General features: G+C 45.0%; 1 protein-coding gene across 1 annotated transcript; it reads right to left on the bottom strand.

Moving 5' to 3' along the window:
• Window positions 1–34815: 34815 nt before the first annotated feature.
• Window positions 34816–36587, bottom strand: LOC136501733 (tryptophan decarboxylase 1-like). The gene has a single exon (XM_066497255.1). The coding sequence runs from the start codon at window positions 36513–36515 to the stop codon at window positions 34968–34970; it is 1548 nt and encodes a 515-aa protein (XP_066353352.1). The 5' UTR covers window positions 36516–36587; the 3' UTR covers window positions 34816–34967.
• Between the last annotated feature and the right edge of the window lie 35502 nt (window positions 36588–72089).

Raw genomic sequence — 72089 nt, 5'->3', positions numbered from 1 at the left:
CGACATCATGTTTAGTGTGTGTATGTGTGCTAGATTTCAAGCTAGTCCTAAGGAAACTCATTTAATTGCCGTAAAAAGAATCCTTAGGTATCTTAAGCACACACCAAGCATTGGCCTTTGGTATCCCAAAGGAGCTTTATTTGAATTAATTGGCTATTCCGATTCAGATTATGCCGGATGCAAAGTTGATAGAAAGAGCACATCCGGAGGGTGCCATTTGCTTGGTAGATCACTTGTGTCTTGGTCCTCTAAGAAACAAAATAGTGTGGTTTTGTCCACCGCCGAAGCGGAATACATTGCCGCGGGTGCTTGTTGTGCACAAATATTATACATGAAACAAACTTTGCTAGACTATGGAGTAGTGCGGTAAAACTTGCAAATAATCCAGTTCAACACTCTCGCACCAAGCATATAGATATCCGCCATCACTTTCTAAGAGATCATGTGGCTAAAAATGATATATCACTAGAAGGTGTAAGATCCGAAGATCAATTAGCGGATATCTTCACTAAACCGCTAGATGAGGCTACATTTTGTAGATTGCAGAATGAGCTCAATGTACTTGATTTTAGTAACTTCACTAAAAATTGAGCTTGTGTTGTCCCTTGCATTCATTGTAATATACAACATGTTTAATTTGTGGTAATGCATATAGGGCTTGTCTAACATGGTTAAGATAACCGCCGAAAAGCGTGTGAAGAAGCTTAACCTTGGATCAAACTTGACAAGCAACTAGATTTACTTACAAGTATTGCATATGCATGAATGTTGTTTTGTCGTTTTGTTCCATTTGCCCTCTTGTTGCCTATTTTCTTAAAAAGAATTATAGCCTAAGGCAAAATATTTTGAAAAATATGAGGGTTTGAGAGAGGTCACTCACATCAGTCCCAATTGGTGTTTATTTGGATCTTATTCAAGTTGGGACTTGATTGGGAACAAGCAGCGCGAAGGAAGGTTGAAGGTTTGCTGGAAAAAGTGCATCGGACGCTGCTGTCCAGCGTCCGGTCAGTTCACAGGAGGTGAACTGCTGCCGAAGGAGTGACCGGACGCTGCGTCTGTGCGTCCGGTCAAGTGGACCTTCAGCGTCCGGTCAGTGGATCTCGCGCGGCTTCAGGACTCTTTTCTCTGTTTCCTAATCCGTCGCATGTGGGGATCCTCATATAACCGTGCCTTCGTTTTCTTTCTCCATGACCTAACTCGCCCGAGCCCTAGCCTACGCCGCCGCCAACTTGCTTCCGCAGCCATGCTCTGTGCCCCCTCGCCAGCCGCGCACCGCCGTACCGCGCCAGCACAGCCCACGCCTCCCTTGCCCACGCTCGCCCTTGCCCGCACTCGCCCGGCATCCTCGCCAGCCACGCGCCACCAGAGCTCGCCGCGCCGTCGTGACTCCCCAAGCGCCACCGTGCCACCGCGTTCGACCGGCCCTCTCGTCACCGCGAAGTGTCATGTACCCTAGCCCCTACCGGTTCCGAGGATTCCCCCGCGTGTCGCCTTTTCTTTTCTCGGATCGCTGATCGTCAGGTAGAAAGCCATTCGATTCAAGTTCGCATCTACATTACTTTCTCTTTTAGGGTTTTGCATCTATTAGATATATGGTATTTATTTGTATATCCATCTATTCTATCGTGCAGCGAGTCGGTTCCGTTGTGGTTCTTCTGGCAGTTGGCAGTCAACTCGGAGCCAAGCTCGCGAGTAAGGATCGAGGCCAAGCCTCGAAAGCGGCAGTTTGACAGTTGATCTTCATAAGCGGCAGTTCATCATCTTGTCAGTTCAGATGGCTCGCACCAAGAACGTTGGTGGTGGCCCAGGTGATGATGATTGGAGGCCCCCGCTTCGCTAGCCAGCCGGATCTAAGGGCAAGTCAACCAAGCAGGTGACATCCAAGAAGTGGAAGTACCCCGATGCAGAGACAGCGAGAGCAGCAGCTGTTGCAGAGGCCGCAGAGCATGCCAAGAGAGGTGGTGCCCGTAGCGGAGTTGTCATTGCAGATCAGCTGGTTTCACCAACAGTCAGAGCTGTGATTGAGGATGTTGAGCGTCGTCATGGTAGTCCAGCTAGGACTACCACGTTTGTAGGATGACGAGTTGCCATTAAGGAGGGTCCGTCAGCACAGCAGCAGCCCCCACCAGCAGAGCCTGAGCTAGTTCAGTAGACTTAGGAGGGTGAGCAGGCCCAGCAAACTCAGCAAGCTGAGGAGACAGAGCCAGCACCCTAGCTTCGCCGCTCTGGACGGACCCATGCACCAGCCTCGTCGAGGCCGCTGACACAGCGGAGGGGATCATGTCCTCCACCTAGACCACAGAGTCCACCTCCAGTGGTACACCTTGACTTGAGGGCCGCTACCACCAGGCAGGTTCAGCAGCTGTGTTTTGTTGAGTTTGAGGTTTGGTTTCCTCCGAGGAGGGATGAGAGAGCAGCTGAGGATTTCTACATGCCACTGTAGGAGGATTTCTACAATGCTTATCTCAACAGTGGGGCAGTGTTTAGATCTTAGAGAGTCTGTTAGATAGAGTCTATTGTGGCAGCAGCCAGAGAGAGCATTTGGCCATACTTATCATATTTGCCAGGACTGACAGATTTGATTGGACGGACGGGGATATATGTACCATCTTGGGTTCATCAGTTTTATGCTTCACTCTTCATCGATCCACATCACAGGTTTATTCACTTTGCTTTTAGAGGCAAAGACTACAGAGTGACGAGTAGCAGGGCCAGAGAGATACTAAGGCTACAGGAGCAGTCTATCAAGATGCATGAGGTTTGTTATGGACAGCAGGGGCCTCCCAGGCGTCCTCATAGAGGGCAGGTGCCCCCTATAGATTTAGTGCGCCATTACTTCAAGGAGCCCTTTGGTGAGGGGTCGAGCAGGAACCCCAGTGACTTGACTCCTATAGCGAGAGTGCTAGAGGCAATCATCAGGAGGACACTGCTTCCCAGGTTGGGATACAGGGAGGGCCTGACTCGCTTACAGCTCTGGCTTCTCAATGCCATCATGCAGCAGACAATATTTGATATCTGGGATCTCCTGCTTTCAGAGATGGAGGACACAATAGCTGAGGGATTCAAGGGTCGTAGGCAGCTTCCCTATGCTCACTGGATCATGTTCCTCATCTGCAGAGTTGTGCTTGATAAGCCCCCTGGTATGATGGATGAGTATATAGGTGCCACCACAGAGTTCCTAGCTTACAACTTGTCACAGAGGATCAGACACACCACTCCTCAGGCACCTAGATAGCCTAGCCGTCGTCCTAACATGCCAGAGTCCGCAGCTCAGCAGGATGAGATCATCAGAGGGATTGCAGCCACTGAGGAGGAGGAGCTAGAGGTACAGCAGGAGGTGAGTGAGTACAGTGACAGCTCTGACGACGACTACCAGCCTATACCTCAGATGCCTCCATGCAGACATGATGCAGAGGCTGGTAGCTCCAGTTCTGCTCCACCTGCTCCGCAGACAGACCCCGCTCTCATTGCTATTCTTGAGCGGATGCAGCGGGATCAGACACGACAGACACAGGAGACAGCTGCCAACTTCGCACAGTTTTAGGCTCGTTAGGATGAGTTCCAGCGGCAGCAGCAGCTCCTTCAGCACCAGCAGTTACTTATGTAGCAGCAGCTCATGGGATTCATGCAGCATGTAGTGACAGCCATTGGGGTCCCACTGCCACAGCCTTCGCCCCAGCTTGCACAGCCTCCTACCACTTCGACGACTCTAGCAGTACAACCCAGTGGGCTCTAGAGTCAGGGACAACCTCTAGCTCAGTTTGCTTCACCTCTTGTACAGGTGTCCCAGTGGTTAGCCTCACCCGTGGTAGCCCCGCAGTTCACTCCACTTCAGACGGGCTTCACACCAAAGCAGTCTTCCTTGCTATTCGTGCCTGAGACGTCAGTCTCCAAGAGTCTTGGAGCATCCTTCAGTGAGTTGATCGGCATGCCTACTCCGCCTCATATGCATACCGCCGGTCCATCTACAGCAGCTCTAGTCACAGTGACTACTCAGAGGCTCCCCTCGTCTGTCGCCTCATCAGATCCTACGATAGACATACTAGCAGCTTCACAGGCAGCACCAGCCTCGGCTCAGACCTAGACCGCTTCAGTGACACTTCCTGCCATAGAGGGTCAGTTAGTTCAGAGCTCAGGGTCAGATGATGATGGTGCCCAGTTCCAGCTTGCCCCACGTTCTTCAGCGCCCAGCTCGTCCGCTGCAGCCCCGCTGACCGACCCCTAGGTTTTGGTGTTTGACGCCAAAGGGGGAGAGGGTGTTCGAGTATGTAGTCTCAGGGGGAGCTACATTTAGGGGGAGCTAGTTATATAGTATTAGCTTATTATATACATTTGGAGTTTTATTTGTGTGATACACTATTACTTATGCATTCGTGTATTTACTTTCATGCATACAATTATATATATGTGATAGTGCTATCTACGTAATTGTGATATATGACATGTGTGATTTCTACTTTGCATTATCTATATGTCATATCACTTGTGTTATGCTCATTTGCTTTTGCTTCCGCATTTATACTTCGAAGCAAATGAGCTTTGTTATGTGTACTCATGCTTAATTCATATCCTTTGAGTACATTGTGTTGGCTTGGGTCATATAAGCTTGACTAACACTTTTGTTCTTATCAATAAAAGCTTATACAAACCAAGCCCGTCAAAAACCTCACTCCATAACATACTCGAGGTAGTATTGTCATCAATCACCAAAAAGGGGGAGATTGAAAGCATCTAGGCCCCTAGTTGGATTTCAGTGATTAATGACAATACAAGATTATTATGACTAACGTGTGTTTTGCAGAGGCAAATAAAGTTAGGTCATGGTAATGGAGATCGATTGGGCAATCGAGGTTATCATGCCCCTACGATGGAAATCGTTTCAGTTTTCAAAGGATTGACAACAAGGTTAAGGATGACTAGTTCTAAGTGTCGATTGGAGTTGGAGAGACACTAAGAATAGTTTAGTACTTTGTTTTTTCCTTTGGCCATACTATTAAGGGGGGTATGAATGGGTAGCTTGAACTAGTTGAGTCTAGTGAGTTAGGTGTGGTGCACACTTGTTAAAACTAGCTCTAGGTAGCTCCTATGAATGCCTAAGATCCTTTGGAGCAAACTTCATTCACATATGATCGAGAGTTGGAAGTGAATGGAGGGTCAAATACTGATTGGACGCTGGCTCCGGTGCGACCAGACGCTGGCCGTAGGGTTTGGTCAGTTCATTTGACTGAGGAGAACAAGTCTGGTGTGACCGGATGCTGGAAGGTCAATGTGACCGGACGCTGAGGGCCAGCGTCCGGTCGACTCCAGTAAGGGTCCAGACTTGAGAAAGTGTGACCAGACGCGTCCGGTCAGTGGTGACCGGACCCTGAGTATCCAGCGTCTAGTCGATTACAGTAAGCATCCAAGAGCGACCGGACACGTTTGGTTAGTACTGACCGAACCCTGACTGTGTCCGGTCATCACGTGAAACTATTGCGTGGGTTGAACTGACCGGAGCGTCCGGTCCAAATGATCAGAGCGTCCGGTCACCCCATAGAAGCTCATAACGGTTTGTTTTTCAGGCTGCCTTATAAATAGAAGCTCCACTCGTGTGTGGAGTTACTTTTGCTCATTCCAACAGCTGAGAAACACGTTTGTGAGTGCCAAGAAGAGCAAGGTCCTAGTGAGGTGTTTGTGATTTGAGAATCCAAGAGTGAAACCTCATTAGTGAATCAAGAGTAGACAAGTGTGGATCCATCTTCTCATTAGGCTTCGCGTGGTCAAGTGAGAGTTCGTGCTTGTTACTCTTGGTGATCGCCATCACCTAGATGGCTTGGTGGTGATTGGGAGCTTGGTGATCACCTGGCGGAGCTTGTGGGTGACCCAACTCAAGGTGTGAGCGGTTTTGGGTGATTCGCGACGATGGAGTGTCGAAGAATCAACCCGTAGAGAGCACTTGATCCTTGCGCGGATCAAGGGGGAGCTACACCCTTGCGCGGGTGCTCCAACGAGGACTAGTGGAGAGTGGCAACTCTCCGATACCTCGGCAAAACATCGCCGCGTTCCTCTCTCCATTTACTTTGAGCATTTACTTTAAGTATTTACTTTGAGTAATTCAATACTTGTCTTTACATTCGTAGAATTGCTATGCTAAAGTAAGTTTGGAATATAGGTTGCAAGTCTATTGTGCGTTAATTTGATAGAAACACTTTTCTAGGCACAAGGGGTTAATTGGGCTATCCATAGGATTTGATTATTGCAAGAAAATTTAGAATTAGCCCAATTCACCCCCCCTCTTGGGCATCTTGATCCTTTCACATCCTTTCTTGAGGGATCTGCTGGAGTTCTGGAGAATTAGTCTATGCAACCTCCACCCAAACACCATCTTGCACATCTCTATCTTTATCCATTTCTGTGAGGCATATCTCAGAGTTCTTCCCTACTTCAACCTCTTCCGTCATCTATTTTGGCTGAAGAAGAAGGGTGGTGGCGGTTCGAAGGTGGTCGGCGGCATTTATCTTCAACTCCACGATGGAATGGTGGGCGAGTACATCACTGTACCGCTGAACACCTCGCTGAAGGGGTGGAACGCCAGGTGGTTCTACATTAAGCAGAGCCATCCCGCCAAGTCGACCACATTCTGGAGAACCAGAGGAGCTAGTCGGAGAGGCCGAGCAGTGCTGACATGGAGCAGGTGAGGGAACTCCTTGTTCTAATAAAGGGCGTGAAGATGAATGATGGGTTGGTGGCAACGAGCTTCATAGTGTGCCACGTCTAGCCCTATAAGGAGGGGGCCCACCCGGACTTTGACTTCAAGGGGGACACCGACGGTACCAGGGAGAGGTCAGAGAGGCTGTCAAAGGATGACGTGCTAGAGCGGGCCACAGGGCTTTTTGCTCCAAATGCCTCGTTTAGCATGTTAGGGCAGATGAGGGCATTTAACTGCATGAACCTGCCTTCTCAGGTAAAAGTCTCAATTGTTTGTTCATGATCCTTTTTATCCTATAGCATTGCCGAGCAGTGTACTGATTCACTTGTGGAAAGATCCATTCGCAGGAATGAGCGGCGTACTTCTCGAGCGTGCCGAGAAGCGATTGGTCGAGGGCAGTGGAAGCCCAGCCAACAACGTAGCCTGAGGAGGGTGCCGTCAGTGCCTCATTGGAGTCTAGAGGCGTGGATGCTGGTCGATCAGAGAGTCCTCCTCCGGTATTGGAGAAAGTCTAGGGGAAGAGGGCAGCGGCAGATGAGCCAGCCCGGAAGAAGAGGAAGACAGCGAGTGCTGCTCCCCGCAAGCCAAACGGCATCTTGCTTGTTGGTGACTAGACCACTCGGACTCAAAGTGTGGCAATGTTCAAGTGGTCGAATGATGATGGGGCTCCAGTGGCTCCTCCACCAAGCCACACGCGTGTGGAGGTACAATCGAAGGGAGGGGAGGAAGTCCCTGAGCCACAGGCGAAGGGAGTCCCTGAGCAGTAGTAGGTGAAAGTCCCCGAGCAGCAACAGGCGGAAGAGAGGCCGATGGTGGAGGCCATGAGGCCTCTACCTTAGGGCACATAGGTCAACCCTCGGGCCACACCTAGGGGCTCGAGTAGGCATCGCCGGTTGAGAAAAGTGTACCGGGAGGCTAACATGGAAGTATCCTTGCCTTGGATTTATTTTGTTGTCGTATCTTTATCTCTTTTGGTGATTGGTGAACTAATCTCATGCAGAGCGAGGCGTACAGAGGATTTGAATCCATCTGGCCAGACCGGCGAGCAGTTGGGGGCTGGTCCCAGCATGGAAACAATGCCAGTAGACCCTGTCCCGGAGTCCTCGGGTGCTCAGCGACCTACGGAGGAGTCAACCGCCACTGCTGATGAACTTGGTGGTGGAGAACGGTTGGCGTTGATGGCGAACGAGCCGGCAACAGTGCTCAAGGAAATGGCAAGAGCTATCGAGCCTTCGGAGGCAGAAGCTGGAGTTGCCAATGCCACACCAGAGACTAGAGCGGAGAAGCCGGTGGTGCTAGAGGAGTAGACGGCACTCCCTGAGGCATCGGAGGGCATGGTCGGACACGCTATGTGGCCACCAAGCCCACTAGTGGTGCCCCCAGCTGTGGAGGAAGAGGACAATGTGGAAGAAATTGAGCGTGAGGAATCATGACCTCAAGCCATCTAAATCCTTCACAAGCAGGGCGATAAAGTGGTGGTCATTGAGGAGGAAGAGACCACCAGGGAGCTCAAGAGGCTGGAGTCCACCCTTTCTATGGTGATGAAGTAGATCAAGGTTAGCATTGCGTCATCAATGCTTGTGTTTGACGTTGGAGATTGGAGTTCTTCATAATCTTGGTGCTATTGCAGGGCATAGCACGAACTGATGAACAACGGCGACAGTTGATCAAGAGGATGGAGGCCCTCGCTGAGGAGAACGTAAAACTAAAGGAGGTGATGAAGATCATGGAGAAAAACATCCAGAGGGCCTAGCACGAGTGGAATCTTGCCAAGGCTAACGCACGGGATCTGGAATACTAAATGGGGGCTCTATCCAAGCAGCTGGCGACTATGTTCGAGTAGTTGCGAGGCAGGTCCGAGCAGCTGGCCACCATCTCCGAGTAGCTGACAAGTGTTTTGGAGTAGCTGGAGATCAAGTCCGAGCAGCTGTGGAATGTCTCCAAGTAGAAAAAAGGTATGGCGGATCGACGAATTTACTTTGCATTACTGAAGTCTTATTGTTGCTGACAACAGTTATGCTTGTAGAGCAAGACGTGAAGCTCGGACAGTTATGCCAAGTCTTTGGTCAACTCCAGTAGGAGGAGAAGAAGACGGCTGGGTGGGCGAAGAAGCTAGCTGAGGAGCTAAAAGGTAAGTACTTCGTGGTCGGAGTTACTACTAGAGCAATTTCTTTGCTTGATAGATCCTTGTGATGTCTGTAGAGTACTATCGGAGGACCAAGGCATAGTTCGATGTGCTAGAGCAGGAGGCTAGGACCCAGAGGAGCAAACTCTATGCTGTGGTTGCCAGAGTCAAGCCGGTGCTCAACTACGTCGACATGGAGGTGGCTCCTCAGCCCAACGGCAGGCCGCCGTGCCTGGACACCATCATCGATAGGTGCAAGGCGGCGTGGGAGAACTTCAAAAGCTTCAACCGTGATGCCACCGTCACCACTGTTACACACGCTCTAGCAGTGGTCCGGTCCCACTACCCTATTATTGACCTTCAAGTGATAGGGGCTGGATTCGCCAGAGGGACGGGCGTGATGGAGCATCAGTAGCTGGAAGATGAGGTGGAGGACGCAGTGAAGAAGCTAGCCGGCAATGTCGACTTCTTCGGCGAGATGGACGGTGATGACCAAGCCAAATGACCTGCTTAGAGAGTGATCTGTAACAACTGGAGAGGGTAGTTAAAATGCGTAAGGGCACAGATAGACATTTATGTATATGTATAAATATTGTAAAGTGACATGTGCATGTTTATGCAATTTGCCTGTATTTCGGTAAAAAAATCATTGTAGTGTTAACCCTAACGCAATTATACATAGTATAAGTAACGTTTGAGCAGTTGACTCTTTACTAGACTCTTGGCCTTGGCTAGCCCATAGTCCATAACTCGAGCGTGGAGCCCGTGCATGAGTAGGAGGAATAGGCATGACCAAGGAACCACAGCCGACCACCCATAACACAGAGCGTGGAGCACGTAGCACGTGTAGGGAGAGATCAGAGACTGGGTCTTCTCCATAGAGCACAGAGCGGAACATGTGCTGCTCGGCAGTTGGTGAAATATCTTGGAGATATATGTAGTATAAGTAGCGTCCGAGCAGTTAGTTCTTTACTGGACTCTTGGCCTTGGCTAGCACATAGTCCATAACGTCGAGCGCAGAGCCCGTGCACGTGTAGAAGGAACATGCATGACCAAGGAACCATAGCCGACCACCCATAATGTAGAGCACAGAGCCCGTAGCATGTGTAGGGAGAGATCGGAGACTGGGTCTTCTCCATAGAGCACAGAACAAAATGTGTGCTGCTCAACGGTTGGTAAAATATCTTGGAGATATGGAGAAACATAGCGGAGCATTTATGGAGATCACGTATTGGAGTTTGTTAAGTAGTAGCTTAGAGCTGGCGACCGCAAATGGAGATTAAACCATAATGGAGATATAATGGAGACAAATTATGGCGACCAAAACTTCATTCATTATGGAGTGGAGAATACATATCTGGAGCGTTTTAAGGATAGAAACGTATAAGGTGCTCGATGTGCCATGAATTGGGAATATCGATTCCGTCCAAGTCACATAGCCGGTAAGACCCTGGTCGGGTAGCCTCTTTGACCACGTAAGGCCCTTCCCAAGGGGAGGAGAGCTTGTGCATCCCTTTGGTTTTATGTTTTCTATGAAGAACGAGGTTGCCTACAGCAAATGAATGACCTTTGATGTTGCGGTTGTAGTATCTCCGCAAGCCTTCTAAATATTTGGCTGTGCGGACGCAGGTGATCAGGCGTTCTTCTTCGGCCCTATCAACGTCCTCTGTCTGAATAGCTGTGGCTTGCTCTTCATTATAATGTTCCACCCTAGGTGCTCGGAAGGCAATGTCCGCTTGAAGTATAGCCTTAGAGCCATAGACCAAAAAATATGGAGACACACCGGTGCTGCGACTAGCTTGAGTGCGCAGTCCCCAGACCATAGCTAGTAGCTCTTTGAGCCATTTGCTTGGATGCTTTTCTTCTTTCTAATATAGCCTCTTTTTGAGGGCATCAAGGATCATTCCGTTCGCCTGTTCGACCTAGCCATTGGCTCTAGGATAGGCAATGGAGATGTATTTGATGGAGATGCATCGATCTTCGCAGAAGTCCTAAAAATGATGACCAGTGAATGTAGTTCCGAGGTCGGTGATAATGCTGTTTGGAAGACCGAATCTATGGATGATATCTTCAAAGAGCTCTACTGCCTTCTTAGCAGTAGCCGAAATAAGCGATTTGTATTCGATCCACTTGGAGAACTTGTCGATGGCGACGTACACGTACCGGAAACCACCTGGCGCTGGCTTGAAGGGCCCAATCATGTCCAGTCCCCAGCATGCAAAAGGCCATGAAGCTGGGATGGTCTACAGTTCTTGTGCTGGCACATGTATTTGCTTGGCAAAAAATTGGCATCCTTCACAACATCGGACGAGGTCTTCTGCATCGGTGATGGCCGTGGGCTAATAAAAACCGGCTCGAAAAGCTTTGCCGACCAGGTTTCTTGAGGCCGTGTGGTTGCCGCAGGAACTAGAGTGAATTTTGAGAAGTAGTTTCACTCCCTCTTCTTGGGTGATGCATTTCTGTAGTATCCCTTCCTTGGCACTTTTCCTCATCAAGTTCCCATCCACCAGCACATAATGCTTGCTTTGATGGATTAGGCGTTCGGTTTCAATCTTGTCGGTGGGTACATCAGCGCTGGTGAGGTACTTGATGAACTGTTCCCTCCAATCGGTGACCGGCGAAGGTACTATAAGTACCAGCTGCTCGGCGGGGGGAATTTCTTGAACTTCCTTCTCTTCCTTAATAGACGATGTAAAGAGGTCTTGAACAAAAACCCTAGGTGGGATCACGGCGCGAGAAGAGCCTATCTTAGATAGGTGGTCGATGAGCTAATTTTGATCTCGTACCACATGGTGGTACTCGATACCGTAGAACTTCCCTTCGAGTTTCCTGATTTCGGTGCAATATGCGTCCATCTTCTCACTGGAGCAGGACCAGTCTTTGTTGAGCTGGTTGATGACTAGTGCGGAGTCTCTGTATACCATGAGGCAATTGATGCCAAGCTCAATGGCTATATGGAGTCTGTGGAGACACGCTTCATATTCGGTGGCATTGTTGGAGGCCAGAAAATGTATTTGGAGAACATATCGGTGCTTATCCTTGGTTGGTGTAATGAACAAAATGCCAGCACTAGCACCATTGATGTTGAGGGCACCGTCGAAGTACATCACCCAGTGCTCGGGACAAGTAGCGGGGATGGGCTCTTGGATCTCGGTCCACTCGGCAATGAAGTCAGCGAGCGCCTGTGACTTGATGGTAGGCCTGCTTCTGAATTCAATGGAGTAAGTGCCGAGCTGAACAGCCCACTTGATGATGCGTCCATTGACCACTTTATTGCAGAGAATGTCCCCTAGAGGGAACTCGGTAACCATGGTGATCTTGTAATACTCACAGTAATGGCGGAGCTTGCGTGATGTGATCAAAATAGCATATAGTTGTTTTTGAACTTGAGGATAATAAGTTTTGGGCTCATTAAGGACCTCACTGATGAAGTAGACCAGACATTGCACCTTGTAGGCGTGCCTAGCCTCCTCGTGTTCGATGATGATAGATGTGCTAACGACGTGCGAAGCGGCAGCGATGTAGATCAGTAGAGTTTCATCTGGTCAAGGAGCCATCATGATCGAAGGCTTTGTTAAAAAGAACTTGAGCAACTTGAAAGCTATATCTGCCTCCTCTGATTAGGAGAAGCGCTCAAAGGCCTTGAGGAGTTTGAAGAACGGTAGTCCCTTTTCACCGAGGCGTGATATAAAGCGGCTAGGAGTAGTCATGCAACCTATAAGCTTCTATATATCCTTTACGGACGTTGGCCGTTTCATGTTGGTGATGGTGGAGACCTTGTTGGGGTTGGGCTCGATGCCACAGGCGCTGACGATGTAGCCCAGGAGTATACCGGATGGAACTCCAAAGATGCACTTTGAAGGGTTCAACTTCCATCTATACCTTTTCAGGTTGGCGAACGTTTCTTCAAGGTCGACGATGAGAATATCGGCGGTCTTGGACTTGATGACCACATTGTCAATGTAAGCTTCGACGTTGCGGCCTATCTGTTGATCGAGGAACATCTGGATGGCCCTTTGGTAGGTCACCCTAGCGTTCTTGAGTCCAAATGACATGGTGGTATAGCAATACGCATTGAAAGGTGTGATGAATGATGTCTTGATCTGGTCGTCTTCCTTGAGGGATATCTGGTGATAGCTGGAGTAACAATCAAGGAAGGAGAGCAGTTCGCAGCCGGCGGTGGAGTCTACAACCTCATCTATCCAAGGTAGACTGAAGGGGTCTTTAGGGTAGTGTTTGTTGAGATCAGTGTAATCAACTCACATTCTCCATTCTTTATTCTTTTTTTGAATAGGAATAGGGTTTGCTAACCACTCAGGATGATACACTTCTTTTATAAATCCAGCAGCTAGGAACCATTTTATTTCTACCCTAATAGCCTCCTTCTTGTCTGGTGTGAATCATCGGAGTTTTTGCTTGATTGGTTTGGCGATCGGCGAGACATTTAAGGAGTGCTCGATCTTCTCCTATGGTACCCCCGGCATGTCTACAGGTTTCCAAGCACACACGTCAACGTTGGCACATAGGAAGGAGATGAGAGCGCTTTCCTATTTGGGGTCGAGGTGAGCCCCAATCTTCATGGTCTTGGAGGGGTCATCGAGGCTGAGGCCGACCTCCTTTGTTTCCTTGGACTTGGTGGAGGCGCGAGGAGGCTCCAGCGATGGGATCTCTAGGTCATCGGTGGGCACCATCTTGGCATTGGTGACCACACTGGCCATCTAGATGGAGAGGTCGGTGGCTTTGGTGAGGGCGAGATTCTCTATCTCACAGGCTTAGGCAATGGAGAGGTTGGCCCATAGGGCCAGGACTCCTACAGGCGACGGCATCTTTAGCACTAGATAGGTGTAGTGTGGTACGACCATGAATTTGGCCAGAGCTGGCCAACCAAGTATGGCATGGTAGGCGGTGTTGAAGTCGGTGACGTAGAAGTTGATGTGCTTGATGTGGTAGTTGCTAGCCATGCCAAACTATACTAGTAGGGTGATCTCTCCAAGTGGTTTGGATGCCCTACTAGGTACCACACCCTAGAAGGAGGAGTCAGAGGGTGTGAGATCTCCTATCCCAAGCCCCATCTCCTTTAGGGCTCCGGCGAAGAGGAGGTTCAGAGCGCTCCTGCCATCGACGTGCACTTTTCTAAAAAGTACTTTCTAGACGGTTGCATCAAGGATGAGGGGGAAACTCCATGTGTAAGGGATTTCCACCCATTGGTCAGCCCTGCTGAAGGTGATGGGGACCTCAGACTAGGAGCAATAGCTGGGGTTGGCGACGACGTCTTCCGTGTTGACAGCGACCACCTGGCGAGCGGTGAGCTTCTGATCTCTTCTACTCTCGGTGGCGGCAAGGCCCATGAAGATGGTGGTGACCACTGTCAAGATCCTAGAAGGCGTTGTTGTTGCCTCTAGGTGGTCGGCGGCCTCTAGCTCCATTGTTATTGTCGTCGTCTGGCTTTTTAGCCTAGAACTCCTTAGCCAAGCCAAGGCACTCCTTCATCTTATGCTTGGCGTTTTTGTGGAGAGGGCATAGGCCTTCGAGAATCTTCTTGTACTGCTCATCATATTTGCCCTTGGCGCGAGGTTCGTCAACAGCGGCGACGATATGGTCTAGTCGGTGGCGGTGATATTGACCAGATTTGGATCCTTCTAGCCAATCACGGCCACTGTCCCGATGGTGACTACAGTCATCATAGCGGCGGTCGCTGTGGCACCAGTCATCGGGATGATTGTCGTTGCGGCGAGTTGGGCGATGAGTGCCTGCATCCTCGTTGAAGCACACTTTGACCTCTTCGGCATCGGTGTACTGATCAGCGGTTGTAATCATCTCGCCAATCCCCTTAGGCGGCTTGCGATTGAACTTGGAGCGGAGGTCGCGGTGATGGAGGCCTCGGACGAAGGCTGTGATGACCTCTGCTTCCATGATGTTGGGAATAGGATTCCTCATCTTGGAAAAGCGTCTGATGTAGCTATGAAGGAGCTCAGATGGCTTATGGTAAATGCGGTTCAGATCATGCTTGGTGCCTGGCCGAGTATACTTGGCCATGTAGTTGTTGGTGAAGACCTTCTTCAGCTCTTCCCAGGATTCGATGGAGTCCGAGGTGAGGCTTGTGAACCAGTTCATCGCAGTTGGCATGAGCATGACGGGAAGATAGTTCACCATGATGTTGGTATCCCCTCCCCGGTGGCGCGCATAGTAGTGGCATAAGCTTGTAGCCACTGTGTGGGGTTCATCCGTCCTTCGTAGGTTTCAACCCCAGTGATTTTGAAACCATGGGGCCACTGGAGTGTCCGGAGTGTCCTTGTGAATGCTTTGGGCCCTTTAGGATCATTGCCGTCGGCGTTGCTAACGTTGAGTGGCTAGAGGGCAGAGTCCGGATTACCAAACTCTTGCTTGTACTCTTGACGACGGCGTACTTCTTCTTCATGGTGAGAAAAACAGCGCTTGTTGATATGTTGTCGCGCATCTCAGAGATTGTTAAGGTGTGCTCGGATGTCCTAGTCAACTTCTTGGTCGTGTTGGCGAGGGTGGTCAACGCGGTTGCCCTGGCTCCCCCTAGAGAGGCTATCCATCATCGCAATGCTGGTCGGCAAAATGACTTTGGCTAGGGTAGCGATTAGATCTTGGCACGGTTGATCGGCGAATCAAGCTCATCGAGTAGGAAGGTCTCTGATCCTAGCGAACTCGTTGACCTGGCAGTGCGCCGCTTTAAGCATAGCGGTGACCTTGGAGACCTCCGGTGTCTACGGGAGCCAGGCGAGCTTATTGGCGGCCATGGCCAGGTTGGCGCTTGGAGTCTTGTAGATGTCGTGGCCGTCAACACGAATAAATTCATCGTCGAGGTTGCATTGGAGTTGGCGTGGCCTTCATTGTGAGTCAAGCGTATCGTTGCGAGCAGCTTCGGCTAGCACAAGGGCAGCTTCGTTTGCTCGATGCTGCATGTGGTTGATGTTCCTATTGATGCAGGCGATGTGGTCTTCCTCGGTTTCCCCTTCCCACAGGGGGTTGTGGATGCTGACGTTGAAGATTGCACCTCCACAGAAGGGAGGGAAAGGAGGTTGTTTGGCGGTGGTTTCAGCGACAGTCTCCATAGAGCCCTGGGACTCGAACTCTAGATTCTCCTCTAGGATGGTTTGGAGGGATGCTTCGGGGCGTCGGCCGACGTGTAGCATGTTGACGGTCGGCCGGAGCTGGTCGATGATCTAGTCAGTGAGAGGATTGATATCTCCAACCTAGTAGGTGAATTTGCCCCTTAGGGCATCTTGATAGGCGGCGGTGACGCTGGTGAGCCTGAAGCGTAGGGCAAAAACCCCTAAAGTTTCCTGATCCGAGTCCGATAGATCTGAATCGGAAGGTGGTCGGCGCTAGACCAGAGTGGTCAAAGCCGATTCTGCGATGGAAAAGCAATCGGTGAGCTTCTAGCCAACCTGATCGATGGATGCGATCAGATCATCGTTGTTGATTTGCCTCCTTGGCTAGCGGGGGAGCGGGCGGTGAATTGTCGATGAAAGCGACCTCGGAGGTGGTTTTGAGATCGAATCTATAGTCATAGGTGTTGGGGTGGTTGGCACAATATTGGTCTACACTAGCTCGATGAGCTCTCCGACTCCGTCAGCGTTGATGATCCACGAGATTGATCCGACCGTGAAGATCTGGCCAGGCTATGGGAGGGACGAAGAGCCTGCAGAATGTACCAACTTGTTCGACCTAGAAATAGCATGCACACCCCTACCTGGCGTGCCAACTGTTGATAGAATATCATCGGTAGTCCTCCAAGGGGTATCCCATGAAGGTAGATTGATTGGCAGAGATGAGTGTAATCAAGAACAAGAAGGCAACAGAGACACACGAGTTAGATAGGTTTGGGCCATCAGCGCGACATAATACCCTACTCCTATGGTCTGTTGGATTATATTGGCTATCGTATGATATTGTGTGTCTTTCGAGGGGGTCCCTGCCCGCCTTATATAGTCTGGGGAGCAGGGTTACAAGTCGGTTAGATATAGGAGATAACCAGAAAGTAATAACAGATTATAGGAATAATGGGATCATACGTATCCTAATATATCTCGTAGTATCTTTAGGATATCTTTTCGGTGTCCTGCGGGACGCACCGAGCAGCGCCGTGCCCCACAAGGTTTTGTCTTGTGGGCTGGGCCACCCCTAGGGGCGCAGCTCATGTGGTCTGCCATGGGTATCCAGGGTCGTACCCCCCACAATAAGTCTCAGGAAAAACTTTAAACCTTCTATACACATTACTCATTCTCTAAATGCTAAGACTGAGCCAATTCTCATGGAAGACCTAATGGAAGAGGTTAAGGATGCATCTCTTGATGATTTGATCGAACCCAACCTTGAAGATGATGTCCAATTCTTCATCAAGGAAGAAGAGGAAAATCCTACAGAGCTAGAACCTCTAGATGAATTGCTGGAACCACCTAAGCCCACCATTAAACTTAAACCCTTGCCTTCTGGTCTTAGGTATGCTTTTCTCAATAATGATTAGGATTCTCCTGTGATCATAAGTGATAAACTCTCTCAGGAAGAAACTCTTCATTTGATATCTGTCTTAGGAAAGCATCGCTCTGCTTTTGGCTACTCGCTCAAAGACCTTAAGGGAATTAGCCCTGCTCTTTGTACCCATAGCATCCCTATAGGTCCTGATTCTACACCCATCGTGTAGGCTTAATAATGTGATGAGAGAGGTTGTTAAGAAAGTGGTTTTGAAACTCCTGCACACTAGGATCATCTACCCTGTTCTGTACAATGAGTGGGTAAGCCCTGTTTAGGTTGTGCCAAAAAAGGGAGGCATGACTATTGTTAAAAATGAAAAGAATGAATTAATCCCCCAAAGAACCATCACAGGATGGCGGATGTGCATTGATTACTAGAAACTGAACAAGGCAAGAAAGAAAGATTATTTTCCGTTGCCCTTCATTAATGAAATGTTGGAGCGACTAGCCAATCACTCTTTCTTCTGTTTCCTTAATGGATATTCAGGTTATCACCAGATACCAATCCATCCAGATGACCAAAGCAAAACCACCTTTACATGTCCATATGGAACTTATGCTTATCGTAGAATGTCTTTTGGACTATGTAATGCTCCAGCCACATTTCAAACATGCATGATGTCTATATTTTTTGATATGATTGAAGAAATCATGGAAGTTTTCATAGATGATTTTTCTGTTTATGGAAAAACTTTTGATGATTATCTTGAAAATTTAGACAAGGTTTTGCAAAGATGTGAAGAAAATCACTTAGTCCTTAATTAGGAAAAATGTCATTTCTTGGTTAGAGAAGGCATAATGCTTGGACACTTGGTGTCTGAATGAGGGATTGTGGTAGATAGAGCTAAAATTGAAGTAATTGAACAGTTACCTCCTCTCGTAAATATTAGAGGGATCCGCAGTTTTCTTGGTCATGCAGGGTTTTAACGCCGCTTTAAAAAAGATTTTTCACATATTGCTAGACCACTTACAAATCTTTTGGCGAAGGATGTTCCCTTTGAATTTGATGATGCATGCTTGAAATCTTTTAACATTCTTAAGAAAGCACTCATTTCTACACCAGTCATTGAACCCCCTGATTGGTCACTACCTTTTGAAATCATGTGTGATGCTAGTGGTTATGCTGTGGGGGTAGTTTTAGGACAAACAAAAGATAAAAAGCATCATGCAATTGCTTATGCTAGCAAAACACTGACATGACCTTAACTTAATTATGCAACAACTAAAAAAAGTTCCTGGCTATTGTTTTTGCTATTGATAAGTTAAGATCTTACTTAGTAGGAGCTAAGGTGATTGTCTATACTAATCATGCTACTTTAAAATACCTGCTCACTAAGAAACATGCTAAACATAGACTTATAAGATGGATTTTGTTACTCCAAGAATTTGACTTAGAAATAAAAGACAAAAAGGGAGTAGAAAATTCTATTACCGATCACTTGTCTAGAATGCAGTTTGAAAATCTGCAGGAATTGCCCATCAATGATTCGCAACGAGATGACAAGCTCTTCAAGATCACAAAATCTAACCCCTAGTACGCAAATATTGTTAATTTTATAGTTGCAGGTTATGTACCACCAGGGAAAACAAAAGGAAATTCATCTATGAAAGTTGTCTCCACATATGGGATGAGCCATACCTCTTCAGAGTTTGCTCTGACGACCTACTCAGAAGATGTGTACCAGCAGAAGAAGGCATCAAGATCATCGAGCGATGCCACTCATCATCATATGGAGGACATTATGGTGCATTCCGCACTCAATTGAAGATTTGGCAAAGTGAATTCTTTTGGCCAAGCATGTATGAAGATACAAAGGACTTCCTCCAGAGGTGTGGAGTGTGTCAGAGGCATGAGAATATTAATTCAAGAGATGCCATGACACTCACCAACAACCTCCAAATTGAACTTTTCAATGTCGGGGGTATCGACTACATGGGACCATTTCCAAAGTCGAAGAACTATGAATATATCTTGGTGGTAGTTGACTATGTCTCTAGGTGGGTTGAAGTCATGCCATGCAGAGTTGCTGATGCTAAGAACTCCAAGAAGATGTTTGAAGAAACAATATTTCCATGATTCAGAGTTCTGAGAATGGTGATTAGTGATGGAGGCACTCACTTCACTGACAAGAACTTTCACAAGTACTTGTTAATACATGGGATCCATCACAATGTCACTACTTCATATCACCCTTAGACAAGTGGCCAAGGCGAAACATCGAAGAAACAAATCAAGAATATTCTATAGAAGATGGTCAACGAGATGGGGACTCCATGGAAGGATAGACTACGCGATGCACTATGGGCTTATAGAATGGCCTATAAAACACCACTTGGAATGTCACCATACCAACTTGTATATGTAAAGACCTATCATCTACCTATTGAGCTAGAATTCAAGGCTCACTAGGCCATCAAGCGATGGAACATGGACTTTCAAGTCATAGGAACCAAGAGGAAGATGCAACTCTCTAAGCTTGATGAATGTCATGAAAAAGCGTATCACAACGCCAAGACATACAAGGAGAAAACTAAAAGATGGCATGACAAGAGGATCAAGAAGAAAGAGTTCACCCCGAAGATAAGGTATTACTTTTTAATTCTAGGTTTAAATTATTCGGGCACAGAAAACTTTAAAGTGAATGGGAAGGACCATTTAAGGTGATAAGCACTTTTTGTCGCATGGAGTGATAACACTTCAAAATGACAAAGGTACATTATTCAAGGTAAATGGCCACTGTCTCAAGATCTTTCTAGAACCTAAAAAACACCTGAGGATTTGGATGAGGTAGATTTTCTTATTTTACCATAGATTTACACCACCGCCATCCTCTTTACATTTCGTAATGGATATTTTCAAGATTAGATAGGGATTAGAAATGGCCGTGAGAAAAATCTTTGTGGGAGGCCACAATGTGAGACTGGCCAGTCCTACCCCTAGGCTGGCCAGCCCCACTGTCAGCCGCCTCTTGTGCGGTCGATTCTCTAGTGTATTCTAGAACCTTTCCCTCCTCAATCCTGCATTTTTTTCGCCGCATTCGGTTTTTCCTCATTACGAGACTCCTAATGGATAGATCTTGACCCCTGCTGCAAGTTTTCCCCCTATATAAATGACCCCTAGCTGCCTCCAAAGCCATCCCATCAACACATTCCATCTCCAACAGCAGCAAAGCTCTACTCCTCCATAGTTCCAATGGCTAGAAGAGAGATCATTCCCTACAGAGTTGACAAAACCATACCGCTAAGCACCATCCCGCCTTGAGGAGTAGCTCATATTCCCTTTAACCAATCTTACTTCACCCTAGCCATCTGTCATCCAATCCTTGCTCCACTGCCACCGCATCTACTTCTCAAAGACAAGCCACGTCAACCCAACATGTCGCCGACGATCAAGGTCCCAAAGGAGATCAACCTCCTTCCTCCATGGGCGAATGAGACATAGACCGGAGTCAAGATTAACATGTTTGGAGACATCACATGTGCGAAATAGAAGTTAGTCACCCCTCGCTTGAGCATAGACGGAGTTCGCGCTACAACAGAACAAGTGAAGGTTGTTCTACCGAAGGAGAAGAAGTAGAGTGTGCCACCCTCTATTCTAGAGAACGGCAAGAAGCGCAAACGTCCAACTATTGCCCTGCTGTACAACAAGATCAAAACCCTCACCGATTATTCCCATGCTTTGCAGTTTAGGCTAGATAAGGAGCACATTTATTGCAAGAACCTCGAATATGAGCTCTCTGTCTTAAGTCGCTATGTTGTCAACAAGCAGAAATATGAGAGCGAAGAGTTAGGTTATAGGTTGATAGGGCACATTTAGGTCAATGTTTAGTCATTTGCTTAGCTCAGATTGTTAGAGTGGTTGAAGTTTGTACTAGCTAGTTAAAAGTTCATGTTAGGTATTGATTGTGTAATAAAGTGCCCTATGATATGATCTCAATGCAATCTTGTTATTATTACCTACTCTCTATTTCTTTTTGGATATGTGTTGGTCTCCACATGTTGTGCATAAAGGTAAATAGGAAACAAGTGTGGGGGAAGCACACCACGACAACAGAACAAAATTCGATCATAAAAATCATGAAATTTAGGAAGTAATGGACCAAGAATCGTGTCGACCAAAGATAGACCCAAACGGGCTTTGGAGCAGGCTGCCCAGTCTCGCCTATAGACCAGCCAACCCATCATTGTGCCCCCTCACCTTGCGCTTCGTCCACAGTTAAGTTTGCATCCCATATGTTCTATTTTCACATGTTATTCTTTCTGTTTTGAACCGAATTAAAAATCCTTTAATAAAACAACTTAAAACCTAAGGAAAGATTGTTTCTTGAAGTCATGCTACTGTTGGGAACTTATTATTAGGGACCCAATGCTACTTACGTTGTTGTGGAATGAGATATAGTAGAATAATGAGACTTGATTCTTGATGTCTTGTTATTAGAGAATTTTATTACAAAAAGTAAAAAGAATAGCTACACCTCCCTTTGCAGTAAGCAATGTCCTACCAGAGCCAAATATGAGAGACTAGGAAAACTTTCTACATATATTACTTGTCATTGTATTAAGTTTGGTCAAACCTTGTGACCCTTGTTGAGAAATTTATCATGCTCTCAAGATCAAGATCACGTACACTCCACATATATCTGATGCTTCTACATAGGGGGTACGCAACATGTTTTCCACCCACCCAAAAATGTTCTACTCCTACATTGGGAATAGACACAAAAATAAGATTGTTAGGATAAATGCTCTAAGTTTTTGTGAATACCTCTCCAAAGTTTTAATTGCAAAAGAAGAGGCATGGGCTATGCAAGAGTTATTCATGAAAGAAAATGAAAAGTATTGAAAATATGGACAAGTGTCCAAGATATTTAAAACAATGGGTACTCAGATGTCCACCTGAAAAAAAAAGAAAAAGAAAGAAAGAAAGAGGAATAAGATAGCCCATGACTTCTTGCAGAAGTGTTTTAAGTTTCAATCAATAGAGATATGTTTCAAGGAGCATAGTAGAATTAGGTTAGCCACCATATCCATATACACACACATGCACATCTTGATCTAAGAGTATGACCTTTTTTACCTTGGATCCTTATTTTGACTTTACAATATATGCAATGCAAGTATGTTTTCATATTTATCCCTACCTGAGCTCTACATAAGCTTTTAGAAGTAGGCAAAAAGAAGGCAAAGTCATCAATGCCTTAGTGAGGATCTAAAAAACCACATATATAGAGTGATTTGAGAGTACCACAAAAGGAGAAGGTAAGCTATGTTTTGTTTTCAAAAATCTTAAAATATTTCTCCAATTGACTTGACTGAAGGAACATGGCGATCTATTTCAAGTTGTTCCATTCTTCAACCGCCCAAAGTTTCATGGTAGACACTTTGAATCCCAAAGTGCATGTATAACTAAGAATAGTTTTATGTTGATGTCTTGTCCTAAGGTTGTCTTGAGTAATCTATCCTTTTATCGAGGATGAGTAAAAGCCTAAGTGTGGGGGACTTGCATAACCGTCAATATACCTTGCATAAATGATTAAAATGGATCACCAACATAGACTTAGGGTTTTAAACTAATAAATTCCATGAGTTTTGGTGAATCTATATTTCCAGCAGGATTTAATCAGAAAACCATCAAGGAGGACCTATTTGTCAAAGGAAATCACGTAATTCCATAGGATAAACAACGTGGGAAGAATCTAGAAGGCTCTCCACCAAAGCGAAGCCCAAGCCCCTTCTAGGTGGGGCCGACTGGTCCCACATGTAGGCCAGTTGGCCTGTGGGGTCGTCCTATCAGCCTCCCGTTACTATCTCGGTTCTCCACGACCTTAAGGATTGCATCTCCACCGTTTATTCAAGTTGGTTCGATCCGAGGGCTTAGGATTGATGTTTCGGCCTATATATACCTACCTGTACCCCCTCCAAGGCAAGCCCATGCATTTGATCCTAAGAGCCTAAGGGCTAGAAACCCTAATCCACATTTCCACTAGGATCAGAGCTAGCAATCAAGAGAAGATTAGTCCTCGTATGATCCAATTTTGTATTAGAGATAGAGTGAGAGGGAAGAGTTTTGGAGGAGTCTCGACCTATTGGTGCTCTCTCTATAGCTCGTAGGATCTAGTTCTTCTTGAGCTTGCTTCTGAGATTTCTCTGGTAATCGACTTATAATTCAAGTAAGCATCTTGTTTATATTGTTCTTCAGGTTTGCGACTCTTTTTTGAGCACTTTAATCCTTGTAGCTCCTGGGTTAAAGTAGGATTTGTAGTATAAGCGTGGCGCTTAGACTCAGTTACTCATGGATGTACCCAAATTTCTGGATTGGTGGAAGCTCACGAGGGTGACTCTTATAGACTCATTGAATCCTTTGTTGTCCACCTCCCATTAGTAGGCCTAGCAGGACATTGTTACTATAGGAAACATAGTTTGCCTGTATTTTCTCTAGTAATATCCCTAGGATTGAACAATAGAAGACAAAGCTTACCTAAGTTAGAACTAGAAGACCTCTATGATCTCCTCTACACTCCTATTATCTAGCCTTGATTGTGAAGTTGGGTTAAGTTAGATTTGGTTAATCTCACACACGTTTCCTCGAGTTCGATATAAAACTGGGTTACTCTCAGTGAAGTGCTACATTGTTATAATATCAATGCGCTTTGTGGATTATTCTGTGTGCGTTAATATATACCAACATTAGCATGTGTCCTTTGTCCTAAGGATGGGTGGAGTTTTTGGTTTTGTGAGCCCCTGCCATTTTTGGCAAGGTTGCTCTCTTGTGTTGACCGCCTCGCTCGCTCTGATTCTTAAGGGCAGTTGAGGTTTGCTTTGCGATCCCCTGGCGTTTTTGAGAGGGTGCTCGCTTTTTTGGGACCTTCGCTCCCATCCTTTGTCTTAATGATTGGTGTGGTTTGCTTTGTGAGCTCCTGTTATCTTTGCGAGGGTGCTCACTTTTTGGGACCTTCGCTCCCATCCTTTGTCTTAAGGATGGGTGAGGTTTGCTTTGTGAGCCCTTGGCATCTTTGTGAGGGTGCTCACTTTTTGGGACCTTCGCTCCCATCCTTTGTCTTGAGGATGGGTGGGGTTTGCTTTGTGAGCCCCTAGCGTCTTTGTGAGGGTGCTCACTTTTTTGGGACCTCTGCTCCCATCCTTTGTCTTGAGGATGGGTGGGGTTTGCTTTGTGAGCCCCTAGCGTCTTTGCGAGGGTGCTCACTTTTTTGGGACCTCTGCTCCCATCCTTTGTCTTGAGGATGGGTGGGGTTTGCATTGTGGGCTCCTGGCGTCTTTGCGAGGGTGCTCACTTTTTTGAATGCTTACTGAAAGTTTTGTACCAAGCAGGGGGTTGAGCCAGGGAGCCCTGTTCGGTAAAATTCTTTACATCTATTTTATGTCGATGATGGTGCATCGGCCTTAGGCCACCCATTTTGGTAGAGGAATAATTTTAGGGGGAATAAAAATTACATTAGAGGCTAAAGCGACTGCCTCGTTAAAAAACCTTGCACCCCTTCGCAAGGAAAAAGAGTGCAATGCCGAGTTTTTACATCCTTGAACAAAAAAACAGGAAATTACATTGTGCAAGCGCGCGCTAAGGTGCCGCTATGGGTAATATTTGTGAAGGTCATCGATGTTCCATGTGTGAGGGATCTAGTTACCCTCGCTATCTTAGAGATTGTATGCTCTGACTCTGGTTGTCCAAGTAGCCAAGTATGGGTCTAACCATTTTGGTTGAAGCTTGCCCACCATCTAGGCATTTTGCTTTCTAATGAGAACCTTGTCTCCTAAATTGATTTGACGAGGGTTTACTTTCTTGTCTCACCATCTGGTGGTTTCAGCTTGATATGAGTGAAGGTTGTTGACTGCTTGGCATCTGAGTTCTTCTACAAGGTCTTTTTTTTAGCTGCTCTTCGTCTTGGGTGGAAGCCACGTCTTTTGCGAAGGTCACTCTTGGTGACTTGTGTGTGAGTTCTTCTAGCCAGACAGCTTCTTCTCCAAAGAGAAGTTTGAAAGGTGTGAATTTTGTTGCCCTTGATTTAGAGGTGTTATGAGACCCAATGACTGAAGTGAGCTCCTCTGCCCATTTACCTTTGGGTCTTCCATGTAATCTTTTTGAAATGCCTTGGAAGATTATGTTGTTTCCTCTTTCGACGAGGTCGTTGGACCGTGGATGTCTTACTAAGGCAAAATAAACCTTCATTCTGATTTACATGCAAAATTCTTTGAATACTTTGTTGTCGAACTGAGTGCCATTATCCACTGTTAGTTCTCTTGGTACTCCAAATCGGCATATGATTTGCTGCCAGAAGAATTTTTTGACATTTTGTGAGGTTATAGTTGCTAATGGCCTTGCTTCTATCCATTTGGTGAATTACTCAATAGCGACTACCGCGTAGCGAAGGTTCCTAGGAGCTGTTGGCAGTGGTCCGACTAGATCCATTGCCCATCGCTGAAGGGGCTAGGTTGGGCAAATTAGGGTGGTTGGTGCCCCTGGCCTATTTGTATGTGTTGCCGAAAGCTGGCAACCTTCGCAGTGTTGCACTAGTGAGGCTATGTCGTTGATTGTCGTAGGCCAATAAAACCCTTCTCTAAATGCTTTTCCTACTAGTGTTCTGGATCCATTGTGGGATCCACATGATCTCTCATGTATCTCCTTTAGCAGCTACTTTCCCTCATAGAGTGTGATGCATTTGAGCAATGGGGCTATTATGCTGGCCTTGTATAGCTCGTCATTGATGATTCTGTACCCTCGCACCCTCTGTTGCATTCTATTTTCTTCCTCTTTGGTTTCTAGTTCATGGTAGCCTTTGAGGTAGGCAACGATGGGTGCTCTCCAGTCTTTGTTGTGTATTGTGTTGATGAGTTTTAGTGCTTTGATGTTCATTTCCACCGAGGGTTGACTGATGATGTTGTAGAAGACGTCCGAGGGTAAGGTGATACCCTGAGCTACGACTTTTGCTAGTTCATCGGCCTTGCTATTTTCCAATCTAGGATTTGTTTAGTTGTGATTCCAAGGAAGGAACCCTCAAATTTACAAACTATGTGCAGGTATTTTTTTAACTTAGGTTCTCTGGCTTTGAAGCTTTTCTTGATGTGGCTAGAGATGACTTGGCAGTCAGTTTTGATAACCGCTCACCTCGCTAAGAGTGTGCGAAGCTTTGATAGAGCCAAGATGATTGCTTCATATTCTGCGCTGTTGTTTATGCACTAGAACTCTAGCCTCGCTGTGTATCTGAGTTTGATACTAGACGGCGAGGTTAGAGTCGCTGTGATTCTGAGTCCTGCTACCCTTAAGCCCCGGCTGTGTACACTGTCTAGATTGGTTCTGTGACCTCCACTGTATTGTGAGTGTCAGGCATTCAGTCTGCTATGAATTCTATGAGGGCTTGATATTTGATTGCATTTCTCCCAACGAGCTCTATCACAAAGTCATTGATTTCAGTGGCCCATTTTCCAATTCGCCCTATGGCTTCTGGGTTCTTGAAGATGTTGTCAAGCAGAAAACTTGAGGGTATGATGATCTTGTGTGCCTAGAAATAGTGTTTGAGTTTTCTGGAGGCCATAACAATTGCGTAGGCCACCTTTTCCATTTCTGTGTAGAATTTTAAGGCGCCGTCGTGGGTCTCGGATACATAGTATACTAGTAGTTGCCTCTTCTGGTGCTCTTCTTGCTTCTCTCTTACTAGCACCGCGCTGACGGCGTGGGACGAGGCTGCCACATATAGGAGGAGTGGTTCGCTAGGTTGAGGGATGGCAAGGGTTGTGAGGTTGTGTTGGTAGACCTTTAGGTCATCGAAGGCCTATTGCTGTGTGGGTCCCTAGCTGAATGGATCTGTGTTTTTCAAGACTTTGAAGAGAGGTAGACCTCATTTCGCAGACCTTGAGATGAATTTGTTTAGAGCGGCTAGCCTTCCTGCTAGCCTCTGTGCCAGCTTTCTTGAGGTTGGTGGTTCCATGTTGAGGATTGCATCAATTTTTTCTAGGTTGGCCTTGATTCCCCTTGCTGAGACGAGGCAGCCGAGCAGCTTTCCCTTGCTCATGCCAAATATGCATTTCTCGGGGTTCAGTTTATGTCCCGCGCTACAGAGGTTGCTGAATGCTCTATAGAGGTCTTCGATATGATCTTGCTTAAACTTGCTTTGTACGATGATGTCGTCCACATATGCTGAGATTGCCTTGTCCTCTTTGAATACCTTCACTGTCATGCGGGCGAAGGTTGACCCTGCGTTTCTTAATCCCTCCGCCATTCTTCTAAAATAGTATGTTACAAAAGGTGTAATGAAACTTGTCTTTTCCTCATCTTCCTAGTTCATCCAGATCTGATGATAGCCAGAGAAATAGTCGAGGAGTGATAAGGGATTGTATCCTGCTGCTAAGCCAACGAGGGTGCTTATTCTTTGCAATGGGAAATCGTCTTTGGGGTAGGCTTTATTGAGGCCCATGAAATCGACACATATTCTCCACTTGCCGTTTTTCTTTTTGATGAGCATGACATTTGATAGCTAGGTTGGATATTTGACTGGCCGGATGACCCCCGCGTCTAGCAGGCGCTGGACCTCCGCCTTGGCCACTTGCTTTCTTTCTTCGGACATTTTATGAAGCTTTTGCTTCACTGGGGGGAGATTTTGGTTTACTTCGAAGATGTGCTCAATAATGGATCTGTCTACTCCTCGAAGGTCTTTGATGGACTAGTGTTACCTTTGAACAAAGGCACTTTCTTATTTTCTTCTGCTAGATTCGCCCGGGTTTGCTGTTCTAGTTCGTCGGGCGGGGGTTCCTTGACTTTTGGCTTATCTTTGTTGAGGTTGTGTACATTTTTCTGTCCTGGGGTGGCGATTTCTTCTGCTATTCAAGTGAGGTCTTGGGCGCCATATACGGCTATAACTCTCTTGGCGGAGGATAGCTTCATGCAAAGATAGCCTGGGTGGAGGACAGCGCTAAAAATGTTTGTGACCGCTCAGCCAAAGATTGCGTTGTAGTTGTATAGCATGTCAACTACGTCGAAGGTTATGTGCTCTATGCTGCTATTGTTCTGATCCCCAAAGGTTACTGGTAGTGTCATTTTTCCTATTGCTTTCACTTGGTTTTCCCCAAATCCATATAGTGGGCATCCTACCATTTGAAGGAGGTTTCTGTCGAGTTTCATGTTGTTGAAAGTTGATGCGAAAAAGATGTCGGTGGAGCTACTGGTATCAACTAGGATCCTTGTTACTGCCTAGTCGGCCAGGTTTGTCTCAATGACCATTGCGTCAATGTGGGGGTAGTCCTTTAGTTTGAGATCTATATTGTCGAAGGTGATTGGTATATGGGACCACTGTGAATTTTTGTGTAGTCCTTCGGTAGCGAGATGATGCACTTGCCTCATGTGCTCCTTGCATTGCCTCTTGTTGGCGTGATCCTCGTTGGATCCTCCGGTGATTGCAAGTATCAAGTTGAAGGTTGAGGTTGGATTGTTGATTGTTGTTTGATTGGGTTGGCTCACAGGCTCTAGTTTCACTTGCAGTTGCTGTGGTTGAGTTGGCGGCACTGGCGGCGGTGGTGGTGGTGGTAAGGCTGGATGCTAATTTTGCATTTGTGGTGGAGTGGGTGGGTGAGTGACCGTGTATGGTTGGTTGTTGGAACGATTGTTGTAGCTGAATGATGACTGAGAGTTGTCATAGGTGCTGTAATGATGATAGGATGGATTGTAGCTGGTGAAGGTTGGGTATTATTGAGGCTGGTGTTGCAAGGGGATGCCATAGTTTATTGGCGTGTAGTGGTATGGGGTGGTTGTGGGGGTGGGCTATCTTCTTTTGTAGTTGATAGGTTTTGGTGGTTTTGAGGCGGCGGCTATCTTCAACGAAGTGGTGGCCGTTGAGGGGGTAGGGTTAAAAGTCATCTGGATGTCCGACCCCACCCAGCCTCGAAGCATGCACGACCAAGCTCCAATTTGGAGCTTTCCCCATCGCCGTGCCGATAAGGCTGCGCTCGGCCATGGCCAAGGGCAGCCCTCTCTCAGTCCACCCCAAGCCGATTACTGTGCACCGCTAGCTTCAACTCCACCCCTCTCCGTCCTACGTGCCTTAGCCGAACCTCTACCACCTCACCATCATCGTTGATGCAACCGTGCCACCACGGTGCACCGCTGCACGGCTTGGTCAGACATGGCCACACCTCCTCCATCATCCTCCACCTCAACCGTCACCTCAGCTAGGTCCATGGTAGTCTCCTGATGCTCGCGCGCTAACCAATTAGATCTGTAGCTACCCTAGCTCATCGGAATAGTGGCACCGCCGTCATGGATGGCCACATGTCGTGCAACCTTCCCTAGCAAGTCATGTCACCCCACACCATCGCTTAGCGTAGCCGCTCGAGTCGAAGATGGTGACCGACCTGTTAGGTGGGCCAGTGTAGGTTCTAGGTGGCCGACGCGGCCGCGCTGTGTCACCGCACTACTGGAAACGCCTAAGTTGCCGAGTGTCAGGTGCTTTGCCGAGTGTTCTTTTTCGGGCACTCGGCAAAGACGTCTTTGCCGAGTGTTTTTTTTGACACTCGGCAAAGAGGCTCTTTGCTGAGTGTTTTTTTAACACTCGGCAAAGAATCTCTTTGCCGAGTGTTTTTTTGGCACTTGGCAAAGAGCTTATTTACCGAGTGTTTTTTTTGACACTCGGCAAAGAGCTTATTTGCCGAGTGTTATTTTTTTGACACTTGGTAAAGAAAATTTCAAAGCACATTTTGAAGCAGTAAATTAATTCAAATCAAAAAGTTTTCAACTACAAAGTTGTATAACTCATCAAGATGTACAATGTTTGTTTTGGTCTTTTCTTCATACGACAAAGTGAAAATAAATTTGTTCACAAATCTAACATCTCTCTCTGGTAGTTTATGAAACTACAAGAGAGATATATAAGATTTGTGAACAATGTTAGAACGACCATGTCGGATGAACAGATGACCAAACAAACAAAATAAACTTTGTAGATCTCGAAAAGTTATGAAACTTTGTAGTTGACAACTTTTTGATTTGAAAACATTTTGTCATGCAAAACTGTGTTTGAATTTCAAAATTTTAAAATTCAAATTTTGTAAATGACCTCGGATGGAAAAACTTCCTAAACTGAAAGTGTAGATCTCAAAAAGTTATGAAACATTGTACTTGACAACTTTTTGATTTGAAAACATTTTGTCATGCAAAACTGTGTTTGAATTTCAAAATTTTAAAATTCAAATTTTGTAAACGACCTCGGATGGAAAAACTTCCTAAACTAAAAGTGTAGATCTCGAAAAGTTATGAAACTTTGTAGTTTACAACTTTTTGATTTGAAAACATCTTGTCATGCAAAACTGTGTTTGAATTTCAAAATTTTTAAATTCAAATTTTGTAAACGACCTCGGATGGAAAAACTTCCTAAACTAAAAGTGTATATCTCGAAAAGTTATGAAACTTTGTAGTTTACAACTTTTTTATTTGAATTCGTTTAGGGCCTCAAACATGCAATTTATACTCGGTTTAGTATAATATATTGAGAACTAAAACAGAATCCAGACACAAGTGAGAGTGTGGTGTAGTGGTAGAGGAGGTACGTGCACAGCAGGAGGTCTCGAGTTCGAATCGCGTCGGCCGCATAGCCATGAAATTTACGCGAAAAATGTCGGAGATGGGTGGGCGCTGGCCGGTGGGGGCCTCCATCGATAAAAAAAATTCCATTTTTTTTGGGTAAAAATCCCATTTTTTCGGGTTTTTTTCGGTTTCAACTTTGCCGAGTGTCGGGCACTCGGCAAAGACTTTGCCGAGTGCCCGATAAAAGACACTCGGCAAAGTTGGCTTTGCCGTCACTGTTTTTGGCGAGTGCTGTTCGCCGAGTGTTACACTCGGCGAACCATTTGCCGAGTGTTTTATGTTTTTTGCCGAGTGTTTCGAACACTCGGCAAACTACAGGAGTCCGGTAGTGCCGGGGGTGCACGTGGGGGAATTTTAGGAAAGTTAAGGGGTTAACTGAGAAGTTTTGACAAAGGGGGGAATAGTATTAGGGCATAGGTGTGATTTAGAATAAAATCAGGGACTCTTTTGCAAAAACGCCAGCACGCGTGGGCTCCCCGCCGCGGGCCGGCGCTCGCGTGGACCGCATCAGCGGGCCACGCGCACGCGCATGCGCTTTACCACGTGGGCCGCACGTTGTGGGCTGCATGAAGAATCCATTTTCTTTTTCCTAGAAAATTAGTAATGGTTTTCTAATTTAATTTCTGAGCTGATATTTGGTAATTAATATAAAATTGTGTAGATATCCAAAAATTGTGAAACACATTTTGTTAGGTTCCTAAAATTGTGATCTATTTGTTGGTATAATTAGTTTATACATATACATGTTGATACTAGGAGCTATTAAATTGTTTGAAAATGCTTCATATTATTAAATTAATCATTGTAGGAATTTTTGTGGTAAATTGGTGATAGCTTTAATCTTGAAATTTTTATAGTAGCTTCATTGTATTATTATGTGCTCACTGTAATTTTTGTAGCCTTAGAATAGACTAAGCATTAGGGTAGTTAAATGCTCTTTGTTCAATATACATTAAATCATTAGTAGAAATAAAGATATACCCTTAAATTGCAAAACTGAGTGTTTGTTTGTTGAACCCAACACTTTGCTTGATGAAGATGGTAGTTAGCTTAGTATCTTAGTCATTAGAGCTAGCTTAGTAGCTTGGTATGCGCATTCTTATTATAAGAGTTGTTATTGCCTAAATGCTAAGTTGTTGCATCATCATCGCATGCATGTAGAGAACGAGTTGGTGGAGATAGTGACCCCCGATGATCGCGGGTTCGAGGAGATCATCGAGAAATACGAGGAGGAGATCCTTGTGAGGGAGGAAGTCCCGGAGCCAGCACTGACTGACTCAGTTGACACCGCGCCTGTCCAAGATAAGCCCAGTGCATAACCTCTATTTTATAATTCACCGTATATATATATGTGTTGTGCATTTACGTTATAGGAATTTTATGGAAACCACATGCATAGATATACCTGTCCTAAGAGTCTTAGTAGTGCAGGTTCAAGTAGATGCTATGCTTAGGTCATCGATAGCGTGAGTAACCTGCCGTTGCTCACAATAGGGGATTATTATTACTCTCATAATAAAATGATAAAAAGAAAATAGAGACTAGGCAGGGATATGGTATAGATATTGGTGGGTGTAACAGGTTGTGTCCCGCAGACAACGGGGCTTAGCTTGGTTACACTGTTTTCCCTGTCCGTGTCGATTGAGGACCGTCTGTTGCTGTGGATGGTAGTCGGGTCACAAACTTATTATCCTGAGCACATACTTTCTTATGGGAGCGGGAAGGCTCGTTGCGCTCTTATCGTGGGTTTCAACTCTTTTCGGACCGACTGATTGGAGGCAGGCAAAGATGGAGGCCTAAGCACCATGTTGAAACCGGGTCTCGAGAGTGGGGCTTGGAGTCCAAGTTTGGATAGGGACCTAGACCTCACGACAGGAGTGGAATGGATTGGTCTCGTTTGTGCCTGGGGTACAAGCGAGGCGTGTGTTTTGGGGTACCCAGCTGGGATACATTGTTTCGCGAATCATTATTTCCGTGAGATAGTATGACTTGGCTATGGTCTAGCACCGTAGTAAGAACGGGAAGAGGAAAGATGGTGAAATAATTTTAATTGCTCAACCCTTGCTTGAAAATAGAACAGGTGCTTACCTAGAATGGTTAGCTAATGAAGTAATCATGACTGACAATAAAACTTGACTTAAGGACTTACTATTAGTAATGCTTTTCGCAAACAAAAAAAACATCAAACTATATTGCCTATCATACTCCTTGGAGTCGGGAAACTATTCTCTCTAGTCGGGTAAGTCTTGCGAGTACATTGTGTACTCAGGGTTTATTTTACCCCTATTGCAGGTGCAGCTTGAGGAGTAGCTCTTGTGTGGAGGATTCTTCTGGTGGGCACAGACGGATCCTTGTATCGTTTCCGCTAGATGTTCATTTTAATTCTGCTATTTAATTATCTTACTCTGAACTCTGGTATTGTAATAAATAATTTCTAAGAACTCTTTGTTGTATGAAATAGACTAAGTATTGTAAACTCGTACTTATTATTGGATCCTGGATGTAAATCGTGGATTGTTTCGAGTTCTCCCGTGGGGTGTGCTCGACAGAACGGTCCGATATAGCTCACTTTCAAGGTTCTTAGTGTCTAGTGAAAAACGAGCACCTCCGAAAGTGTGCTAATTCGGGTGGTTCTGCCACATAGTGCTTACCCTAATAAGCTCCAATGAATGTGCCGCTAGCCCTAATCGCCTCTACCTTTGCCTCCCTAGGAGGCTTTGGTGGCTCCCCCTACCTCCGTCCACTATGGTTTGGCTCTAAAAATCCTATCGAATGTGCCTTAACCCCACCGTCTTATTCATCTCTAGCCCTGCTCCCTTGCTGCCACCGCCTTTTGCCTGGTGGTGCCCCACCTACAACTGCTGCCACTCTAACCAAAGGAGGTTGCATGGGCTATCACCATTGCTCGGTTGGCAGTGCCACCACCGCTAGGCTAGCCTTCTTCCTTGATAGTCCCTTTAATCGACTTAGGTCAGGCTATTAATCCCTGAACCCTAATCATAACCTTGCCAGAGTTTCCTCCAGAGTTAGGAAAGAAGACCACATGGAATCCTCGGATTGGGTAGAAAAATTTGAGTCACCATGTGTGTTCTTCAAGAAAGTGGTCACTTATTCATGGTATCATCCTAGACGTAGTCTCTATATACAACTAAAACATACAGATTGTCAACATCTACCCGGCAGGACCAAAACATTCATGCGATCCATATCCGGTAGACAAATAATCACCGCATCTCATGCGATACATATCCGGTAGGCAAATAATCACCGCATGGAGACATTGGAAGGCAAGTAAATAAAATAGAATAAAACTCACGGAATCACCGGCAGACAAATAATCACTGCATGGAGACACTAGAAGGCAAGTAAATAAAATGGAATAAAACAGAAAGAGAATTATGGAAAGAGAAAGGAATTTATTGAAATATCACCACACAATGATCATGATCGTGATCCAAATCTCGTTTGTCGTCCTTCGCATTGCGTGTTGACAACAAATACTTTTTTTTCCTAAAAAATGAATTATTGCCATGCCTCATGCGGGCTAGGATATTATTAGTCCGAGTATACATGTTTTGGCAAGGCAGAGCATGGATAAATTCAATTCGATGCCTAGCAATAAATTTTCAGCCTTTGATGCAACTGATGTTTGTCATAATTTTCAGACAACAAGCTCTAAGCCTGGCTTTTATTTCAGATTGATTACTATAATGAATGTGTTTCTAGACATTATCATGGTATAATACACGTGAAAAATTAAATTGATATATTCTTGATTTTGACTTGGCTAACAAACATATCATTCAATTTATGTTGCACCCGTTGCAATGCACGTGTACTCATCTATAGGACAAAGAAATTAAAAGTCAGCTTCATATATTATATAGTCCATATATAAAATACATGGCAGTTATATATACTAGCTCGTCGTCCAACATACATATATTTCTTGCATATACATGCATAACGACGAAAGGTTTTATTCGGCGCTACCTTTCGATTGGCATAACAATATTGATTAATCCAACAAAAATAAATAAGAATAATAATCAATTTTAATAATCTCTACATCTCTTCCTCCATGATCTCAGTGGTCGTCTTCTTGATGAGCTCCCACGCGCTTCGCACGTGCCTCTCCTCCTGCAGCGACGACCCCACCGCGAACCGCAGCACGAACTTGCCGGCGACCGCCGTGTGCGCCAGGTACGCCTTCCCGGTCCTGTTCAGCCGCTCCATGAGCTCACGGTTGACCTCCTCTGCGTCCTCCTCCGTCATGGCACCCTGTGGCCTGATCCTGAAACACACGAGCGCGAAGTTCCTCGGCACGACGACCTCGAACCTGTCGTCGGCGCGCACGGCGTCCTCGAACATCTTGGCCATGGCAACGTCGCTGCGGATGTGCTCCTGGAGCTTGGCGGAGCCGTAGGTGCGCATGACCATCCAGAGCTTGAGCCCTCGGAAGCGGCGGCCGACGCCGACCTGCATGTCCTTGAGGTCGGTGACGTTGCCGGACTCGCTGGCGTCGTTCTTGAGGTACTCCGGGTTGGTCTCCAGCGAGTCGGTGAGGCGGTGCGTGTCGCGCACCCACAGGCACGTGCAGTCCAGGCACGTCATGAGCCACTTGTGCGGGCTCATGCTGATGGAGTCGACGCGCTCGACGCCGTCCAGGTGGTGGCGGAACTCCGGGCAGATGCACGCGCTTCCAGCGTAGGCCGCGTCGATGTGGACCCAGGCGTTGAACATGGCGGCGACATCGGCGATGGCTCTGACAGGGTCTACGGCGTTGGTCGAGGTGGTGCCGACGGTGGCGCAGATATAGGTGGGCACGAGGCCGTCGTCGACGTCGGCCTGCATGATCTCGAGCAGCCTCGCCGGGTCGAGTGCGTAGTCCGTCTCCGGGCCGGTGGGGATGGAGCGGATGTTGGCAGGGTCGAATCCAGCGAGGCGGCACGCCTTGAAGAAGGTGGAGTGCGTCTGGTCAGCGGCGTACACGGCGAGCCTGGTGATCCCAGCGACGCCAACGGAACCAGCCCGGCGCAGGGCGGCGTCACGCGCGGAGACGAGCGTGACGAGCATGGCCTCGCTGGTCGTGCCGAGGATGACACCACCACCAGACCCGCGTCCCGCGGCCGCGGTGCGGTTCATGAAGGTGGGCGGCAGGCGGAGGAGCTGCGCGAGCCAGTCGAGCGCGAGGACCTCCATCTCGGTGGCGGCGGGGCTGGCCTGCCACGTGAATCCGACGGTGTTCATGGCGGAGGCGACGAGCTCGCCCGCGATGGCAGCGGCGCTGTTGGTGGAAGGGAAGAAGGCGAAGAAGTTTGGGCTGGCCCAGTGGGTCATCCCCGGGACGACGGCGTCGCGGACCTCCTTTAGGGCAATGTCGAAGGGCGCGGAGGAGGTGGGCGGCACGGACTGCAGCAGGCGGCGCAGGTAGCCTGGTTCGACGCCTGGCAGCACGGGAAGGGACTCCACGGATTTGTAGTAGTCGTAGATGAAGTCCACGGACTTGTGCAGGTAGGAGCGCACGTCGTCGGCGTTGAGCGGCTGGAAGGCGCCGCTGCCGTTGATGTCGCCGAAGGCGGCGGCGGCAGGGGTGGTGTCAAGGCTGCCCATTTCGGTCAGTTGATTGAGTAGTGATGATCGTTGGTGTGTCGATCACTGTATTGTGTCTTGTGAGCAAGAATGAAGAAGCAGCTAGCTGCGGTGGTAGCTCCAATGGCGAGGAGGACTAGCTCGATCGCTTGGGTGCTGGAAGGTGTGTGTGGTGTGGTGTCATGGGTGGTTGGTTTATATAGACAGTAGGGTTGTTGGACGTTGGTGGAGCCGTGGAGGAGCGAGAGGCCGGGCGACGACGACGACTAGGCATGGGAAGCGGCGTGGCGAGTTGGGCGTTTAACGAGGGGGAGGAAAGAGACGCGGGGTAGGTAAAATAGGCTGGTCGTGCTAGTAGTATACGTTGCGGCACACTTCGTTCTTGCACGCGGCGGCGTTGTCTTCGTCGTCGCCGTCGCCATCCGGTGTTTCGCGTCGCACCGTGTCGCCGTGGCCGGCCGATCTCGTCTCATCGCATCACATCACGTTGCCCGCCCGCGCGGGTGGTCGCGGCCACGTACCAGCATGTATCCTGGTCCTGGGACGAATAATACGGACCCAGCCGTTAAAGGACACGAGAGAGAGAGAAACACGTGGTATGCATGGCCGCCCCGGGTGCAAGGATAGCCTCATGCATGTGTATTCACTTCAATTCATATGTATTGGAGTGGAGTGGAATGAAACTTAGTTTAATTCTACTCCAATCCAATTCAACACATATTTATTGAGGCTCGTACTTGTAATTTGTCGTTTTTTTTTCTTTTTTCCCCGTTTAATAAAAATCTGACAAAAACCTTTGTCGCCTTTCGAAAAAAACACATATAGATTGAGATGAATACATGCGCATCCGAACGATTGCTCAGTTTACCCAAGTCAGCGACCAAAAGCTTAAGTTTTATACTAGTATAAAGACCATCTGTGTTTATCTAATCTAAGGTATGTGTCCGTCATGTAATTTTGTCTTTTCAATTGGTTGATGAATTGTACAGAGCAATTTTCCATTTAATTCGATCCTAATGTTCCAGGTATCTAGTTGCTAAGGTATCATGGCATATTAATTCCAACCAAGATAGCCAGCTCATTATTATTGACACGAGCGGGTTCAGATGACCACGCAAATACGTCCCACTAAATATGGTTGGGCCAAGTCCAAAAACCTGAACTAGCTCTGTTTGGCATAACCGTAGAGTTCCGTTAAAAAGTCTGTGGAACTGGAGTGAATAGTTGGACAAAGGACATGCTAAGTACTAGGAATGCCATTTGCAGATATAACATAAAGTTTGGGAACTAAAAACTGAAACAAAAATGCACTAACATTGTTCACTTATATGGATCAGAAATCTTGTGCATTCAGATGCCAGCATGGTACAACCTGTGGGGGCAAGGTAGATGTGATTAATTCCATTGACTAGTAGTACTACATTTAGGGATGAAAATGGATCGGATACGGACGGATATCACCGATATTACATTTGTTTTCATATTTCTGTCCGGATTCGGATTCGAATACGGATAGTGTCAACTATGTCGGATATGATACGATTGGATATCGACATCATAAATATGCGATTTGAGTATTCGGATACGGTATCAGATGTTGGATATCCGGACTCGGATACGGACAGATCTCAACCCCTCTAAACGGATTCGGTTTCGAATACGGTCGGAAAATATCCGTACCGTTTTCATCCCTAACTACATTACCATGCATATACATTCATGGAGAGTCCTACTGCTCCGCCTGGTCAGTCCTCGGCGTTCACATGGTGCAGATCATCTTAAATTTAGTACTAGATACTTAAAGCATCTTTACTAATACCTCTCCTATCCATATAAAACTGTCATATTGAGAATAATTATGTTTTTTTCTTGCTCTAACAGTTTCCCAATACCTCTCTTTTTTTATGGCCACCAATATTTTCCTTGTCAAATAAATGGGAGATACAACTCTCCCAATACCATGGGGACCATCCCAACTACCACTTTTTAGTCATATTTTCTCTTATACTCATGTGGGACTCACCTTTCATATGGGTATTGGCGGAGATATATTGGGGGTATTGCTGCAGCATCTTCCCCAATAAATCTAGAAAGTGCTATTGGGCTACCCAATACCATCTTATTGGGGGGAGTTGTATTGGGCGACTGCTGGAGATGCTCTTAGGGTGTGTTTGATAAGAATCTATATTCTTATAGAAACATTTCAGTTTTAGATTCTCTCATAAAACGTTTTAGATGATGAATCAGAATCACTTTGTGAGACCGTTTGCATGGTAGACTAGATTCTGATTCACAAGAATATATTTTTTTCTTAGAATATAGTATAAATAAAAGTTTGCTTTACAAAACTCTTAAATTTTTATAGGCCAGGACCAACATAAATTCAACTGATTTTAATTTGTTACCCTAAGGGCCTGTTTGGAAGACAGGTTTTCAATCCAAAACAGGTGTAAAATACAGGCCCATAATCTTTTACAAGCCGAATTGAACAGTAGTGTTTGGAAGCCTGGTGAGCCTTAAAAAAATACACTGGTTTTGGGCCATTACAGTCGGAAAAATAAAAACGTCTGAGCAGGCCACACTTTTTTTCTGACAAATATCGGGCCTCCTCATCTTCTTCCCGAGGCTCTCGAGATCTCATCTCACGGCGGAGCGGCGACGTCGAGGGCTCGAACGGCCCCTGCTTCCAAGTCCCAGCCAACCACCTCTGCCCCCGATACCGCGCTTGCAAGTCCAGCGACCGCCGACGCGGTGAACACTGTCTACGGCCTCGTCACATGCCTCGCAGACGCCGAGACGTCGGATTGCGCCGCTTGCCTCGCCGTCGCGTCAGTGGAGCTGCCTGGGACGAGGTGCGCCAGCCGTAGGGACGTGGTTCCCAGGGTCGCGCAGTTTCTGGTGCGCTTCGAACAACAACGCCTCCTTCTTCGGCGTAGCGGAGATGTCGCCGGCGCGCGCAGTTTCTAGTGCGCTTCGAACAACAACGCCGCCTTCTTCGGCGTAGCGGAGATGTCACCGGTGCGCTGCTTCGATTTGCCCAGCACGAGGCCCCTAGCAACTTCTCCAACTAGTCAAGTCAGAAACTCTGGATAGTCGAATGCTCACCGCGGCAGCAAAGCCACTGCCAACAACACGGACACCACGCTGCACGTACGGGCTGGCGCAGGCAGTCCATGCCTGGCATCACTGTCTTGCTTGGCATATGGTGCGCGGACATGGCCGGCGTCAAGCTCAACGGCCAGCTGCTATCTGTCCCTGTGTTCATGGTCCGGCAAAACGCCGCCCGTGATGCTGCTGAACAACCTCATGACGGGTCCATGGAGCTCCAGTGGCCAACGCCGGCTGAACGGGCCAGGAGGTATGTAGGAGACTGACAGACTGTCCATTGATGAAGCTCAGCTTTGCTCATTCGAATTATCTTCAGATCGAATTGGACACAAGAGACGAACGAATGCTGGCTGATTTTTTGCGTGTACTACTTGCATTTGGATTTTGATTTCACGATCCCTTCTCGCAAAGTAGAGACTTGGTTATTGCGTCTCCATTCTTGTTTACAGGGTTGAGAAATAATTCATATGAACCAAACACAATTTTCCATGGGAAAAGATTTACAGGAGGTTTGTTGTGCACAAGAAAATACAATCGGAACTGTGGCAGAATCACCCAAATTATACTGGCCCACGTGCACCCGTCATTGTCCTAAAGACCTCTGACTACTGTACACGAAAGCCAGATAATCCGGTAGCCTATCGGGTGTCCTCGGGGAACCCCGAATCATCCACATTTTACAACTCATACAGGATCCACAATGGAGTTACCATAACATTACAGCATTGATACAAAAATTTCATACATCGGAGTTGCGGAAGACTTATAACATTAGTTAACAAAACATGTTTAAGTAAAACTTAACTTTAGATCCAAAAGGTGAATAGGACAGCGGAAGCAAATTAGAAGAAGCACCTAAGGTAGAAGAGACTTCCAGATCATGTCGAGCCCACTGACATGACCTTGATTAGCAGCACAAGTCAGAACCTACAACAGAGGTTAACAAACCATGACTACTTGAGGGTACTCAACAAGACTTACCCGACTAAAAAAAGACGGTATAAAGGCTTAAAGGAAGGTCTGAAGCAAGAGTAACTTTTGCAAAAAAAAGCTTACTACAAGTGAATATTTACTTTCAATATTTTAGCGGTGTATTAAGTCAATATCAATATCCAGTTTGCACCAGATCTAAATCAATCACTTCTTTAAACATCTCAATGCATTTCTTCTCATATTCATAAGTCACCATGTTTCATTGATTAACTACGATGTAGTTTAGTTGATCGAGTCTTCTTTTTCGAGAAGCAGCGGCGATTTGAATTGATTAAAACCCAGCTAGGGATTTCCAACCACACCATATATGCAGGCCCTAGACCTACATATATCAACCTTCACTCGGATCCTCCAAAACTGGAACGGGTTCGCGCCACCCGAGAGCACGTACTCCACCGCCCTACCCTATTCCAGTAGGATGGTACACGCTACTCTCGCCATCTCTCCACTCCCAGTGCGCAGTTGTTCTTTCCCATAATGGAATAGCCGAGATATTAGGCTTACCAAAGTATGTGGCCAGTACTACAAGTCACGATCACAAGCGGCCCTACAACGATTGGTCCTTAATCAACACAGACGGGACAAGCACGATCAGGCAACCCTGTCGGCTTAACCACCAAATACATATCCCGTGTCCGTCCGGTCTCCATATTCATCAATTCATATTAAATCTTTAGGACGTCTCCTGAGTAAAGACCCATTGTGAATAATGAACTCATCACTTGACTCTTATCACTAAGCATGGCTAAGCATCAGTAGCCTATCACTACTAAAGGGTGACAAGGAAAAGTATTGGAATATCAAGGAAGGTCATGCAGTAATTGGGTATACAACCAATTCCTATTTTACTTAATGCACATATCATATGACTCGAATTATAAAAGTATTTGTAAATAAAAGGAAAGGGTTGAATGTTCCGGGGCTTGCCTGTGTTGCAGGGAAGGTCAGAATCTGCAGAAGGATCACAGAAGTCAATCTTGACACCAACACCACTAGCGGATGAACCTTCTCCGAAGCTTGTCCACGAGAATATTCTCACTCTCGTTTACACTACTACACGTTTGATTTTGGGTGGCGTTACCCTTTTCTTCACAGAGGCAGACACCTTTTTTGCCCGCCACCATTATTCTGAGGCAGGCTAGCCCCCGGAGTGGCCGCCTCGGTTAATGTTTAACAGAGGCAGTTGTCTTAACGCGACCGCCTCCATTAATCACCCATTAACCGAGGCGGTCGGCTTTTATCAACCGCCTCCAAAAAATAGATTTACGGAGGTGGTCATTTTAAGACAACCGCCTCCAAAAATGACCCATTTACGAAGGCGGTCGGATTATATCAACCGCCTCCAAAAATAGATTTACGGAGGCGGTCATTTTAAGACAATCGCCTCAAAAAATGACCTATTTACGGAGGCGGACGTCTTAAAACAACCGCCTCCATAAATCCATTTTTGGAGGCAATTATTTTATAAGGTCCGCCTCTGAAATTCTGTCCCAGCGCGCAGCACGTGGCCCGACAGGCCCGTTAGCTATGTTCCATGTATATAAGCGTTAGTTAGGGTTTGAGCCTCTCATCACCCAGCTAGACTCTCTCTCACTCTCTCTCTCTCTCTCTCTCTCTCTCTCTCTTCTCTTAGAAGAAGGCGGGGCCGGCCCTCATCTCCCTCCACTCTCTCTCCCTCCGTCCACCTCTCCTGGTGGAGATGCACCCGCCAACAGAGGTCCCGGTGGCGGTGAGGGCTCGGCAGAGATGCGCCCGCATAGCCCCCGGTGGAGATGTGCCCGCCCGGCTGTTGGCTGCGTGCCCGCCCGGCTATTGGCCGCATGCCCGCTCGACTATTAGCTGCGTGCCCGGCGACGAGGGTCCACGTGCGCCTGGCGGCGGTGGCCATCTCCGACGTGGCTCTAGGCATCGGTAGCGCACGCCCCAGCGGTGGATCTAGCGTGAGGGCCGGCGTAGCTGAGCGGGCAGCGCGGATCTCCACCATGGTGGCGGCGGCGTGGTCTCCACCACCACGCGGGCGGCGCGGATCTCTTGAGCTGCGCGAGGCTCCCACGGCGGTGGCGTGGTCTCCACGGTGGTGGCGCGGGCTCCACCACGACGGCCTCCTACCCTCTCCACCACGACAGCGTGTGCAGGTTCATCAGATCCAGCATGGATCCGGCTCAGCAGGCTCTCTCATGGCCATGCCCAGATCAAGCATGGACGGACGCGACGACGGCAGCGGGCTCGATTGGGCCCGCCAGCGGGCTCGATTGGGCTCACTAGTTTTTTTTTATTTTTTAAATTGATTAACGGAGGCGAGCATCTTAATGCGCCCACCTCCATTAAAGCATTAACCATGGTGGGCAGGGCAATCGCCTCCGTAAAGTGACGATTAACCGTGACCTTTGATTGGAGACGGTTGCAATGCCCTCCTCCATTAACCCATTTCACCTGCCTCCATTAAGATTTTAGTAGTAGTGTTACTACACTTAATAATGATGTATGCTTTAACAAGATGAGAGGCAATAAACATGATGCACGACGTAAGGCACAAAAGTGCTTAGATGAACTCAAACAAAGCTAACATACTTGAGTACAACTTTCCTTCACTAAGAGTTAGGGTTTAGATTTATCAAAAGTCATTTAATGATTAATCCTAGCCATTTTGGTAATTATTAACAAAGAATAAAGGCATTTAAATTAGGTGAATAACTAAAATTATCAAAAAAATTACCAAACTATTTGTGGAGCTAGGTATTAGCACATGACATTTACACAAAAGTTTCATGATAAAGGATTATTATTTTGGCCTACAAAAATCATACATCTAGCCTTTTTCTATTAAAATAATGAATTTTTAAGCATACAAAAAGTACTATTTTTGGTCCACTAATATTTTGTCCCATGTAGATCACATCATAACAAAGATAACAAAACTAGTTTCACATTTTGATCATTTTTCAACATTTACTTATGCATTTCATAAGATTAACAACATTTATGGAAATTAACAAAATACAGAAAAAGGAAAAGAGCCTCGGGCTCAAAATGGCCCGGCTCGGCCTCATAGCGCGAGCAGGCCGGCCCAGCGCGGCCTGCCCTGGCGCGGCCTGGCAGTTTTGCAAAAAGGACCCTATGTTTTTCCAAAATTAACAAGTGGTACATGTGCACTATTCATATGAGTCATAGTTTTCTAACCTAGCCCCCTCATTTATCTCTTATTTACCCGTCATCCCTTCTTCTTCTCCACAGAGCAGTCGCAGGGGAGGTAGGCCGCCCGAATTTTTTATTTTTTGGCTATTTTTTTGAAAGTTTTTCACAAATATGCCCCTGGAGGTATGTTTTCAAAATATGGACCCTAAGCTCAGCGCCATCATTGATGGCGCCGAGATTACACATCTCGACGCCAAAGGGTTTCGCGCCTAGGTCGGGGGCCACGTCGACATCAAAGTAGAGCCGGGGGGTGACATGGCAGGCAGCTTAAAACAGGTCAAAGTTTCTAAGGTCTCCTCCTCTCAAAGATCTACAGATCAAATCAAAGTTTGCAAGGTCCAATATGCCGATTCGTGAGGTAGGGTAAAGTGGGGAGAGAAAAAACTAGAGATGAGGAGAAAGAAGAGTAAGAAGGCTCAGGCAGGAAGGTTGAGCGCCGGCTTAAAACACCACCTCGGCACCATATATCTTGGCGCCGAGAACGATGCCAATAACCACGGCACCAAGCACGACGCCGTGCTGCCTGCCAGGTCAGCGTCCACACCGCCAACGTGGCCCCAACCTAGGCGCCAAACCCTTTGACGCCAAGACTTGTAAGCTCGGCGCCATCAATGATGTCGCCGAGCTAAGGGTTCAGATTTTGAAAGCATACCTCCAGTGGCATATTTGTGAAAAACTTTTTAAAAAGGGCCAAAAAAAAAAAAACGAAAAAGTGGGGTAGGCCGCGCAGCTCATCGGCGACGGCTAGTACACCTAGGGACTTCGGGTGACCTCGCACACGTGTCCATGGTGGCACGACGCCGCAGAGCACGGTGGCTCGACGGCGGAGCGGCCACTACAGGCTCAGACCGGCAAAGACTCAACGAGGGTCTTGGGTTCTCACGTAGACTTGATTGGCTCGATAGTTGAAGCGGAGGAGCTGCAGGAGTTGCTGTCGTCTGTGAAGGCGGTCACAGAGGCCATGTTGGACGGTGACGGCGGGAAATGACCGTGCAAGCGATTTCGGCAGGTAAATATGGCGCTACCAGGCTCAAACGAGGCGCAAGGACGAGACGGTGCTGTGGGAAAGAGGAATAGGACTGGGGCGGAGCGGCTGCGGCGAATTTCGCCGGCGCACAGAAAGCACGACGACGGAGCGAAGAGAGGAGAAAGAGAGAGATGGCGCCAGCGCGCAGCGTTTTATAGGGGCGAGCGACGAACTCCAGCACGCCAGCGCCTTCTCGAGCTCGACCACATGGACGTCTGCGCATCCAAGCGCGCGAAGGACACGACGGACGCCGGTGAGCAGGGCGAGCACGCTGCTGCCGGTGACTGTAGCAAACTGACAGGCTCTGTTCTTCCATCATTTTCTCCCGATTCTGTGCAAAAGCTCGTTGTCTTCCAAAAACAAAAGTTTTGCTTCTCACTGAGCACTCAAACTTTTATAAAAGGACCAACCCCAAAAACTTGAAGGTTTGAGAAATTTGAAATTTTGAAAACATGAACATTCAAATGGAAAACTGATTTTCATTTTAGGATTTTGAAACTGTTATGGTTAGCTAACATTAGTTAATTAATTAGTGGTCAACCATCTATCAAATATAACAACCAATTACACAGTAACAAGTTTCACACATACTACCAATCAAATAAACAAAGATTGCCCAACTTTTATTTGTGAAAATTGATTTGATAATTCTCCAAAGATTGAACTTATTAACTGAATTTCAGGGACTTAGGCAAAAAATGCTAAGTGAGGCTTATGCTTCATGATGATCATGGTTATGTTTTTAATTGCTTTTTAACATCCAGGATGTTACAGGAAGTCATTTCCAGGTGAAAAGAATTACAAGCCTTCCAAACATGTCATGAACAAAAAATTATAAACAAATAAAATACAATTATTAGAAAAGAAGGGAGACAAAACAAACAGTACTAGAATCACCGCAAAACCAGCATATAGCCAATTCCAGTTCCTAGGCAAAGAAGAAGAAAACATTTAGTCATTTGGCTCACACTACGCCAGATTTGCACATCACTGCCAGCTTCATCACTGCCGGATTTGTGAGAACTAACAGTGATGTACCTTCACTGCCGGTTATGAGCTTGAAAATGAAAAAAGGATTGGGGCTGAGCTAAAATCGGCAGTGAAGGACCACATCACTGCCGGTTTGTCGCTTGAACCGACAGTGTTTTGGCAGGCACTCATCACTGCCGGTTTAAGCCAAGAGCCGATAGTGATAGGGCTCTATCACTGTCGGTTCTAGCCAAGAACCGATGGTGATAAGCCTACAACACAAAAAGACTGCAGCCGTCCTCTCCTTTCTCCTCACTTCCATCCCGAAAACAGAGGCGCGCGTTTGGACCCTTCCCTCCATTGTTACGGCTGCTCTTCACCATGAAGCTAGTGCTTGGATTTTGAAGAATGGCTTGATCTTTTGCTTTAAGGTTAGTAACAAACATCGACTCCTTTGATTTTGTTGCTTAATTAGCTTCGTTTTGATGGCTATATTGCTTGATTCTCATTCTAGTTCTTTCTCCATTCTAGAGAGCACTTTTCTAATTGGACATTTATGCCAGGCTCAAATTGTGGTGAATCCATCATCCAAAAGGTTGGTGTCTATGAACACATTTAAATTCCTAGCTAATTATTCCATGGTGGTCAAGATCATCATTGTTAGCATGTGGTGCTATAATTAGTTCTTAGAAGTAGAGTAGAATAGTTGTTCTTCAATATTGTGCAATAATTGTTTTTTACTACGATTTTCAATTTACAGGGCCGGGGCTACCAATTTCAAATTTTCAATAATTAGTGTACAATAATGTTTTCCAAAAATGATACTTTTGAGCTACAATTGTTGTTCATGAAGCTCGATTTCTTATTAATTCTTTGTAATTACTGTCTCAATATTTTTTGTGCAGAGATGGATCGAGAGTGGATGCATCTGTCCTGAACGGACAAGCGGTACATGCATGGTGTTAGCTAGTTTATCACCGATGCCAAAGCCCATGCTAGGAATGGGAACCCTGTCTTTTGCCCATGCAAAGATTGCAAGAATCATAGGAACTTTCGTCAAATTGAGACTATACGATCGCACTTGATTACTAGGGGGTTCATGCCAAACTACACAATATGGACTATGCATGGCGAGGTTGGTGTGAATGTTCTATGGGAAAACGATGATGATGTGGACATGCCTGACGTAGCCATCCACGATGCTAACGAGGAACCTGGTGTCAACGCAGAACCTATGGCCACAGTTAATAATGTGTTTAGGAACATGCTAGCTGACGACATCGAGGATAACGATGACATTTCTCAGCTGCTACATAATGTAGAGACTGAATGTCTTAGTGAAAGACAGCTGAGAAAGCTAGAGAAAATGAGACAAGATGGCAAAACACCATTGTATAGGAATTATCCAATGAGCAAACTGGAAGCCGACATTATGCTGTTGGAGTTCAAATCGACAAACGGATTGAGCCATAAAGGCTTCGATCAGTTGTTAGGTATAATAAGGAAAATGCTCCCAGAAAAAAATGAGTAGCCAGAAAAGACATACTTGGCCAAGTAAATGATTTGCCCCATCGGCCTCGAGGTTGAAAAAATCCACGCGTGTTTCAATGATTGCATATTGTACCATGGAGAAAAATACAAAGACTTGGACAAGTGCCCAAGTGTGAAGCTCCACGGTACAAGGAAGGGCCATCAGATGAGGGTACCAAGACTAGAGGAGGTCCCATAAAGGTCATTTGGTATTTCCCTATAGCTCCCCGGGTGCATAGGTTGTTTGCATGTGCAAAGTCAGCCAAGCTGTTTCGCTGGCATGTCGAAGAGCGTAAGAAAGATACAATGATGAGGCACCCCACCGATGGGCATGACTGGAGGACTGTCAATACTATGTTCTATAAGGACATCGGTAGAGAGGTAAGTCACCTTTGGTTTGCTTTGAGCACAAATAGGATGAATCCTTTCGACCAGGTTAGAAGCAATCATAGCACCTGGCCAGTGACGCTCTATATATACAACCTTCCACCTTTGGGTCTGTAGGAAGTGGTCGTACAATTAATGGCCGCCCAATTCCACTAGGGTATGCTCGCATCACCATTGATATAATACTTGATAAGAAGTTTAACAAGATACCCATTAAGTACCCCATAGCGGAAGTTAGGCCGAAACTTAGTCAAAACAAGGGCTCTTAAGTGGCCTAGCGCAAGCGCTTCATTAAGCTTGACCATCAATTGTCCTCTGATGATGAGGACGACTGCGAGTCTTCGCCCACCCCCGATGATCACTCACCATCTCCCAACAGAGATCACTCCCCTCCTCATCCGGAGCCATCACCCCCGAGAAGACAGAGGTCTCCTTCTATTCCTCCTCGTCCGACTCCATCTTCATCAGCCCCGAGAAAAGAGACTCCTCCTCCTCCTCCTCCCCCTCCTCCTCCATCTTCATCAGTGCCGGGAAAACAAAATTCTCGTCGTCATCCTCCTCCTCCACCTCAGCCCAAAACAAGATCAAGGACATCCCCTCAGTCGCAGAAAAGTCCTTGGATTTGGTCGCTAATGCTCCCAAAATGGACCAATAGAAAAGAAAAAGGCCGTTCAGTGGCAGTGTTACCACCTTGATGAAAGAAAAAATTACAGCACACATCTCGAAGGAAGATTGTGTTAGTTTCTTCAATCTCTGTGTCTCACTGCCTTCGTATATGTTGAAGTCCGAATTTGAAAGGCAAACACATAATAAATACGCTACAACAAGAGACGAAGAAATACACAATAAAGATTTAAGGAACATACAGAAGTACGTCGAAGACAACCCAGGATTAACCATGGAAGAGGCCGCAAACATCTATTATGATGTACAAGGGACGGGAACACTGGCAATGAAGTATGAAAGGGGCAATCTTTTGGTTCCCGATGATGAGTATAAAAATCTGACAACATATATGCGCCAGTTGCATGAATATTACATGGCTCTAGCAACAGATACGGATGACTTTGGTTTTGAGGTTATTATCCATTCACCACATGTTTTCCATTATCTCGAAGAAGATAAGTTTGATATCGAGTGGGAGTGCTTGTTCCAGCTATACCAGAAACGCGATCTCGATGTTCAAATGTTAACGCTGTGGACTATGTAAGTACCCTACACGCGCGATATTACAATTAACTACTCTCTCGAGACAAATTATTAACTTTTGAGCACTTCCCATGATTTTATGTAGGTGTATATCAAAATTTTGCATTGTAAAAAGCAAATAGGATTACATAGGCTTCTTGGACCCCTTGCGAGTCAATGAGAGAACTTGTCTAGGCCTCTATGGATGTGATGTGGAAGACCTGAAATAGATATTGATTGCTGTTTTCGACGAATTCACGATGAAGAAGAATACCCACATACTTCTAGCCTACAACTGCGAGTATGTGTTTTTGGCTTTTAATTTTATGCTTCTTTTTTCGTTAAGATTATTCGATAATTAGGATTCTGTGATTGTAGCAACCATTTCGTCTTCATTTGTGTCAATCTTGCCAAAAATCCGATCAGGTGTGGGACTCGAAGAAAAAACCAATTCATCATCTGGATGCACTGGTGGCAGTGCTGAATTAGTAAGCGATCCTAATAACTATTATTTTCTAGTCACATATACCGCTTTCTAATGTTTCTCCTTTTAATGTTGCTCAGTGTTCGAAGAAGACATATTGGTGGGACGCCGGTCCCATTCAAGGTTGTCAAAATGGAGGGGAAGTACCTATCACAGTCGGCGGGAAACAATGAATGCGGGTTTTATGTAATGTGGGCAATGCTTCGCTACATCGGCGGGAAATCGGAAGAAGCCGATAAGTTGGTGTGTATAATCTCCATTTCATTTATGTCTGTTAATAATTCAACAAAATGATTTACTGTTCCTCTTTGGATATCATCTTTTTTTAACGACAGCGCAAGAAATTTAAGCACGAAAGGCTGCTAGACATAGAGATCGTCGTACTACAATCGGAGCTGGCAAAATTCATCTTAGCCGAGGTATTGAAAAAAGATGGAGTATTTTCCATTGCACAATCCGTGAGGTACAAGGACCAGTATGGCCCAGAGCGGCTCGCCAGATTATTGTAGGAAGTCCGAGAAGCATGTGTGAAGTCCAAGAATATTTCTTTTTTATTTTGAGGGATCAAGATGTGGATAAGAATATTTGAATTGTAATCGTAACATTTGTAATGTTTCATATTGATGGACCTGTCGTCTACGTAGCGTATATAAAGCGAAACCCGATTCCATGAAAAAATATAAATTAAAATAAATTATAAAACAATAAAATATGAATGGGCCATCACCGTCGGTTAGCAACAAACTGGCAGTGTTGTCGTAACCATCACTGCCGGTTAGAAGGAAACCGACAGTGTTGGCTTGCTCAACACTGCCGGCTTGAACCATGAACTGACACTGATAGTTACGAGAACACTGCCGGTTTGATCCATTAACCGACACTGATATTTACTACAACACTGCCGGTTTGAACTATGAACCAATAGTGTTGGCTTGCTCAACACTGCCAGCTTGAACCATGAACCGACACTGATTGTTACGAGAACACTGCCGATTTGATCCATGAACTGACACTGATATTTACCACAACCTGCCGGTTTGATTCATGAACCGACAGTGTAGGCTTGCTCAACACTGCTGGCTTGAGCCAAGAACCGACACTCTTGAAGCAACTGTCACTGTCGGTTGGCTCTACAAACCGGCAGTGTTGTTCAACTGGACACTGCTGGGTGGAGCCAGGAACCGACACTGTTTCCTGTAGATCAGTGTCGGTTTTTAAGGACCGACAGTGATGTCAACCCCTCATCACTGCTGGTATGCCACTGTCGGTTCAAAATCTGGCAGTGAAGTGGGTTTTTGAACCGACAGTGGTGTCCAGATCTGGGGTAGTGTCAGATTCTTGGGTTCCACGTAAGAATAAAAAACGATTCTCCTATCCAAATGGCCGCTTAATATTACTGCTTAGATCTGGACAATCTCTGGCGATCGAGTACAAATTATACCTGAACAGTAGTCATTATCGCTATAGTCACGTCCAGCACTCTGGTAATACGTACCTGGAAGATTGAGGACGAGCTAAGTAATAATTGAATGATGTGGTAAACAAATTTTGTGGGGTGAGCTGAGGGAGCAAGCTGCAAGAGACAAGAACCAAGCGGACATCCCCAACGAGACCCATCCGGTACATAAATTTTGTTTCTGGTGCTTGGTGACTTGAGAACCTAATAATTTGGTACCCAAAACGGCCGGAAGCTGCGGCACCATCGCCTTCTTAGAATCTTAGGCACCCGCAACAGATAACGTGAGGGGCTCTCTCTATAAGACCGGCGTGTCATCGCCAGATCATCTTACAGATAACGCAAACGATTACTGCTACAACAATTTATCTTTAGCACTACTTTGATTATTTTGTTGTTTATCCGTCAGATGAGCCGAGGAATGCAGAGAAACGGGAGAGAGAGAAACATGAGTGGATCCCACCTTGCGTACACAATAAGTTGTATATCCCGTTGCAACTTGATGTTGATGGACTAACAAAGAAGGCAAGCTGAGACAACCAGATGAGTTGGTCTAGATTGTCTGATATTCGTTCCATTTGTCCGCATTGGTTGTAATGTAAACGTGTAGGAGATTAGAACATGCCACAATCACAAGCATCCATGACGACCATGGAGTCATTTCGTGTTGTGTAGAGCTGACAAGCAGCGCATTCACGAAGCATGCCAATGTGCATCTCAAAAGTCTAAAGTCTTCACCTACCAATTATATTGGTCCAACATCATGCGATACTCAACAAGCATGAGTCATCTCCATTCTTGAAATCGAAGGACTCGAGAAATAACGAACACTACCAAACTTTGCTAATGGGGTTCTTTTAAACCTCACAGGATGCGATAGAAAAAATAGACAAATCTTCAACACCAGAAAAAAAAAACAAAAAAAAGCAACCAAGCCGTTTCAAATTTGTTGGCAATCACAGTTTTCCTAACTTTTCCACGCTTTAGTCTTTAGATGATATAATTTACTAAATAATCTATTTCTAGCAACAGTAAATAAATAATCTATACTAGCGAGCATCCACAAAACTGCCTCCAGCCCTTCATTTCTAAAAATAGTAAGGATTTACAGGAGGCGGCAGCCAACCGCACCTCGAAATATCAAATTGGTCGCATCGACAGATCTATTAAACAATATAAACAAAAGTACACCACGTGCCACTGGTCGCGCTCGTCAATCCCTACATGCTTACCTCTTAGGCACTGCCTGCCAGAGAAATATATCCTAGCACCAGACGTTCAAAATCGGAAGCCTCAGAGTGATATGTGTGGCCAGACAGATAAATCAAGCCTTCATCCAAACAATCTCGTCTTGCACATCCCTCCCTGCACTACCCCCCACGTTGTCTACCAGGGGCCATGCTTCCGGCCATGCGTGTCGCCCGTTGATGAGGGCTATATGCATGTTGCTCCCCGTGAGGCACCCGCCGTGCTTGCCCACCAACCGCCGCGCCTGCCTAACCATACCCTTGGGCCTCGCCATGGATGTGTAAAGACCGAATGGTCTTAAGAGGAGGTGAAGTGAGGCTATAGACACCACGTCAGAATAGGCAATCACTATCGGACCATCATTAATTATCGGTTGTGCTAGAGCCGACGGTAGTGACTATGATTCATTGATAGACCAACGGTAGTATCAATGAGGATCCCTGACACATGTTGGTTACCCCTCCTTATATAGTCTGTGGGGGTAGGATTATAGATAGAGCGTTGATCGGTTTATATAGGTTGATTTTAGTTTGTTACAAGGGTATGCAGTTGGTTTCTAAGTACATCTTGGTTCTAGTTGGGCATTTTCCGTTGAGACAAGGGTATGCAGTACTATAGTCACGACATATTTACATAGTTTTATACCATTGTTTATTATTATTTCATCCTTTGTAAGAAGGTTATGTCACTTGCTATTGACGCTGACCCCATAATGCAACATCCTGTGCTTTCAAGTTCATGTTGCCAAATTGAAGCAAACTATATTTACTTAAATACTTTTCGTAAGATGTCTTGAAGCAATGTGCAGTAGTTCAAGACGTACTTAGGCCTCGAGAGACATAATACAGGCGAAAACACCGGAAGCTAGCTGCCCAGGCTTTATTTAGCCTGCGTTGGCCAATGGTATCACCATGTTGACCAATGCCACCAACTTCAACTCTTTAGGATAAGGCTTATGGAAGATCCATCCCTAATAAATAGAACACATTGGTGGGGGGACCGTAGGATCTCTGGTTGGCCTAGAGAAGGAGATGAATAGACCTATCAAAACAAACACTCAAACTTTTATTAAATTCATCCTGCGGCACTGCCGCTCTGGAGGGCGGCACTGTCGGACTGCAACACTGCTGGGCCAGAACAGCAGCACTACCGCACCTGCAGACAACTTCGAGTCACAGTTCAAAATCCGTCAACGAAAACTTAGATCGAAGAAATTTCCTAGCTTACTGTAGATATGTCAATCACAGATCAAGAGCTAGAAGTGGTAGAAACACCACACACAAGTAGATAGACTAGAAACCCTAGAAATCACCTCAACCACAATATGTCATGCACGTAATGAAAATCAAGCACAAGTGACACAATGATTTATCCCGTGGTTCGGCTCGCCACCAAGGCTTGCCTACATCCACGTTGTTGAGGTTAGCTACTAAGGTTTAGGGCTTTCCAACCCTTCCTCGTTTTCGAGTCAAGAGACTTAACACTTGAGATGATGGATGAGTTTACTAGCTTCAAGAGATTGTTATAGACCTCCCGGGGCTGCCACATAAGTTAGCAAGCTCCACGGGCGATGCTCTAGCCAACTAGGAGCCAAGCTCCAAGAGTAACAAACACAATAGCCGGCCAAAACGTGAACCAAGTGCTCTTTAGAGTTGGGGAATCAATGGAGATGCTCTCTGATTGAGTTTTGGACTCTTTTCCCTCAAGGATTGATGAGGAAATCAATGGATTTGCTTTGTAGCTTGAGGTCAACAATGGAGGGAGAGAGAGAAAGAGAGCTTCTGCTCTATTTTGGGCGTGCTGAAGTGAGGAAGAAGAGGCAGAGAGGCGTTTGGAAGGAAGAGGAAAGGTATATATACCCCTCAGCCCCCAACGGTCACAGGACCCAAGGGGTCAGGCGAGACGGAGCCTGCGGCCTTGAGGTCGGACGAGATGGAGCCCGCGGTACGTCTCGAGCCATCCGGTGAAATCAGCGTGGGTGCTAACTTCCTTGTGCCGCGACTCAAGTGCGGTAGTGCCGCACCACGCAAGACAATAAGGATAATAGTGAAGTGTAGACTGTCTTGTCTGTGAATCTGAGGATACATATGGTTGTTTGAGCACTTGGTAGCACATATTAGCTTAAGCATTGTGTCCCCCTTTATAGTACGACTTTTTCTATACTCAAATTCAAAATATAAAAGAATTTAAAGCTCCTTTGAGTATAAAGCCATCTACATTTGTAATTGGGGGCTCCTCCATTTCGTGTAGCATCCTCGAATATAAATTCCCTGCTTGTCATCTCGATAAATTTATTAGTTCTCTAATTGCGTGGTCATTATCACCAAAACCCACAATTAGAGCTTGATTGCACTTTCAGGGACACATCATGCGAGGGCACAACAAAGCCTATAGTTTCACTGCCGCCACTGGCACCATCACCATCAGATCCAGCCAAACCCTTGGAAGAAGGAGAATAATGGGGACGAAAGGATAAAACGTGTCACACCTGGCACCATGCTTGCGCTAGTGACGCCTCCCCATCCTCTATCCAACTGTCCTCAGGTTTCTCCCATGGGGTTCCTGTCAAAAGATGAAGACCTTGATGGAATAGTAACCTTTGTTCCTACTAGGGCGCGCATGAAGGGAATTCAGCTATGTAAACTCGAATCTACAGTTGTTTATGCATATGAATGTTGATCGTTTATGTATGTTGATCTATTTCTTACTATAGTGCATGTAAAGAGGGGCATAGTATGTAGTTGAGAGCTGTGACAGAGTACACTGGCGAATGCATTCCTTGTAAAGTGTAACCACAATACTGCTGTAGTACTATTTGTTTGAGAGACGTTTACTAGCTAGATGATAATAATCCCGAACCCCTAGCCAGGGTCACACAAACATTTTCTTCTTATCCACGACACAGCATTAGAATACATAGTTCATTTAGCTCTTTAGCTTGTAGCCTAGCATATCTTTCATAGACCTAACTAGTAGCTTGCCTTTGTTAGAGCCTTGGTTTTCATTGAGTTTGATACTCCTTGAAAAAGGTGACAATACTGTGTGCTTGAAGTATACTACCTCCGTCCACAAAAGAATGTAATTCTCGGATTTCGAGTAGTCAAACAATATGAACTTTGACTAAATTTATATAAAAAAATACAAACATTTTTTATACAAAATAAGTACCATTAAATTAATTATAAAATATATTTTTATAATAAATTTATTTAGAGAGATAAATGCCAATACTATTTACTATAAACTTATAAAGTCAAACTTGAGCTCAATTGACTGACATGGATACCATAATTGCATTATTTTGTGGACTGAGGGAGTAATTAAGTAGGTTGAATAGCTTATCCCAACAACAGTAAAAGCAATATCTTTTTAGTGTAACATAGATATATTCATTTGATATAATCCAGTTACAACTGTTCTATATATAGTCAACATCCATGGTAAAAATCCTCTCTGGCTAGTTTATCCACACAAATGTAGCTAGTAACACACACATACACACATACACACATATATATATATATATATATATATATATATATATATATATATATATATATATATATATATATATATATATATATATATATATATATATATAGGGAGAGGCTATTCAGTAGCCGGCTACAAAATAAGTTATTCTGTAGCCACCTCTATTTACTATAATTTTATATACTAATTTACCATAATGTCAATACATATTTACGATAGTTGGGTTACTATAACACATGGGGATATTTACCATAATATTATATTAAACCACTTAGTAAGGAGTTACTATAATCTCGTAAATTAACATAGTAATTATCATAACTCAAAGTGGCTACAGAATAAGTTATTCTGTAGCCAGCTACAGGATAGTAGTTCTATATATATATATATATATATATATATATATATATATATATATATATATATATATATATATATATATATATATGTATGTATGTATATTCATCATTAGATATAATCTACAACTGCTCTATATATAGTCGACATCCATGGTAAAAATCCTCGCTGACTAGTTTATCTACACAAATGTAGCTAACTAGTTTGACTAGATAGTTTGGACATCAGCGTAGACAGGAACGATGCCGTAGCACAGTGATTTGCTAAGAGTATACCGAAGATAATTAAACTAGGCTGTACTTTCAGTCGTGTTTGTTGAGGCAGTCATATATATTATATATATATTATACTGAGGGGATCAGGTCAATATATATGACTGCTTCAACAATATAGGGAAAGTATATTCAGTAGCCAGCTAAAAAATAAGTTATTCTGTAGCCATCTCCATTTACGATAATTTTATATACTAATTTATGATAATGTCAATACATATTTACGATAGTTGGGTTACTATAACATCTGACGATATTTACTGCAACGTTATAGTAAACCACTTAGTACGGAGTTACTATAATCTCATAAATTAACATAGTAATTATCGTAACTGAAAGTGGCTACAGAATAAGTAAACCACGTAGCCAGATATAGAGTAGTATATATATATATATATATATATATATATATATATATATATATATATATATATATATATATATATATAACTGGGACAACGTTGGAACACGTGGCGTTTGACTAGTTTGACTGTATATATGCGTAGAACTCATATATTCTATATATATACACTTTATATTCAGGAGTACGTCAGCTCTCCGATTCGATTTGACGTCTCAAATAGTAATCTACATGAATTTATTGGTTTTGTAATGGTCAAAGCTTTATTTACATCGATCTGAAGTAAACAGTGTACGTAAAGTTAATCCAAGACCAATACAAGAGAGACACATACGGAATCCATCCTTTTGATCTCACGTTTTCTCTTGTGAGTACGGCGAAAACATCTGTCGGTTTATGTTCAACGCCATGAATGACCAAAAAAGTAAGGATGTCACTTTCGTGGTTGTTTGATGTGATTCGTATTGGACACTTGTGCACCTGGTGGAAAACCCTTTCTTGTACGGCTCTATTAACGGCGTGTTCAACATATTCTCCCCAAAAGGAATCAACGAACTGTGTGCGAAGACGCAGAAGCGGTAAATCTCTTTCAATTTCTAAAAGTAAATCGATACTTGAACATGCTGCAAGTTGTAGGTCACTTAATTAGTTGTCAATTTTTAGCTAGGAGCTGACATACTCTATATGGCTCAATGTTTTAAATCTCCAGCTATATACAATTATATCATTATAGCCAGTTATAACGGTTTGAGGCAGGACGCAGCTATTAATTAGCGGTATAGCCAGCCACAAACTCATTTAGCTCCTCTTTTAGTTGTTGGAGAGGCTTTGCACTAAATGCTAAAATAAGTGTACATCTCGCACTCCTTAGAGTCAACTAATCTTAAATTTGACCAAGTATGTATAAAAACTATACTAATGTTTATGACACCAAATAAGCATGCATCATTAGATTAACCACGCCATTATTTTTGTAGTAAATCTATTTTGTGATACAAATGTTGATACTATTTTCTATAATTTAGTCAAACTAGATATTGGTTGACTCGTTAAAGTACGAGATTTGACCTATTTTAGGACGGATGCACTACCCCAGATCTGGACATCATTGTCGGTTCAAAACCCCACTTCACTACCATATTTTGAACCGACAGTGGCATAAAGACAGTGATGGGGGTTGATATCACTGCCGGATCTTAAAAACCGACACTGATATATAGGCAACAATGTCGGTTCCTAGCTCCACTCGGCAGTGTCCAGTTGAACAACACTGCCGGTTTGTAGTCCCAATCGACAATGATGGTAGCTTCAAGAGTGTCGGTTCTTGGCTTAAGCCAGCAGTGTTGAGCAAGCCTACACTGTCGGTTCATAGCTCAAGTCGGCAGTGTTGAGAAAGCAAACACTGTCGGTTCATGGCTCAAGCCGACAGTGTTGAGCAAGCTAACACTGTCGGTTTGTTGCTAACCAGCAGTGATGGTTACGACAACACTGCCGGTTTGTTGCTAACCGGCAGTGATGATTACGACGACACTGCCGGTTTGTTGCCAACCGGCAGTGATGGCCGTTCGCATTTTATTGTTTTATAATTTATTTTAATTTATATTTTTTCGTGGAATCAGGTTTCACTTTATATACGCTATGTAGACGACAGGTCCATCAATATTAAACATTACAAATGTTACGGTTATAGTTCAAATGTTCTTATTAAGATCTCGATCCCTCAAATTCATCCTTATATTTTTTATCCAGCCAAGCCTATGACCTGCTCGGATATAGAGTTTGCAGCGATTGCCTATGCTCGTCAATGTATGGCATCACACCCTCGGCTTGCTGGAGAACAGCGAACTATGCCTGTCAGAAAGAAACAGGGTTGTCTACTGTAACAGATTTCTCCCCGATCGTTCCTTTGCCACGTAGTCTTCCCTCGTGACGACATTCTGGAACTCCGACGCTTTTGATGTCCAGATAATATGTGCAGAACTCAATGGCCTCCTCCATTGACCATCCTTCAACCATGCTCCTTCTGGCCTGAATCTGTTCCTAACATACCTCCTAAAAACTTTCATCAATCTTTCGAAAGGGAACATCTGATGTAGGTACATTGGGCCAAGGGCTCTAATTTGGTCAACAAGATGAATGAGTAGATGCAATGAGATATCAAAGTAAGTCGATGGGAAATGCATCTCAAGCCTAACGAGAGTTTCGGCTATGTCCTGCTGCAGCTGCTCTAGCGTGGACACATCAATGACCTTTTTTGAGATCGCATTGAAGAACGAGCAAAGCTTTATGATTGGGGCGCGGACCTTTGGAGGAGGATACCACGCAGGGCAATAGGGAGCAGCTTAGTTATAATGACATGACAGTCATGGGCCTTCATAGGGCCATAGTTGAACTTGAGTTCTCTCATGTTCACTAGCCTCTTTGGGTTCGCACAGTAGCCCGTCAAGACTTTGAGTTCACTGAAGAAAGAAATAAGTGCACGCTTTTCTTCTTTCTTCAATGTCCATGATACAACCGGAAGTTCGAACTGGCCATTCTCTAGCTCCACAGGATACAACTCCTTCCTAATTCCTAAGTGTTGCATGTCTAGGCATGTGGCTAGTGAATCCTTCGATGTCCCCCCGGTGTCCATCAAGGTGTTAAGAGTGTTAGCGCACACATTTTTAGTGATGTGCATGGGATCAAGACAGTGGTGTACACTAAAAAATGGCTAGTAAGGTAGTTTCCAGAAAACCAATTTTTTTCCAAACGCTCCCATCTGGCGCTGCTACTACATTGTCCCTCTTCCCAAGGACAACCTCTAGTTTGTTGAGTTCTCGAAGTATCGCAGGTCCGTCTCAATATTTTGGAGCTAAGCATTTCTCAATAGTACCGTTGAAATCTTTTCTGTTCCTGCGATAAGGGTGATCCTTAGGTAGGAACCTATTGTGTCCCATATAAACTATTTTTGAGTTATTTGGCAGATTTACCACATCGGTGTCGTTCAAGCACTTGACACATCTAGTATAGCCTTTTGTCTTCTCTCTGGACAACGAACCTCGACCTGATAGGTCAGTGATTGTAGCGATAAGTACTCCCTTGATCGTGATATGTTCCTTTTTGTACTCGTCCCAAATATCTGACACACCCATTTCAAACATCTCCACTAGTTCATCGATCACTGGTTCCAGAAACACATCAATGTCATTCCCAGGTTGTCTTGGCCCTTGGATCAGTAGTGGCACCTAGATGTACGACCTCTTCATACAGACCCAAAGTGGAAGGTTGTATATACAGAGCGTCACTGGCCAGGTGCTATGATTGCTTCTAACCTGGTCGAAAGGATTCATTCCATCTGTGCTCAAAGCAAACCAAAGGTGCCTTACCTCTCCATCGATGTCCTTATAGAACATAGTATTGACAGTCCTCCAGTCATGCCCATCAGCGAAGTGCCTCATCATTGTATCTTTCTTACACTCTTCGCCATGCCAGCGCAACAGCTTGACTGACTTTGCACATGCAAATAGCCTATGCACCCGAGGAGCTACAAGGAAATACCAAACGACCTTTATGAGACCTCCTCTGGTCTTGGTACCCTTATCTGATGGCCCTTCCTTGTATCGTGGAGCATCACACTTGGGGCACTTGTCCAAGTCTTTGTATTTTTTACCACGGTACAATATGCAATCATTGGAACACGCGTGGATTTTTTCAACCTCGAGGCCGATGGGGCAGATCATTTGCTTGGCCAAGTATATCTTTTCTAGCAACTCATTTTTTTCTAGGATCATTTTCCTTATTATACCTAACAACTGATCGAAGCCTTTATCTCTCAATCCATTTGTTGATTTGAACTCTAACAGCATGATGTCGACTTCCAGTTTGCTCATTGGACAATTCCTATACAATGGTGTTTTGTCATCTTGTCTCATTTTCTCTAGCTTTCTCAGCTGTCTTTCACTAAGACATCCGGTCTCTACATTACGTAGCAGCTGAGAAATGCCGTCATTATCCTCGGTGTCGTCAGCTAGCGTGTTTGTAAATGTTGACACCGGGTTCCTCGTCAACATCGTTTTCGTACAGAACATTCACACCAACCTCGCCATGCATAGTCCATATCGTATAGTTTGGCATGAACCCTCTGGTAATCAAGTGCGATCGTATAGACTCAAGTTGACGAAAGTTCATTTGATTCTTGCAATCTTTGCATGGGTAGAAGACAGGGTTCCCATTCTCAGCATGGGCTTTGGCATCGGTGATAAACTGGCTGATGCTATGCATGTACCGCTTGTCCGTTCGGGACAGATGCATCCACTCTCGATCCATCTCTGTACAAAAAATACTGAGACAATAATTATAAAAAATTAATAAGAAATCGAGCTTCATGAACAACAATTATAGCTCGAAAGCACCATTTTTAGAAAACATTATTGTACAGTAATTATTGAAAAATTCAAATTGGTAGCCCCAGCCCTGTAAATTGAAAATCGTAGTAAAAAACAATTATTGCACAATAATGAAGAACAACTATTTTACTCTACTTCTGAGAACTAATTATAGCATCACATACTAACAATGATGATCTTGACCACCATGGAGCAACTAGTTAGAAATTTAAATGTGTTCATAGACACTAACCTTTTGGATGGTGAATTCACCATAATTTGAGCCTTGCACAAATGTCCAATTGGAAAAGTGCTCTCTAGAATGGAGAAAGAACTAGAATGAGAATCAAGCAATGTAGCCATCAAAACGAAGCTAATTAAGCAACAAAATCAAAGGAGTGAATGTTTGTTACTAACCTTAAAGCAAAAAGATCAAGCCATTCTTCAAAATCCAAGCGCTTGCTTCATGGTGAAGAGCAGCCGCAACAATGGAGGGAAGGGCCCCAACACGCGTCTCTGTTCTCGGGATGGAAGAGAGGAGGAAGAAGGGAACGGCTGCAGCATTTTTGTTCTGTAGGCTTATCACCGTCGATTCTTGGCTAGAACTGACAGTGATAGATCCCAATCACTGTCGGCTCTTTGCTTGAACCGGAAGTGATTAGTGGCCGCCAAAACACTGCCGGTTCAAGCCACAAACCGGCAGTGATGTGGTCCTTCACTGCTGGTTTTTGCCCAGGCCCAAGCATTTTCACATTTTCAAGCTTATAACGGTATTGAAGGTACATCACTGCCAGTTCTCATAAATCCGACAGTGATGTCCAAATCTATAATAGTGATGGAGAATGAAGGGTGTGTGTGGATTCCATGGCAAAACTTTAGTCTTGCATTTTTAGCCATTTTTTTGCCATAGGAATCCAAACAGGTGGGCTAAAAGTGAGCAAAAGGGGTGGACTAAAGTTTTGTCCATTTGCTACTCAAGAGGAGCAAAACTGGGCAAAAATATATTGGGGTGCACTGGACACCAAATAGCCCCCACCCACCCACCTGTGCCTCCTCTCTCTCTCTCGCATGGCTTAATTAAATGAGGGTAAATCAGTCATTGTAAGATGGAGGACTAAACTTTTGCCATGATCCAAACACCCCCTGCTGGACTAAAGTTTAGGAGCAAAAGTTGCCATGGCAAATGCATCCAAACGGGGTCGAAATATCTAATAAAAGATAGATAATTCTTGGGCCAGCTCAATGTCTTGTCCGTGCGCATGCTTCAATCTTCAAGTCACCGTACTGTCCGTGGCAGCCTCGAATTCCTGATTCATAATTTTTTTTCGTCAATTCCGCTGGATTCTTCCAAAGAAAAAACTAGATCTCGATCTCGGGTTGATGAATTGACCCATTGTCTGCGCATGCAGTGATGTTGGTTGTGGACAGAACACCCCCCCCCCCCCCCCCCCCCCCCCCCCCCCCTGTCTGCATTCTTGTTTTTCAATTCAGGAGCGGAGGAAGGACTAGTGCGTGCTTTGTATGGTCATTAAGTTAGAGCTAAAACACATAGGTCCTATTTGGCACAGCTTGTACGTCCACCGTCTTCATGAGCTGTTTCAAGCTATTTGTGCCAAACAGGTTTTTTGTAAACACTTTACAGGCGAAGCTTCCAAAAATCTGCTCTTACATATGATTTGTGTGGGAAAAGTTGATTATAACAGCTTCACCCAGCTCACAGTCGGGTCCAACATGTATAGAGGTCATCCGATTTGCCCCAGACTACCGAGTGTGGCGCAACTAAACAGGAGGGGGCACAACCGTCAAGGCATGGTGCATGACCATTGAGGTGTGGGCGAATGAGATTGGGCGCGCGGCAATCACCATCGCTATTCGACTTCGGGGCAGGGACCACTAGCCCAGATCAGGACATCACTGTTGGTTCAAAATTCCCCTCCACTGCCGGATTTTGAACCGGCAGTGGCAGTGATGTGGGGTTCACATCACTACCGGTACTCAGAACCGCCAGTGATTTGCAGACAATACTGTCGGTTCCTGGCACCAACCGGCAGTGTCAGTTGAGCCAACACTGCCGGCTTGTGGCTCGCGCCGACAGTGATGCTGAAGCCAACACTGCCGGCTTGTGGCTCGAGCCGACAGTGATGCTCAAGCCAACACTGCCGGCTCGTGGCTCAACCCGACAGTGATTCTCAAGCCAACATTGTCGGCTTGTGGCTTGAGCCGGCAGTGATGCTCAAGCCAACACTGTCGGCTTGAGCTTTGAACCAGCAGTATTGGTCAAGACATCACTGCCCGCTTGACATGCAAACCGGCAGTGATCTCTTTTTTGCATTTTATTATTTTATATAATTTATTTTTTATTTTTTTGGTGGAATCGGATTTCGCTTTATATTAGCTACGTAGATGATAGGTTCATCAACATTAAACATTATAAATGTTATGGTTATGGTTCAAGTGTACTTATGAAGCTCTCGATCCCTTGAAATAAAAAAATTACAATAGTCTAGCTAGCCGCTCTGGCCATACTGCGCCTTGTACTTCACGAACTATGCAATGGAGAATGTTCCTTTTTTTCCAAGCACTCCGATATGATGAAGGCTGCTAGCTCCGATGACAGTGCTATGACCCATTTCTAATAGCCTATTGTGTTTAAATTTATTGCCCAATTGTTCAAAAAAACCGGTTTCGAAAGGCAGAAATGTTAGAGAAATAAGCAGATCGTTTTGTTGAATTAACAAATATAAATGAAATGGAGATTATACACACCAAAGCATCTGCCGTCTCTGATTTTACGCTGAGGTAGCAAAGCATTGCCCACATTACTTAGAGCCTGCATTCATTGTTTCCGGCCGGCTGGTGTAGGGTCTCCAATTGCATTGGGGCAACCTAGAATGGGACCTTCGTCCCACCAACCATTATTGCCTGGACACTGCCACATTATAAAGTGCAAAAAGGGGGCAACATTAAAATATGCTATGTGAGATTAGAAAATAATATGCTATTAGGTTCGCTTACACATTAAGCACTTTGACTAGGGGATCAAGCAAAGAAAGTGGCTTTTTCTTCGAGTTTCACACATTGATATGATTTCTTTTAATATCGACAACAATGAAGACAAAATGGTTGCTGCAATCATAAAACCCTAGTTAACGAATAATCGTAACTATAAAAAACAAGAATAAAAATAAGAGCAGAGAACACATACTCGCAGTTGTAGGCTAGAAGTATTTCGGTTTTATTACTGATCTTGAAATTTTTGAAAATGGCAGTCAGTGTCTTCATCAGATCTTCCACTTTATTTCCATGCATGCCTCCGCATGTTCTTTCGTTGACTAGCTCGGGATCTAGGAAAGACATATGAGTGTACTTTGTTTTGAAGGAATGTTTTGCTACACACCTACATAATTCATGGGAATGTGGAGTCATTAACTATTTGTGTATCGAGAGAGTAGTTAATTATAATATTGTGCGAGTAGGGTAGTTACATAGTCCACAATATCATCATTTGTGTATCGAGATCATGTCTATGTTATAGCTGAAACAAGTGATCCCATGAGACAAAGTGCTTCTCTTCATTAGGATAATGGAAAACATGCGGCGGACGAATAATATATTCAAAACGCGCCTGGTCCGTCTCAAGTGCTTGGGCCATGTAATAATCATGCAAGTCACACATATATATTGTCAAATTTTTATACTCCTCATCCACCAAGAAATTGCCTCTTTAAAACTGCATTATCGGTCTTGCCATCTCAGATGCTAGTGAATCATAATAGATGTTCGCAGCATCATCCCTGCTTAATCCGGGTTGTCTTCGACAATCTTGTTTATCTTCCTTTGATCTTCATGGTGTATTTCTTCGACTCTTAATTGATTGTGCTTCTCCCTGTTTGTCTATTGAATTTGGACTGCACCCTTCACTTAGGTAATGAGGCAAATAGATTTCAGAATCTATCTTTGTCTTCCTTGAAGGCTACTTCTGGCTTTTGTTGGTTCATCAAGTTTGTAACGCTGCCACTCAACATCCTTTTCTTCTTTTGTTGGATCACTTTGGGAGCATTAGCGATCGAATCCGAGGACCTTTTCTATGACTGCGAGGATGTAGATCTTGTTTTGGGTTGTTGTGGAGGAGGACGAGAATTATGTTTTCTCGAGGGTGATGAAGATGGAGGAGGAGGAGGAGGAGGAGTCTTCTCTTTTCTCGTGGTTGATGGCAAGGAACTAGGGAATGTAGTGTGATCTCCTCTGTTGGGAGATGGTGTGTGATCATCTCTGGACGGCGAAGATTCACCATCGGCCTCATCATCATCCGAAGATAACTGGTGATCAAGCTTAATGAAGTGCTTGTGCTAGGCCACCTGAGCGCCCTTGCTCTGAACAAGGCATTGTCTGTCTTCCTGTGCGGGATAATCAATGTGCATCTTGTTATACTTCTTATCAAGTATAGTATCAATGCTGACGTGGGCATACCCTATTGGAATTGGGTAGCCATTAATGACCCCGTCTCCTGCAAGCCAGGCCTAGCCGACCCCCACCTTGTTAGTTATTGCTGACGGATGTACAGCTTGACATGATGGGTTCAGTGATGCTGTCCATTGAATGAGGCGCATTCACCTCTTCATCGCCGAGCGAGGTTGATTCATAGTTGCTGCAACCCCTGAACTGTGGGCTAAAGCCAGTCGGAAGAGGTTCTTATGGTACTACTCCTAATCCCATGGACGCCATAAGTACATTGAATTTTTCTTGAACCCTCTCATCAATCCGTTTTTTGAATTTGTCTTCCATCTCTTTCAGAACCCTCATATACTCTGCCTCTTGTGCCGCTCTACCCCTTGAGAGGCTTCGATAAGTGGAAGATTCTTCCTCGAATGCTATTTTCCAAGGAACAAGACTGGTTCCTCTAGTGCGACCAGGGTGCTCCTTGTTTCTGAGTGCTTGGGTGAGCACGTCATTCTCTCTATAAGTACTATGGGTCCCTTTTCTCACCTCATCATTTACCTTAAAGATCCTCTGGATGAGGCTGCTCATGGCTGAATTTGTGGAGCTAAAGCTCTCGTCTAGGCCGTGGTGTACCCCCCTCGCCATACAGAAATATATCGATCTGGTCTCCCAATTGGCAGTCTCAGGCTCAATGCCAAGGTGTTCCACCTCCTCAAGTTCCCTTTCAAATGATCCATCTTACTAGCGTAGCCACGAGAGCCGAGCTTACGAGGATTCATCGCTTTAAGCGAGTTCTCCTTATTCTTCCTGCTCAGTTCCAAGTACTCCTTGGATTACCTGTATTACTTGAATTCCTGCCAGAAGTTCTTCTGCTTGGTGTACTCTCCACCATCCCAATTTGACTCTTTATCCTCGAGGATAAATTTCTTGTACAGTGTCCCCTTGAAAGTCTTAAAGCATGTCCCTATGATTTCTTTTGCTTTTTTCTTCACTTGCTCCTTGTCATAGTCCTATGGGAAAGTGAAATACTGTGGGATCCATTTCTCCCATATGTCATCATTCTCCCTTTTGGGAACCCTCAATGGGTCATCATCTTTCCCAATTCACTTCCTGTACTTAATTGGGATGTAGTCCCTTACAAGTGCCCCGATGATAGTCTTGTATTTGGCGGCAGTTGTTTTAGGTGCGAGCGGCTCACCGACTTGGTTAAACTCAGTGATGTACCAGTGTGCATTCCTATTAGTAGGAAGCTATGACACGCCTCACTTGGTTCTGGCCTTGCTGCTACCCAAACCATCTGGCTGCTCGGTCGGCTCAACCTCCTACTGGAGACACCAAGTAAGCTAATAGACTCTCAATTAATTAGCGTGTGTGGCTACCTAGTCACATGATACCTAAGTTACCTGGTCATCTTGGTCATCTTGATCCTGCTCGAGAAGAGTGGTAGGGGTCCATGGTACCTCATTCTCACCGTCCTGATTGTTACCGCCACCGTTTCTTGGATCATGGTGCTCTCCCATCCCACCAATATCAGTCGCTTCTTGTTGCCTATCAGTTTTTGGGCGACGACGAGTCATGGCTGTGACATGATCGTTGTCTGTTTTGGCTACGTACAATTACTAGTAGCATTTGTGCATATATATATTACCCAACTAATAGAGATTTAATGCAAAGTCTAATAATAAGTCCACAAACAGTTCATGTACAACAAATGCATTGTTTGATTGGGTCCATACAACAAAGTCCACCTACTGTTCTATGAAACAAAGCCTACATCAACTTTCGAATAAGAAAAGCAATGATCATAGCCATAAATAAAAGCACGGCATCTTCCCAAGACCAAGGAGCAATGCTTCTAATCTTCATATCTCCGATGGGTGGCTCCTCTTCAATCTCCACTACCGGTGGATGGCCATGATTTGCACTCCTTGGACCATAGTAGGCCCTCAAAGCTTCAGCTTCTGTGTTGTATTTTTTGTAACAATTACCTGGGTATCGATTGACTTGAGCATAGAAATCTTCCCAGGTAAGGTAGATCCCAGGCATCCGACCAACATGCACTACATATCATACCATGGTTGCCTATACATGTAACCAAATTATGTTGATAGTGTTATGTCATTCAAACATGTTGTAGACTAAGTTTAGTGTATTGAGCAAAGTTGTAGACTATATTCAAATATTCAAACTTCAATTTGCAACACATTTAGCTAGGCTTCATCCCATGCATATTGGACATGGAAGTATTATGATAATTGGCAGTACAAATAAGACATAAGAAAACAAATATGAAGAGGCCATGCTCGATTGTCTTCCAGTGAATCAGCTTGTAAGTGACCTATGCTAAATATTTTTCTCTAGACTACTTTGTTCATTCATTTTCTAATACCTTTGCATTGAAAAGATCCGTGTATAGGTGCTGGCATGATATGTTAATTTGCTATTTATCAGGAACTTTAATTAGTTTGTTCATTTTGCTAGCAATTTTCAAAAGATTCTATAACCTAGCAAATTAGCAATTCATGAGTACACACAATAGAGCCCATCCAAATGGCACATAGTAACAGTACACAGAGCACGATGAAGTGGGTTAGCGTCATTTACCTCATGGAGAAGAGCCCATCCGAAGTGATGGTGACCTTGGTCTTCTCGCGTCGAGGAAGACGAGGGCGCATGCGGCGGCAGTGCTTCGTCGGCGTCGAGGAAGATGAGGCCGCTGGCGTGCTAGGGACGGCATCGGGCGTTGAAGAAGAGGATGGTGCGACGGCTATAGACGTCGGCGCGGGTGGCGGTGCAGCTCTTGTATTTGGTCTAAAAAAGTAATAAAACAGGGAAGAACTGTGTTCTAAGTCTGACGCCACAGATTGCATTGCTAGGTGTGAAATCATCTATGACAATATATATTTGTGTGACAGAATGTAGCACCATGGCAATTGGCAACAATACACTAAAGTGGATGCATCAAAATTTAAAATAAAAATGCAGACAGTTAAAACAGACATCATATTATCCTATATACTTGACTAAACTCCAATTTGAATTATTTATGTTTTCATCAACTGCAATTAGCAGAATCATGCATGGCCGGCCTTGCATTGATGATTTTTGGAACCCTGAGAGTAGCTAGAAGCAAGCTGCAAGGTTTTCGGAAGTGTCTAAGCACACTTTTTAAAAAATGTATGAAACTTGAATTAGCACAAGAAAACGTCCTATACAATTTTTGCGGCTCCCTGTTTGGCATTCTGCTTACCAGGTGACTTAGTCAATACCATAGAAGATTGCAAAGGCCCTACTTGATTATTGACTTATTGTGTGGCGTTGAAGAAGAAGTTGGCACGACGGCTACGGACGGCGGCACGGGTGGCGGTGCAGCTCCATCGGCATCGAGGAAGATGACAGCACCGGTGTGGCTACAACGGCAGTGATGGTTAGCAGCAAACCATCAAACACCTAAGGGGCGCAGTGAGGGAGGCGCTCACCGTGTAGTGTGGTGACACCGCTGTCCGCGCACTCCTTCAAATCCAAGCTGTGGGAGGGGTGGGAGGGGGCGTGGAGGACCGGGGGTGGGGGACGTCGGCGTGGAGGACCGTGGGGTGGGGGACGCCGGCGTGGACGACCGCGGGTTGAGTGATGTCGGGGTGGAGGACCGCGGGGTGGGGGACGCGCAGACGTCGGCGTTGAAGAAGAGGAGGGCGCTCGGGCTACAGTCGGCGGTGCGCGGGGCGGCGGTGCTCTGTTGGCTTGGAGGAAATGGATGGCGTGGGCTTCAAATGACTTAGAAAAATTTAAGCCCGCGCCACTGGCTTATATACTCATGGCACATCACTGCTGGTTTCAGAGGCAAACTGACAGTGATAACATAGCATCACTGCCGGTGCCAAATCCGACCCAACAGTGATGTGCACTACCCACAGCCGGTTGGAGCGCAATGTTAAAAAGATAAAAATAACCTAAGCTAATGAATTTCCTACCCTAGCACAGCGGTTAAGGCCGCACACTCATGACCCCACGACCCGCGTTCGAATCCCAGGCGGGCCAAACTTTTTGTTTTTTCTTTTAATTTTGAATCAGCTAACTGCTCTATGTATAAATAAATAAAAATAAAAAACTACTCCTACCGCAATTACATAACTAGCGCACAGTCAAGGTTGTACTCTCTGGAGCCTGAGACCTAGGTTCGTACCCTGGCATGGCAAATTTTTTTAATTTTGTTTTATTTTTTAATATAAGCTAACTATACTATAACTAAAAAAATAAAAAACTAAGGCTAACACAAATACTATCCTAGCGCAGCGGTTAAGGCACTACACTCTGGAGCTCCAGACCCCAGTTCGTACCCACACAAATTTTTATTTTTTTTTAAATATATCTATCACTGTTGGTTTTCTTTTCAAAAAGAAACCGACAATGGTAGTTGTCATCCCTGTTGGTTTCTGCCCATCACTGTCAGTTTTTTAAGTTGACGGTGATGATTATATATATATATATATATTTCTTTTTTAAACTGAATAAATTCATGCATTTATATTCCAATTGCACCTATGTCCAAATGGCTTTAAATTATTTTTGTAAGCATGTACATCCAAATTATGGCCCCACACAAGATCTTAGGTTTTTATGATTATTTTCTTTATTATTATATTTTTCTTTGTGCTAAATGGGACAAAAGAGGCCCAATTACATGTTGGGCACACTAGATTTTTGCATCCACCTCGATCAAAAATTGGTCCCTAGGGCACATAAGAACTGGCGTCCTGTAGTAGTGTGCTGGCCGAGGTTCCTAGTATAGTACTCCTAGTCATACCCGAGTCTCTCCGTAGGTTGGTCTAGAATGGCCGACAAGCCCAATGCAGCATAGGTAATGTCATGGAGCACCACCTGCAAGCGGGCAAAAAAAGAGAGATCGTTATTACAATAACAATACAATAAATAACCATGACTTAGGTACCAGTGACATTGACTTTACCACATCCATTTAGTTGTAGCTCGCCTAGTATTCGCTTACTTGTGAAATGGGGACATCACCAGCACGCAAAGCTTCTATCTTAAAGTGCGAGAAATCGGAACCTAATAGCAAATGTGCTAAAGTGCCACCAAACAGTTGCGCACGGCAGAGAACTGGACGCTTCTCCTGCTAGGCATTAGTGATCCCGTCTACCGGATAAATTCTTGATGCCCTGATGGTAGCCTTGAAGAGATGTAGAAGCTTAGTTCACACATCCAAGTTTGACCATCATAATCAGATGTCGTGTTCTCAACAATGTCTGACACCATGAGCAAGCTAAGTGCTGCTTGCAGCCACTCTATTGGGGCTATCATCTACGACATATGCATTAATGATATTATTTGAATGAGTCCATACATATTATGAAACAACACTTATTATAGAATTTAAATTACAATTATTAATTAATTAGCATCCAAAAATAAGATGTTGGAAAATATTTCATATGATAGCTGGAATACGGTGGTTTGGAATGGCCACATCAAGATCGAATGGATCATTCCCAATGTGGAAACCTAGTTCTTGTGGTGGGCGAGGTCCGTTCATCCCACCTAATAAAATTCAAGAAATATGACTATAAATATATATTTCATTATATAAAATGTGCCAAGTAAAATGATGCAAACTAAATAAATATAGATCGATGCATATATATATACATAGCTAGAATATGAAAGAGGATAATATATATATTGCATTGTACCTCATAAAATTCAAGAAATATGAATAGAAAAATATATATTGCATTATATAAAATATGCCAAGTAAAATAACGCAAACTAAATAAATATAGATTGACGATGCATTTATACATAACTACAATGTGAGAGAGGAGAATATATATATCTGCAATGAAATATTTAGGAGCCATGACCACGTAGAGTGAAAAGAGTGAGAAGTGAGAGTATGTAAAACTGAGAAATGAGAGTGAAGTGAGGGTGCATGCGTGTGTATGTTCCTAGTTCTTTCTTATAGGGGGACAGACATATCATTGTCGGTTTTAAAGCAAAACCGACACTAATGGTGTCCATCACTGCCGGTTTTGTAACGAAACCGACAGTGATGTAATTCTATCAATGTCGGTTTTGTATGAAAACCGATAGTGATGTGGCTGACATCACGTACTTCTATGCATGCATACTTGCATGCAATTAATGCATTGCAAGCATGCTGCAATAAATGTTATTACTTAAGAAAAAATAGTAATCCTATGATCATTATTTAATGCTCAAATTATGTCCAAAAATTTCGTATCAACCGCATAATTTCATATATGGGTACAAAAACACCATCATCCACCCAAAAACGCTAGATAATTAATTATTAGGGCACCATATATATGTAAAATATCCATACATGCATTGCCATTTGAAGAGACAAACATCAATATATATATATTTTGGTTACAGAAATACAACATAAAATAACAGAAACCTTGAAATAAAATTATATATACGATAACAAAGACATGAGATTAAAATTAAATATACGATAACAAAAACATATTTCCGTCTAGGTTAATGTTACAATCGAAGTGTACAAACACATTATAAGATAACCACCTAAGAAGCTTTCTTCTAGAACCCATGTAGGGTCAAATAGCCGCTAGAGAATGCCAGAGATGGATGATGAGCTACACCTTCGGGATACAAGCGGAGAGGCTATCGAGCACTGTTGAACCCATGTCTCTCCGAACTGACAATCTAGAGCACACAGGAC

This window comes from Miscanthus floridulus, chromosome 13 (genome assembly GCF_019320115.1).
Source record: "Miscanthus floridulus cultivar M001 chromosome 13, ASM1932011v1, whole genome shotgun sequence".
Taxonomy (NCBI): Eukaryota; Viridiplantae; Streptophyta; class Magnoliopsida; order Poales; family Poaceae; genus Miscanthus; species Miscanthus floridulus.
This window is presented reverse-complemented; position numbering and strand designations above follow the sequence as displayed.

Coding starts and splice junctions, on each gene's coding strand:
- LOC136501733 (XM_066497255.1), bottom strand. CDS start 36,515: ATGGGCAGCCTTGACACCACCCCTGCCGCCGCCGCCTTCGGCGACATC.